Source organism: Curcuma longa, chromosome 15 (assembly GCF_044706935.1).
Source record: "Curcuma longa cultivar G26 ecotype Majalengka, Jawa Barat chromosome 15, ITB_CL_G26_1.1, whole genome shotgun sequence".
Lineage (NCBI taxonomy): Eukaryota > Viridiplantae > Streptophyta > Magnoliopsida > Zingiberales > Zingiberaceae > Curcuma > Curcuma longa.
Genome location: NC_133875.1, coordinates 7,994,037 through 8,066,125, shown reverse-complemented (window position 1 = coordinate 8,066,125; position 72,089 = coordinate 7,994,037). Strand labels below are relative to the sequence as shown.

Below are 72,089 nucleotides of genomic sequence, written 5' to 3'. Positions count from 1 at the left end.
ATTTGCTGTAAGATATGTCGCTCCAATATTATCACACCAAAGTTTTGGAGGGACATTTGATGCAAGATGAAGTTCTGAAAGAAGCGATTGAAGCCAAATAATTTCAGATGTTGCATTGGCTATAGCTTTATATTCTGCCTCAGTGCTTGAACGAGATACTGTAGGTTGCTTTTTCGAATTCCATGAGATAAGATTTCGTCCAAGAAATATTGCATATCCACTAGTAGAACGTCTATCTTCAGGAGAGCTTGCCCAGTCCGCATCGCTATAAGCATGTAAGTCTCTAGAAGAATGACGATATAGAAGAAGACCATGTAAAATAGTACCTTTGAGATAACGAAGTATTCTTTTTACATTATCCCAATTTTGTTCAGATGGAGCATGCATAAATTGACAAGCACGATTAACTGCAAAAGTAATATCAGGTCGTGTGATAGTGACATATTGTAAGGCTCCAACAATACTTCGATAGAGTTGAGGATCAGACATAGCTGGAGATGATGGAGGTGCAGATAAATTATTTATAGCAATTGGTGTGGAGACCGGGCGTGCACCATCCATTTTAGCTCTTTGAAGAAGTCCAGTAATGTATTTGCTCTGAGAGAGGAGACAACCCTCACCATGTGGAATGAGTTCAATACCAAGAAAGAAACGAGCATTACCCATATCTCGAATAGGAAATTCTTGATTGAGAAGATCAAGTATAGTTGTGATGCCCTTTTGATCATTGCCGGTTAATAAAATATCATCCACATAAATAAGAAAAAAGATCATAGATCCATCATTATGTTTGTAGAAGAGAGACGAGTCTGTTTTTGATCCAGAAAATCCTTGAGCTTGTAACCAAGTAGATAATCGATGAAACCATGCACGAGGAGCTTGTCGAAGGCCATATATGGATTTCTTGAGCTGACAAACATGAGATGGAAACTGTGGATGGATAAACCCAGGTGGTTGCTCCATAAATATAGTTTGCTCAAGATGACCATGAAGAAAAGCATTAGAAATATCCAATTGTCGTATAGGCCAAGTAGAACTGACAGCTATCGATAATAATAATCTGATAGATGTAATTTTGATAACGGGGCTAAAGGTGTCATGAAAGTCAATACCTGGTTCTTGATTAAATCCTTTTGCTACAAGACGAGCTTTGTACCTTTCAAGAGAACCATCAGCTCGATGCTTGAGACGGAATACCCATTTAGAGCCCACAACATTCATGGAGGGAGTGCGTGGAACTAGAGTCCATGTTCCATTGCGAAGAAGTGCATCAAATTCTGTAGACATTGCACAACGCCAATTTGGATCCTTGTTCGCTTGTGAAAAACAAGTCGGTTCAATAGATTTTGAAGATACCACTAAAGCTTGAGGAAGGGGATATCGGGTTGCCATTGGTGGGCAACGTGCATAGATGTCACTTAAAGGAAGCATACGACGAGAATCACTATCATTTGAATCACTTGTTGATGGCGATGAGGAAGTGGGCTGACAAGGTGAATTCGACGATGAACCTGTATTATTTGGGGAGTCAGAGCCAGAAGGCATATTATCTCTGGTTGGTGAGGCTTCCAAGATTGGACACGGAATAGGATCCAACATATTATCCCCTCTGATAGTGTTAGAGCGTCTTGCTCTTGTTGGAGCAGCAACTTGAGGTGATTCGGATGATATAAGATTGTTGTTAGAGAGCCCCGGAGCAGGACCTAGGATGCCATCACCTCCGGAAATGTTAGGTGTCATCAAGAAAGTGCCACTTGTATCTGGAGGAGAGACTGGAGAAGCTGTCGAAAAAGGGAATAAAGACTCGTCAAAAGTAACATGTCGTGAAGTATATATCCGTCCTGTAGGTATATGCAAGCAACGATACCCATGATGCAAATTACTATAACCAATGAAAACACATTGTAGTGAACGAGAATCAAGTTTATGTTTAGAATAGGGGCGTAACCATGGATAACATGCGCAACCAAAAATTCGAAGAAAAGTGTAGTCAGGAGTTTGATTATAAAGTTTTTCTAAAGGGCACTTTTGATTGAGCAATGGGGTAGGAAGTCGATTTATGAGATATGTTGCAGTACAGACAGCTTCATCCCAAAATTTACGTGGAACTGATGCATGATGGAGAAGAGCTAAGGCAGTTTCAACAATATGTCTGTGTTTTCTCTCAGCAGAGCCATTTTGTTCTGGAGTATGAGGGCAAGAAACTCGATGAACAATTCCACAAGAGACAAGATGACGATGGAGAGATTGATATTCGCCTCCCCAATCAGAATGAACTGAAAGTATTTTACGATTAAAATATCTTTCAATTTGTTTTTGAAAATTACAGAATATATCTGATAAATCAGATTTTCTTCTCATAGGAAAGAGCCAAGTATATTTACTAAAATGATCAATAAAGGTAACATAATAAAGATAACCGTGGTTAGACACAATAGGTGCAGGGCCCCAAACATCTGAATGAATTAATTCAAGTGGAAAATTAGAAACATGATCAGATGAAGAGAAAGGTAGTTTATGACTTTTAGATTCCATGTAGGCCCTACATGAATGAGATGGAGGGGAGGTGGAGGAAGTAGGTAAATCATGCCCATTGATGATCGATTGAACAATGCGAAGAGAAGGATGACCAAGTCGGGCATGCCAATTTGATTTATTTGTACGCTCACCAATGAAAGCCTTGATTGAAGAATTTTGAAGATAATAAAGGCCATGTTTGATTCCCCCAGAGAATAAGATAGTATTTGTCCCGCTAGATTTTATAAAATAATGATTACGATGAAATTCAAAAATGACATCGTTATCAAAACAAAATTGATGTACGGACAATAAATTTTTTGTAATGGATGGGACGTGAAAGATGTTGCGCATGCGAAAAGTACGATTAGATAAATGAATATATGTGTTTCCAAGGTTAGTAATTTGCAAACCTGAGCCATTGCCTACCTGCACCGTGTCCGAACCATAATATGGTGTTACTTCTGTGAAGATATTGTAATCTGATGTGACATGATGAGTTGCTCCGGTGTCAATATACCATTCAGTAGAAGAAAACTCTGGTGGTTTATCAAGAGTAGGCACGGATGAGAGCGCTTTAGGATGCATAGGTGGAATAGTTGATTGTCTTAAACCTTTAGGACCACCAATAAAATTTGTGTCATATCGTCTAGGACATTGAGTACCAATATGCCCAACTCTGAGATAAATTTGACATCTACTTCGAGTATTCGACATTGAATGAAGAAAAAGAGAGAAGAGGAAAAACGATGATAAAGAAAGAGGAGAAAAATATGCGCACTTGCGGCGGTGATAGAAGCAAAATTACTATAGAAAGATGAAAAAAAAATAGAGAGATCATGGCTCTGATACCATGTTAAGAGAAGAAAAACCGAACTAGAAAAAAGAAAAAGTGGAAAGAAATAAAATTTCCTCATTTATAGTTTTTCCATGATACAATTTATAGGAATATTAAAGTGCTTGGTTAATTGACAGATTAATAAATAAATTATTAATTGACATATTATAACAGAAAAATTCTAATCTTAATAATAAATTTTTATCGACAATGTCTCTTTTAAAATTGATTCTCTTTTAGATCGAGGCGGCAGCTACGGGATTACATGGCCCAGCTCGACGCTGCCTCGCGTGGTACGTACGTGCTCAACAATGACCTGGAGACGATCGAGCGCCTGGTGGCGAGATTGCCCGCGAACGTGGAGAGTGACCAGGTGCTGGACTGCTGGTGCGTCTGTGTTTGGAGATCGCGAAGGGTCAACAATACTCAATCGAGGAGGTAGTGCGCCAGTTCCGAAGAAATCATCCCAGCGTCCTCCACCAGATCGAGGAACTCAAAGAGCATATTTGCTGCTTCTTAGCCTCAGTTAACAGTACCAGGTTGCTTCTCCTCAGGCAAACTCAACGCTTAAAGTACGCCTCTGGAATTCTTCCTTCTTAAATTATATGCGACATTCTTTTTCTAGCCAATCATGTCTTAGTTATCTTTCTATTTCATAAAAAAGGTGAAATACGCAAATTGACTTTTTTTATAAGAAGGTAAATCGAAAAATTATAATAAGAAAGATTCGATGGAACACATGGCTGAAGCACAAACAAACCTGCAATTTATGGGCTATAAAGAAATATCAGATCAACAGAGAACCAGAAGCAAAAGACAGAAGATAATCCCTCTGAGGGTTTCACATACGAGTACACAAGTTTCTTTGGGATAAGTACAGATGATGATGAAGGTGTAAGTAAATAAAATACATACTATAAATCTTCTCTCTTAATTGTATCTCGCCATAAATAAATAATTCCCCCCAAAAAAGGGGTAATAAAATCAACTAACAGAATGTTTGATGAGCCTCCTCCACCAGGTATCAGGGAAGGCATGCCTTATTGTGAAGAATCGATGTACAGATTGACTGAAATGAAGCTTGAACAAGATGGCCCTTCTCTTGCATCTGCCTGCTGTTCTTACACAAACAAGCAGCTTCACAGCTTCCATGATATGATAATGATGCCAACAAGTAAACTGTAATCCGTGAACATTCTGATAGGGGGGCTCTCATGCTCAGTTGCAGTCTAGTCCACACTCCTCCAGAAGAGGGCCATCTGATTTCGGCAAGAATGGATCAATTCGCACCCAGAGCAACGAGAAAATTGATGCAAGGAGGATGGACCAGACAATGACGATTGTTGGTGTCCGGTTCTGGCGCCCAACGAGACCTTTGAGGAAGGGATAGAGATGGACGATCACCCAGAAGGAGAAGAAGAGCTTCCCAAACAATGGCCCCCATGATTCATACCCATTGTTTATTGCATTAGAGACACCTGCTACGACGCCGATGAAGTTCACAATGAGCAAAGTTGTGGGAGGGATGAGCAGTGCGGTCCACTTGAACGTGTACAACTCGGAGAACTCTTCGTCGTCGCCGGCCTTCGATGTAACAGTGAAATCGGTGTCTATTCCAGCAAGAACCTTTAGAAGCCCCTGAAACACAGCAAAGAGATGCGAGGAAACACCTCCAATAACCCAAAACTGTTCATTTCTCCACCAGTCATCAATGCCGACGCCACTCCATCTCATTTCAAGGATGCCCGTCGCGAAGATACAAATGAAAAGCGACAAGAACCAAAGACTCGCCACGTTAGAGAGCTGCAATTTAGAACACACATCTGTAAGCCTCGGCAGAAAATTCAAAAAAGGAAAACGATAATAGCAAACCTACTTCTGGAGTGATAAATTTTCCGGTGAGCAAGCAGACAGCAGGCAAGGTACAGTATGCCAGAAGAGGAATCGAGGTCCAGGGATAGATAGTAGCATTGATATATGACATCCTTTCCAGCCATTTAAGCCCACTTCCATATCCATACCATAGAGGGCAGTGCTTGCTCAAGAAAATTTCGACGGAACCAAGAGCCCACCTGAGAACCTGGTGAAGACGATCTGAAAGATTAAGAGGAGCAGAACCTTTGAATGCAGTTCTGGACGGTACGCAATAGATAGACCTCCAACCATGGCAATGCATCTTGAAACCAGTCAATATATCTTCTGTCACTGAGCCATAGATCCATCCAATCTGCAGCGAGAAAAGAAAACTAAGAAAGATGTCTTGACTGTAAACTAGAAAAATATTCAAGACGAGATGAAGCACCTCTTTTCCCCAGTCTGTCTTGTCTTCGTAACCACAGCCAATAACGTGGATAGCTTCCTTTAACAAAGAAGCTGGAGTAGCACCTTTCGGTGTTCCACCGTTCTCTAGGAGAGTAGATGCTACAAACACAGGAGACTGCCCGAATTTCTTTTCTAACTTCTGCTCAGCTGTCATATTGTGTTTTTCAATCCCATTGCCTGTCAATAGATGAAATGTTAGCATATGGATGTTCATAAAACAACAACAACAATCAAACTTTTATTCCACAAAGTGGTTATATGAATTCTCCTACGCCATTAGGCGTAAAAATGGATGTCCATGGCCACTTGGTTTACCAGAACTAGGAGACACCATAACATGTACCGAAAGATTGCTAAATGTAAAATATGATATAAAGAACTTGAAGAAATCAATTGCATAGACATCATACCTTTAGCACCTTCTTCGACACCTTCAAGAGCATATGCTGGTCCTCCAATCTCAGCACTTTTAGAACCAGACTGTTTCTTTTCCTGCTTACTTTTTGCAGCCTTCTTCTTCTTCCTGCTACCAGTGCAGCAGCAGCAGCAGCACCATTTAGGCAAACAGTTGCAAGTCCTATTTGGAGCCTTCTTTTTCTTTGGAGCATCAGTTCCATATAGTGATTGTCTTCTAAAAACGCATCCTGTGCCTACATAAATAGGTCCTTGAATCCCATCCAAACCTTTCATATTGATCTGCATCATCATGCCTTTGTCTTAATTCTCAAAGCATGTGAATACATAAACTTCTAGTTACAGATGTATGATGAATACTCAAAGGGAACTGCAGATGCTAACACTTACATCAAAAAACACAATGTTCCGATTAGCGTATCGATCATGTCGATCGATGCCATCGAACCTCTGGGGGAACTGCACATAGCACACTCTTTTTCCCACAAGTGGATCCATCATAAAACACATTGCTTCTCGTACTGCCTTGCAATTGTTGAAGTAATGATCACAATCGACATTCAGCAGATAAGGTGCATTCGTAAGTACAGCTGAGACTCGGACCTGCCAAATGCATTACAGGAAATGAGCAAACCAAACCTGCAGCTATTTTGATATTCAAGTAGACACTTGAAAGAGCAATTGCTTACCAAAGCATTCATGGCTCCAGCCTTTTTATGGTGATTGAAACCAGGTCTTTTTTCTCTTGAGACATAGACCAAGCGCGGAAGTTCGTTCCCATCGACATCATGCCCACCACTTTGCCCCAAGAAGACCTTAAAGATATACGATTATCAGCAAAAAATGGAAATTGAATTTGCCAACAACAAAAAGAAGAAGAAGAAGAATGATAGAAGAAAGCACAAGATTTACCTGAATCATGCCTGGATGGTCACGGACATTGTTTCCAGGCCATGGTGTTCCATCCTGCATAGTCCACCCTTCTTCAGGTGCCTTCTGTGCTTTTGCAACCAGGGCATTTATTCGTACCTTGAATTCCTCATATTCTCTCTGAAAACAGAAACAATTTCAGTAACATGAATTTTATACATACATACATTGCCAGTGACATTCATAGCTATTTTGTACCTTCATTGCTCTTCTCTCCTTTACGAATGAAGGATGGACCTTATCCTTCAGATAATCGATCTTTTGCTGAAAATACCACTCAGGTGCACGAGGCTCTATATTGAATTTCTTACAAAATGGAACCCATTTCTTTGCAAACTCAGATGTTTCGGACAATGCTTCAAATGTCAGCATCGCGGCACCATCATCTGAGACATAGCAGGATACTTTTTCCACTGGGTAGTCCACAGCGAGGATCGATAGAACAGTGTTTGCAGTGATTAAAGGGGGTTCCTTCATAGGATCAACTGTACTCACAAATACATCGATTGGAGCTAATTGAGAAGGTTGCCCTTCCTTTTCATACCTAAGAACATGAATGAACAATTAGGCACAAACTGACTAAGCTAACAATGAGATTTCATGGTGACAGCATCAATCACCTTAACGATAGTCTATCAAGATAAGTTTCCCTTTCTATTGGAAGCCACTTGGGAAACTGATCGAGAATCCAAGAAAGGGCAAACCAGATTTCACAGATGACTGATATGAGCCACAATGGATATGCATCTTTTGCGGGGTTTGTAACCCGGTAATGGAAGAAGAACCCAGCAACTACAAGTCGAATTAAGATGATCATTCTGTATGGATTTATTTTACTAGAAGGGATTGGTAGTTTCCGCGACAATGGTTGCCTAGCTTCATCCATTCTACAAAGATAAAATGAAGGTCGAATTACAGTTCAGTATAAACATGCAAATTAGAATGGAAAAGTGAAGCAAACAATTATAGGAAACTATTAGAATGTGATTCTCAAAGGTTTTAGGAGTTTAACAGGCATTGGAGCTTACAATGGTAAATCAGACTCATCATCATGATTATCCCATCCTTTATCACCGCCGTGGCTCCTGGTCATCTGCAATTTCTCTTGCTTTTGCTTCCAACTCTCCATCCGCTCCTTCCATGCCACACTCCCATATCCATAAGCAGCAAGATCCTTCGAAGGGTCCATCGATCTAGGTTGCACTGTGATGAAATTGCTTTGTTAACAATTTAATTTGCGATAAGGTGTAGAATATACTAGGGGTGGTGCAAATACCTGGAAGATTGTGATCTGGAAAGGGTAGAGGATGAATCCTTTTCCCTCCACCACCCATGAAAGAAGGAACAAGGGCATGCTGCTCGGGAGGAATGTCATCGACCTGTATAACAAATATTGGAATTCATTCACCAGAATTGAAGTGCATTACAGAGCCCAAAATAACCAGAGCAATGTCTGATTCGATGATACCATCTCTCCATTGGTGAGAAGTGGGACTTGGGGCAAAGGATGAACCATATGAGGGTTGTTTATGTCACCATGTCGACCATAGCTCATGTGGCCATGCAGCATGGCCTCCGCCATGTACTGCGAGTCATGATCATCACCCCATTCAAATTCATGTTCAAGATCATCGACATCATCCTCTTCTTCATCTCCAGGCACACGAGGGCACCCTGCAAGTAGAAGCGCACTGAATACAATACAACAATCTGATGCAAGTAGGACTCAGATGAAGAGAAATCGACTACAAGGGGAATTAAAGGGTGAAACCATAGTGGAATTTAATACGAGCATGATCATCAACACAAGGATCTACCATACTACCAGAGCTTCAAGTGTTTGTATAATGTCAAATTAAAAGAGAAAATTGCAGGTAGATCTGGTAAAAAGAAAGCAGGGAGGAGAATTAGGGTTTCCTGGCTAGGTTTTCTTTCTTTATTTACCTTTGAGGCGCTTGAACCTTGTTTTGCACTGAGGGCAGACTTGGTTTCCCTCCCGGCGTTCGTACTCATAGCAAGTCCTGCAAATGGGGAACGCGCACTCGTTGCAAGCGACGAAGAGATCGCCGTCGACGGTGAGGCCGACGTCGTCGCCACAGATCTGGCAGACCTGCCCGCTCAACTGTTGCAGCGGCCTCGGCTGCAAGACAAAAAAATCGAACAAAAGTCAGATCTTGACGAAAGAAACCGATAAGTTAATTAAAAAGCAGCAGCAGCAGCAGCAGAAATTACCCCCGATTCCCCATCACGGCGGATGACAACGAGCTCGTTCCGGTTGTGCGAGCCAGCGACCAGCCCCGCGCTCGCCTCCATGCGCCGGCAAGAGGTATTACTTCAAATCTCGGGATAGAAGCAAAAAAGACAGCAACTTTATTCAAATCAAGGCGACTGCGGCGCCATTAGAGCAGCATGGTTGCATCCCTATGCTTCTTCTCTCCAGGAAGACTCGGTACTCTCAGAGCCCGCAGCAGAGGAGGCGAAGCTGCTCTTTATCTCCTCTCTCTCTCTCTCCCTCTCTGATTCACACACTCAATCTCTGTCTTTCGCGAAAGCAATGTGATGCCAGCGAGACACCACCCCCAACCCTCCCCCCTTCTCTCAATCCCACCACTACTTATTATTCTTTGCTTCTTACTTGGCACTGCACCAACCGGATCAGTAAAAACCATAAAGGAACAGGCGAATAGGGGGCAAAAAGAAGACTTTGAAGTTGGATCGATCAACTGCAATAAATAAATGGCGAGCGGAAGAACGACCGACACAGTGGCGAAGGCGACGTCTGAGCTGTCTTGTGATCCAACGCTGGAGCCAGACAGCAAAGGCAACTCGATCAATCGGCGACACCCAACACCGCAAGCACATGGATCGCTCCGATGTGGCAGCTCCCCGGATCGCCCGCCGAGTGCCCGATGTCGGTGTGGCCCGTGTATAACGCCGCCGTTCTTGCCCGGAAGCATCTGGGAACAGCGCAATGCAACGTTTAATAAATGCATAAAAATCGCTTTTTTACGAAATAAAAAGGGGAAATTGGCGCGCACATTAAACGAATAATTGTAATGGAGCTGTTTCGAGGTGTCCGCCGACAGAGCTGAGCTGGAAGCACAACCGCACAAGGCAAAGAACATGGCGCTTACCGGCGTTACAGCTAGTGCATTGAACTGTCGGTGGACTCAGGAAAGAGAGAAGAAAGCGCCACCGGACAAGGAACTCTGGAAGGCATTTATTTTCAGCCTTGAATTTGATTTTTAAAAACTCCTTTTTTTTTATCAATTATCAATATTTATGAAGATGAATAGATTCACAGTTGTAAATAATTTTTGTTAAACAAAAATATACTAATTTCGTTCTATGGTACATTTTTTTATAAATTGATTTAAAAATAATTTTATAAAGTTTAATAAATTTAGTAATATTGCATGAACATGAATTGTCATTCTCTGTCTTTACCAATTAATAATTTTATTACTTAATCTCTTTTTTTTCAAAAAAAAAAATACATAATAGATTTGTGTCTCTTGTTTAGCTTCGCATAGAATCTAACGTGGCTTCGTTAGTATATATACGGCATCTATCTATATGTTTGTGATGGATGGCTAAGTCAACGTGCCATCCCTCGTGAGGGTCTGAGGATGTGTTTTAAAGTCAACGTGCCATCATTCGTGAGGGTGTGAGGGTATGTGTGCAAGTCAACGTGCCATCCTTCGTGAGGGTGTGAGGGTGCGTTTGTAGTGGATAGTTCGAGTCAATCTCAATAATACAAACTCTAAGAAAAAAATTTTTTTAATTTTAGTTTTACTATTGTCAAAAAAAAAAGAACACTTCTTATATTTATTATCGTTAAAATGATTTTTAACGCTTTGTTTTTTAAAAAAATATTGAAAAAACACCTTATCATATATTTTTACTCTAAAAATACTCTTATTTCATAACATGTTGAAGTAAATCAATTTAATATTTTTTTAATTCAAGTTGGATAAAATTACTATATATAAAATACTATTATATTAAAATATTATTTATAAATTTAGTCAAAACTAAACGCTCCAACTTGATTTAAATTATTTCAAAATTAATTGTTGTAGATATGATCACAGCTACTAGCATATAGTAACCACAATAATGTTGAAGTAATTTTGACTGAGTTTGGATGATTTTAATAAATTTAAAAAGAAATTAATCTTGATAAAAAATATTTTAATAATTTTGATAAAGTTAGAATAATATTATTTTATGTTACAATAGTTATGATCAAAAACTCTAATAATATTATTAAAATAAGAGTATTTTTGAAATTAAAAATAGAATAAGATGCCTCTTATATATATTTGTTTTAATGGACACCAATAAAAATAATGCCCTTTAATTTTCTTTTTCTCCAAACTCTAAGTGAGCAAGAAAATTAATAAACTAAAAGGGCTCAATTTTATCTTTATTTCATGTGTTTTGATTAAAGTTTCTCAAATGCAGATTACTAACTCATGTTTTTTTATTTATTAGATATTTAAATTTTATGAGTCAATTAATCTTTAAATGTATAATTCAACTTCATATTTTACATATTAAATAAATTTAAAAAGTAAAATAATTTTTAAATTTCAGTATTATTAATTATCCAAATATCATATACAAATGCACTGAATCAATTTTAAAGTACTAGATCATTAAAAAAATAATATACTTATTTTTTTTTTATATAAGATAGAATTCGTCATTCTAATGATTTTACACGATCGATTCTATAATCATCCATAAAAAAATAAATTAAAAAATTATAATTAATCATAATCAAAGAATATAATACACTTATCAACGTACCGTAACGATGAGGCATCCATCCCATCCATGTGACTGTATTGATAGTTGTTAGTAGATAATAAATATACACTTAACCCCACGTGATTGTTATATATTTCATATTCGTCACCATACGACGAACAATTCATTTTAATATAAAATGTCAATTTCAGTTGATGTCTTATCGTGGAAGACAAAAAATAACGATGATAAAATTATATTCCAAATTAGAGACATCAAATGGTTAACGAAATTAAAATACCTATTTTTTTAAAAAAAATCTAAATTAATAAACCATTTGGTGTCCCTGTAATTAGTTGGTTAGTCATATCGGATTAGGTTCAACAACAAGAGATTAATAATTTCTTGATTTGAGTGCATGATTATGACTAACCACCATTCTAATTAGATCACATCAACTATTTTTGAGAGCTATTACAGGTGGCGATTATTCTATTAGTTCGATCACTTATAACATATATAATATATAGAAATGAGAAAATTTTAACTTAAAATCAAAAGTCGTCTTATATTGTGTTTTTCATTGGAAGCACACACTACTTTTTTTAAAAAAATCAAATTAGAATTCAATATATATTTTTTTATTCTAAAAATACTCTTAATTTAATATTATTATAAGCAAAACATAGATGAAAATTATTCCAATTTAAATAAAATTATTATATATAAAATACTATTATAGTAAAATATTTTTTTTTATCAACTTTATTAAAATTATTTAAATTTGATCTAAATCATTTTAATTAACTTGGTCAATTTTTAAAATGGTCAAACTAACGGTGTCATAGTGAAGCGCTGTTAGTCATCCAGATGAAGTTACAATGATTTTGATAAATTTAAATAATTTTAATTAAGTTGATAAAAAATAATTTTGATTAAATTGAGTCACTTATTTTTATCAAAAAAAAAAAATTCAAACTTTTGCCATAATATCAAATTTTGATCTCTAAATTATATTTTGCATCGTATGTCAAATGTCCGGTTAACTACGATCCACTTGAACTTCTCGTCTTGCATGCTAAATAGTTGGTCAACTGTAACTCAATTAGACTTCATCTTGCATATAAACCGTCCGGTCAATCGTGATCAATTTGGATTCTTCATCACCGTCAAGTATCCAATTAACTTTGACATGTTTAATATTTAACTAACATATTGATCATATATTGAAATTTCAAACCGACTCAACTCGAGCTTAATCAATTTTAATTAGAGATTGATTACATCAACATAAATATATTGCAAATAGAACCCCCAAGCAAGAAAAGCTACAATAAGGCTATCAAAGTAGTGGAATTAATTTGTTTTTTTTAATCAGCTTTCAGCACTACTACTGCTTTATTCACTGAGCCGAGGGGATGCGAATCCAGTTAATACTCATCGATCGATTCTAAAGAGAAAGGAGGAAATAAGATGCCCACCAAACAAAGCGCGCTATTAGTGATAGTAAACACAACTACACAAGTGATCGATGCTAGAGTGCGATCTATATATACTTATAGTTATGAAAAAAAAATATTACAGATTAATCCTAATATGATTTTAAAAGCGCAATAGATGAGATTCAAATAGGTTGCTCTATTTTGTATGATATCATTGTGATATAATAATGTTGGAAATTTAAATGGAAACTAGAAGAGATATATAGATGAAAAAAATGTCATTGTGAGTGAGAGTTTAATATCATATATTGAGAGTTTCATAATTTTATCATTGATTTATAATATATATATTACAAGTATTATGTGATGAATATATCTATAAGGAGAGACTTTCTCTGATATGATGTGTGAGCCCATGCATGAGAAGATTCAGAGTTAAAATTGCATTGAATTAAGTTGACTCTCTATGAGCACGATCAATATTAGATCGATCACAATAAAATTTACCTAAGTGAATCAAATATTTTGCCACATGATTCTTCTTTTTGCTGCATTAATATGATATATATTAATGGAGAATCTATAACCGTCCGAGTGAAACAGTTGGCCATTACTAGTCGGTAGCTAGTATTTTAACTTGGATGAATAAAGGCTATAAATGACCTTTATTTGGTCATTTACTGCAGTGGAGACATGGAGACCTTGAGCAGAAAGAGCATACGCTTTAGCAAGAGACGTAGAAACACAGTTTACCTGCGATAACGCTCAGATATTGACTCACTTTATCACAAATAATCAATGCTTGATTGTCTGTGTGGTCTTCCCATTGTATCCTAAGAAATAGACGTCCAATGTAACTTCAAAGTATTAGAATTTTGGGATCATAATTATAATTATAAATGTCTAATGTCATCAATTAATAAGTCAAAAATTAATGTGGTCAAAATTATGATTAAAGAATTTGACTAAAGGGCTTAATTGTCATGAATATAATAGTGTGGATACCACATGTGTAATTTTAATTTGTTGAGGGGCCAAATTAGAAATAAGCAAACTTGGATAATTATAAAAAGGGTTATGGTGTCAGTTTGCAGAACGACGCTTCAGTTTTGTTTTCCATCGATAAAACTCTCTGGATTCTTAAAAAAATCTACAAATTGAAGATCATTGCTCGAGATCGACTGTAAATTATGAGTTTTGGTATGCTTCCGCAATTCTAATTATAATGCTTGTGATTTCTTGAGAATTGAGTGGTTAGGGTTTTGTATTGAGATTTCCCTATCCATTTTTTTCCTTCAATGGTATCAGAGTCAGGTTATTCCAAATTCTCAAGAAATTATTCTATTTTGGTTGTTCATATGTCTACTATTTTCTTCTGTTTTTCATCCACTTGTTCATCATCGGACATGGTGAAATTTGATTTTGGGATTTGGCCGTCGAAATACAAAATAAATCGACCAAATCCAAGCTGATTTCCGACGGCATAAGTGATCCACGACGAATGATCATGTTGAGACACATGATCGTCGAAAATTTCATTATCGGAAATCACTGCCGCTGATTATGTTGAGACGCGTGATCGTCGGAAATAGAAATTGCCTTGTTTTGGCCAATAAGTATTTTGGGTAGTTACGTTGGTTTTGGAAGGAATGTTGGTTTTGGAAGGGACGTGGGTTTACAATTTTGGCATAACATTAAAAAAAACCACGTCCATTCAAATTAAACCACATCCATTCAAAAAAAAACACACACACAAAACCAAGTCTCTACCTCCTATTGTGGGCAGCAATAGGAGGGCCAACTATTGTGGGCCCAAAATCAAATTTCAAAAGGTTTATCCATAATCCAATAAATTTACTCATTTAGATAAAATTATTTTATAATATTGATTTAAATTTTTAATTGGATTGTAGGGATTTTATTAATATCTATTATTTCAAATTAAATTAAATTTAAATTATATGTCACCAAAGTATTAAATTTAATTTTATTTGAAATATTAAGATATTATTAAGGTATTAAATAAAGTGTAAATGTATATATTTATGTAAGTGTTAGTCAGCCCAGAAAGATTTATATTTATAAAATTATACACTTACTTGTGATAATAAACATGTAACACTTAACAGATTTTATTTGTTACTTTTTTATGAATTTAATAAATCGATTCAAAGATAGATTTATTATTTGTCATGTATTATTGTTAGTGTTTGATTATTACAACAAGAGTACCACTTGTAAATAATATTACTGTCCAAAGACTTGATATTATTGTTGCATTAGGTATCAATTGATGAAATTTGTCATTTATATTAATTTATTCGATATGAGCATGTTATTTATGTTTTTTTTTTTTCTTTTTGCAGAAATATTGATACTATTTCTACTAACTTAAGTTTAGTGTCGATTCTTAATGGAGCAAATTTTAAGGATTGGAAAGAGAACATCCAACTTGGCTGATTTTTTTAATTTTGTCAAACTGTCTTATTTTATATTTTATATAAATTGAACATTAGGGTATCCATTATGACAAGTGAGACGTTCTAACCGCATGACGTCTTATCCAATGACATACCTGAGGCTTTTAGAGGTACGTCCCTTTAGGTGTCACTGTTCTATCTCGATGAAATTGATAAGCGTTTGTGATAAAGGGCACTTTTTGTTTGGTGTTCATGAATAAAAAGGTAAGGGAAATTTCTATATCAAAATGTCACCTTGCAAATTGAATATTACATATCTTGTTCTGCATATCTTGACATGTGATTCAAAGTAGTTATTGTAGCAAGACAAGAAAGTGCCCATTTGGCAAGCACCAAAATATAACGATCAACACGTAAATGAGGTTATAAATTATTTGAGAATGGCGAACAGGATAAAGATCATTTTTTCTGAAAGATTTTAGAAAGGAATTGTTTATAAGTAAATCAGGATAGGAATATTTTTCTAATCTTATAGATAGAAATAATTTTTCATATGGATAATGACTCAAATCTTATGGATAAGATATTTTTTTTTATCTAGGATGAGGATAACGACTTGATAAGAGATAGAAATAAATACTATGACAGTTTTAGAAATGTTTCAGAATAAAAATTCAGATTTTTGGTTAGGATTTATTTTTATTGAACAGTGTAAAAAGTGTTGTAGTATTTTTAGTGTGAGTAATACAAGTAATTTATTTACTTGTTTGGCGATCCTCTCCCCAATGTATCTAGTTTTCTTGTTGGATAAAAAAAAATCAATTTATACTTTATAAGTTTGTTAATCAAACTTGTTTGGTATAATCAAAGTCTTTTTGACATGATGGGCGACCTTCAAGTGGTAGGAGGAATCAATAAGCTCAATAACAAAAACTACAATACGTGGACAATATATATGGAGTCTTACATACAAGGTCAAGATCTTTGGGAAGGTTGTCGGTGGTAGTGAAGCTACGCAGCCGACAGAAGCTGTCTAATGGCACCTTGTGAAAATGGAAGATTAAGGCAGGTAAAGTAATGTTTGCTTTAAATATCACAATTGAAGAAGAAATGTTGGAGCATATCCGACATGTTAAAACACCAGGAAGTGTGAGATATCTTTGCTACACTTTTCTCAAAGAAGAATGATACAAGATTGCAACTTCTGGAGAACAAGTTGTTGTCAATAGCACAACGTGACAAGACGATTGTTCAATACTTCCACAAGCTGAAGTTGATATGTCGTGAAATTTCAGAGTTAGATCCAACGACTCCTATTGAGGAAACGAGGATAAAAAGAATAATTATTCATGGTTTGAAACCAGAATTAATATCAAGGGTTTGTTGCTGCCATACAACGATGGAGGTATAAGGCATGATTGATAGCTCGTGGCTTCTCTCAATAGTACGGACTACACTATGATGAAATGTTTAGTCAGGTGGTGAAACTTACAATTGTACAAGTCCTACTTGCACTTGCAACCAAATAAGACTGAAATCTGTGGCAAATAGATATGAAGAATATTTTTCTTCATGGAGAATTATATCGGAAAATTCATATGATCCAACCAATAGGTTATCAGAACCAACATCATCCTAAATATGTGTGTAAGCTGCGGAAAGTGCTCTATGGATTGAAACAAGCACCTAAGACATGGTATGATAAGATTCAAAGTGGCTATTTAGTAACACCTGCATATTTTAGTCTATTTGTCAAATTAAATGAAGAAAAGCTAGCTATCGTGCTGGTATATGTGGATGACTTAGTCATAACCGGTGATGATGAATCAAAAATTCTTCAGACGAAGGAGAATTTATCAGTCCGATTTTAAATGAAAAAACTTAGACAACTCATCCACTTTCTTGGTTTAGAGATTGATCACACACAAAAAGGAATATTTCTTTGTCAATAAAAATATTCCAAAGATTTGTTGAAAATGTTTGGAATGCTTGAATGCAAACCGATCTCGATACCTATGGAGCCAAGTTTCAAAATGTGTGCACATGAAGGAAAAAGTTTAGAAGATGCAACTATGTATCAACAATTGGTAGGTAGTCTCATCTACTTAACCTTAACTCGACCTTATATTTCTTATGTAGTCGATGTAATAAGTCGGTACATGCAAAATCCAATGAAGCCTCATTTGGAAGCAGTTCGAAGAATACTAAGATATGTGAAGAGCACAATTGATTATGGTCTTTTGTATAAAAAAATTATAGACTGTAAGTTAGTTGGTTATTGTGATGTTGATTATGCAGGAGATCATGACACCAGAAGGTCAACAACTGGTTATATATTCAAGCTTGGTTCTGGAACAATCTCTTGGTGCAGCAAGAGGCAACCAACTGTATCATTATCAACCACTGAAGCTGAATATCGGACAGCAACAATGACAGTTCAAGAATGCACATGGTTGATTCAACTAATGAATAACCTACATCAACTCAGTAGATTATGCAGTTCCAATGTATTGTGACAATTAATCGACAATTTGTTTGGCGGAAAATTCGATCTTTTATGCAAGAACTAAATATGTTGAAGTGCACTATCATTTTATCAGAGAAAAAGTGCTACAAGAAGAAATTGAGATGAGACAAATCAATACAGATGATCAAGTTGCAGACTTGTTCACAAAAAGCTTGAGTGCCAGCAAATTCAAAAGTTTCGTGATCAACTCGGCACAATACAAAGGGTTGGTGTTGAGGGGAAGTGTTGATGATCAACCTATCCATCCAGGATAAGGATAATTTTTCTCATCTTATGGATAGGAGTATTTTTCTTATCTAATGGATAAGGATAACGAATTGGTAAGAGATAGAAATAAATGTATGGTAGGGAGTGTTTCTCTCATTCAATGGATAAGAATGAAACTTTTCTATGGTTAGATTTATTTTTATTGAACAGTGTAGATTGCATGGTGAATACTATAAATACTGTCTCTTGCATTTAGTTTTCATTCATAAAAAAATATTAATTTGTGAATTTCTTATTTTAAAATTGTGAGTAATTCAAAGGTATTATAGTGTATTTATTATGGATATAATATAAATAATTTATTTATTTATTTGACGGTCCAATCTTCTATAAAAGACCTCAATCTCCGAAGTCACTCGGTCGACAATGGAGATGGAGCTCCAAGCTCTTTCCCAATTACTGTTAGTGCCCTTCTTGTTTCTCCTCGCACTCAAATTCCTGCTCAAGAGTCGACGCTCCGACTCCAAACTCAGCCGAGTAGTCTCCCCGGAGCCGCCTCTGCCTCCCGGCCCTTGGCGTCTGCCCCTCGTCGGCCACCTCCACCACCTCGTCGGCAAACCAACCCACCGCTTGCTTCGCGATCTCTCCGCCGTCCACGGCCCTGTCATGCTCCTCAAGGTCGGCCAGGTCGACGTCGTCGTGGTCTCCTCCCGCACCGCAGCAGAGGTTGTCGTAAAAACCCACAACGTGAACTGGGCCAGCCGCCCTGAGGTCGCCGTCGCTCGCATCGTCGGCAACGACTGCACCGACATTGTTTTCTCCTCCTACGGCCCCTACTGGCGCCAGATGAAGAAGGTTTGCATCGTCGAGATGCTCAGCGCGCGCCGTGTCAAGTCCTTCGCCGCAGTAAGGGAGCGCAACATACTCGACTTGATGACGAACATGTCCACCGGATCTCCAGTCAACATCAGCGAAAAATTCTTGACCTTGAGCAGCAACATCATCACCGAATCCTCCGTCGGCAAGAAATACGACGGCTTTCTCCCGGTGGTGAGGAGTTGATGGAAACGATCACCGGATTGAGCATCGTCGACTCCTTTCCGTCCTGGAAATTCCTAGAAGTCCTCACAAGAACAACCTCGCGGTTCTGGCAAATCCGACGACAGCTCGACAAAATCATGAATGAGATCATCAAGCTGCACCAGGCGGAGAAGAAGAGCAACCCAGCAGAGGAGGACCTGATGGATGTGCTTCTGAGGATCAAAGAGCAGGGGGACCTGGAAATCCCCATCACATTCGACAACATCAAAGCCTGTATACTGGTCTGAATCAACAATCAAATCTCATCCCTGTGCTGAATCTGAACTGTATATTAATCATATACATTCCAGGATATGTTCGTGGGAGGCACGGATACCACAGCGACGACTCTGGAATGGGCGATGTCGGAGTTGATGAGGAATCCCGAGGTGATGAAGAAAGCACAGATCGAGGTGAGGGAGGCACTGAAAGGCAAGGCAAGAGTAGAAGACGGCGACGTGGAGAAGCTGAGCTACTTGAAGATGGTGATCAAGGAGACGCTGAGGCTGCACACACCGATCCCGCTGCTGCTGCCGAGGGTGGCAAAGCAGAGCTGCGAGGTGATGGGATTCAAGATTCCGGAAGGGAGCAGAGTTCTGATCAACGCGTGGGCCATGGGGAGGGACCCGGAGTACTGGGAGGACGCGGAGAGCTTCTGGCCGGAGAGGTTCGCCGGGAGTGAGACGGACTACAAGGGGACGTACCTTGAGTACGTGCCGTTCGGCAGCGGGAGGAGGATATGTCCGGGGTACCAGTTCGCCATGGCCACCATGGAGCTGGCGCTGGCGCAGATGCTCCTCTGCTTCGACTGGGAGCTGCCTGGCGGGATGAGGCCGGAGGAGCTGAACATGGAGGAGATGTTTGGGGCGACGGCGTCCAGAAAATTGGCCCTGTGGCTGATTGCTACCCCTCGATTTCCTCCGCCCGCATGAGAAAGTATCTATCTATCTTCTAAGCACGTTATGTTATGCTCTCCTCGACTACCTCCACCCGCCCGCTTGAGAAAGGATCGAATCCGGAGGAAATATATTATTTAGGGAATAAAATTCTTCTATATCTGAAGAGACCGTTCAGTCAATTATGATTTGTAATCTTCTTCTGCATGATTTGTAATCTTCAGATCCATATAGGATCGTCATTCATATAAAATAGTGCACTCAATGTCGCTTAATGAAATGAGACATTCAGATTGCCGTAGCCATTTACAACTAGAATTATTCATGATAAGCCTGCCCTACAATCCACTCCGTGAAAAAAAAAATTATTTCAATTTAATCAAAATTTATGCACGTGAAAAGACTCAAAAATTATTTTTAAACTATAGAAATAATATCTATATTTATAGAGAATTATTTAATTATTATCCTGATATAAATAATTTCATATCTTTCATAAATAATAAAATTCAAGTTCTATGACACAAGAGTTACATTTATTTTTTTTTATTAATTTAATTGAAAAATTATGTAACTTCTAATCATAATTTATTTATGATATTCATCCATTCTTTATTCTTTATAATAATTCAGATGATCTCTTTTTAAGTTTCATTATTAAATTTTAAAAGAGCAACAACAAATAATGAAAAGGATAAGAAAATATAAATGACCAAATCAAATAATAAAGATATATAAAAGCATGTAATTTATTATTATTATTATTATTATTTTCTAATTGAATGAAATTATTATTTGTTTATTATCGTTAAGCAATAAGTTGACTTATAGTTGTAATTCGGTGCTCTAGCTGACGATAAGTGATCTGCCTCTATCAAAGCTCTACGGTGATCTACACGAAACTCTCTTCTGGATGATTTTTCAAGTCACGAGTCGCGTCATCGTCTTCGGTACTAGCTGACGATCAACAACGGTTGATATGAGAGAAAATTTTAATATTGCAAGAACAGTTGTCGTGATAAATTTTTCGGGGCTTTCTAACTATCGTCACCAATTGTATTCCTAGAAAATCTCCAATGGTCAACTTTTGACCATCAATGAAGGACAAAAAGTCAAAACTTTTCCGACGAAGATGAAATAATTTCCGATCACTTCATAAGCGCCTAGCGGCAAACTCGACGACAACTCGATAGTGGCTCCGACAGCAATCCAACAGCGGCACCGATAGCAACCCGATAGCAACTCTGATAACAAATCCCAGCAGTCGCACGACTCTTCACAAAGAGCTCCGACACCAGTAGCTTCACAAGCTTAGAATTGATGGTTTGCAACGAGATCTTCATGAAAGGAAGCAGAAGAGAAGGTCGGTGCTCGATTTTCCCTTTTCTCCTCTGGCGGTCGGCGATTGACCTTCAGCAACCAACCGTGCCAATGGGAGAAATCGATCGGGGAAAAGGTTAGTAACCAGGAGAGGGAGTCGCGATTCTTGGACGGTGGCGCTAGGGTTTTCAAATCGTCTTCACTGGAGGTTGTCCTCATGTTTCTCCTTTCCGATGATCGGTGACCTTCGCTACTGCGGGGAGAAGATGATCGCGAAGAGGGCGGCACGCGATTCTACTCAGGAGAAATCGCAATCTTTCATCTTAACTCACGTGGTCAGCGACGCTAAGTTGTCGCGCGATTAGGAAGGTGACCGCGTTCGGGAGGGAAGGGCGGCACTCGGGAATGGCGTCGGGCTCAGGAGAGGAGGTGCGGCGCCGCACGATCGGGGAAGAAGAACACGTGATTTTTGAGAAGCTATAGTGACTGTGCGCGATTAGGGTAGGTTCTTTTTTCTAGACCAACGACTGACTTTTCATGTTACTTAGCAAATCGAATTTCTAGGGTTTACTATAGCAAACCATGGGTTTAAGGTTTAAATGGTTGTGATTAATCCTAACCATTAGGATTTATCCTTAACCGTTCATTCCTATTCCAATATTATATCTCATATAATATTTTATTGGATTTGGATCCAAATCAAAACTCATATGCTATTAACTTAAGTTTGGTTCAAAACCAAACCAAGTTGGTTCCAATTTGGTTCAAAACCAAATTATTTGGTTCAATAACCAAAACACCTCCGATTAAAACCAAACCAATTTGGTTCATTTCATCTTCATAAGATGAAGCCCATCATCGCTTTTCGATCTATCAAAATCTTTTCCATTAGAACCAAACCATTTGGTTTATTTCATCTTCATAAAATGAAATTCCATCATCTTTGCCCTTTGTCCAGTCCAACCAGACTTTATTTCTCTCATTCTGAGAATTCAATTCTCAAACTCATTTTAAATCCTTCTGAGAAACTTATAGTGCGTGTGACCCAATAGGTTCCCGGTTATGTTGGTCATTCATAATTAATCATTAATTATGAAATGATTATGAGTGACACCTAGTAGTACATCATGATCCCCAATTGATCAAAAAATTAACGATTGATTCCAAAATCATTTCTGAACCCTTCAGCAGCTATAATGAAAAATGTCTCATTCCTTTCACTGTCTTATACCCGCTTAGTTCAGGACATGATCTATATGTGTCAGTCCTCACTAGGCTAATTATGTCACACCTACCTCAAGCTTGCTTTCTTGTTCTATGGATTCAAGTTACTCATACATGTGTCCAAGAGTACCATACTCTTGACATATAATGTTTTGGCCAAAGACTTCTAGCAACAATCCTAACAAGTGGTCGCAGGGTATACATCTCCTTTTCAAGGAGCAATGAATTCTCTATGAGTTATCTAAACACCTTCAGGTACTTCGACTTATACCCCAATCATCCTGGGTTCACACTTCCTTGGAGATGTTTGCTTAAAATGTCAAAGTATAAGTCTCCATGACCAAGATGACTTGAATACAACAAGTCAAAGGAAACTCGCATTTAAGCTGCACTGAGATCTTCATATATCTCTATATGCATAGAACCATTATCTCATGCAGATCACTCTAATGAACTAGTTACCTTTAACTAGCATCCATGTTTAATTATCAACATCAAATGTCTCCAACCAATAAGAACAACTTTTTGATATACCAAGGAGTTTAAAATGTGTTAGTCTCAACAAAATCAATGACGTCCGTGCTCATCAATTCATCGACTAAGGATAATTTCAATACATTTATAATTACACATGTAGAGATGCTCACTAGTTATGATCCAATCACAAATTCTCTCATGCTATGAATCGTATTACGGATATTTTGTAAATGAGTTTAAGATCCAATCAAACACATGGATAATGTGCACTTAAATAGTAAATTATTATTTATCAAATAAATAGTATAACCATAAAGTGATTACCTTAGGACACCTCTCGAATATAAACTATAGAGGTAAGTTATATGGTTAATATAATTGGCCAGAGAATATTACTGTCCAGATTAACTAAATGGCTGAAATCCATCTGTTGAAAGTTTCAATCTTACATTATGTGGTTCTATTACAAAGGAGAAAAGTATTATATCAAGATGTTTCCATGTTGGAGAGCCAGAAGGATGGCACATTATATCTCCGGCGTGTACATGTTCATGATATCACCTCATGTGGCTTGCTGTTGCAGAAGATGCATACAAGTAATGGGAAATAATATATAACTTTTCATGGTAAATTCTTCTTCTCTGATATGCAACTACATTGTTTATAACAAGGGTGATTACACATTCTGCATTCAATAATTAAGTTCACTATTTTCATTCCAAAAGATCATGTAATTATTTATACAACAATCAATCTTTTCTACAACCAAACCCAAATCCCTAATCAATTTGTTTATATTGTAGAAACTATCAATTATTATGTTATCAACAAGGAGCAACTTGATATCAATTGATAAATATCATTGTAACATTATACATAGAAATGATGATCTATTTTGATGTTCAATAGTTTTGTAATAGTTGATAGTTGTTGGAATGACAAGAAGGAATGTTTTCGCACACTTCTCTTTCACTAGCCTTTAACATGTCATATAGTTTATGAACTTCAGGGTTGATATTTCATCAACATTTCTATGATCAAGCACATTTATCATGTCGCAAATCATTGATTGTATTGCATTGTCATTAAATGATGATTCCTCTCGAGCAATAGGGTCAAATGATTGAGCAACAGAATATCCAATTTATTCAAACACATAAGGCTCTCCATGATAGTACAAGTTATAACAATTTGGAACCAATCTATTTTTTCCTAGATGAACTTTCACAATATCCTCATCGTGAAAAATTATATTTCTACATTTGTAATAATTGCACGGACAATGTAACTTATTACCATCCATACAGTTTGGATGACGCTTAACGAATTTCACAAACTCTTCAACTCCATCAAAATATTCATCGGTGATAAATTTATTGTTTAACCTATGGTACATCCAATCTTTATTCATATACATTGTAACTTAAAGAAAATTAAATTTATAACATTATTAAAACCCTAAACATGCTTATAATTAAAACATAATAATTAAATTAAATCATTAAAATAAAATACTAACAATAAATAATCATTGTTGAATATAGACCTAAGCCGGTGAACAAAGACGAGTATCTTCAAACACACCAAATATAAACCTGCACAAACAATATTACGAAGTAAACAATCAAATTAATATTTTTGTTAAACTAAATAAATATCACAATAAATAATACCTCAAAGCTTGTTCGACCACCCGGTGAAGAATGCATATGCGTTTGATCAGAGTTGCATGAGGCCCAACCACCCGACCAAGGTAGAGCTCACAAGTAGGGCAGAGATCCCGGCCGACCAAGCTCATGGACGCCCTAGATTGTGGTCAGGGTTGAGCTTGCGGCCAACCTATCGGTCGAGCTCGTGGATGGGCTCTCGATTGGGCTTGTGGATGAGCTCTTGATCGGTTGAGCTCACGTCCGTGCTAGATAGTGGTAGGGGATGAGCTTACGACCACCCTAGATCGTGGCAAGGGCTGAGCTCGTGGCCAGCCTACCGGATGGGCTCTCGATTGGACTCACAATAGGCCTTGTGCCCAGCCTCCCAGTCGAGATTGCGATCGACCTCCCGATCGGACTTGCAACTGATCTCGTAGACGGGATCACAACCAACCTAGCTCCCAATCGACCTCGAAGATGGGCTCGCGACCAAGCTTGCAGAGAGGGGAGAGAGAGGAACTTACTAGATGCTTGAGAGGATCAAAGCGTCATGGAGGAGAGGAGATCAAAGCGCAGGGAACGAAGGAGAAGATCAGAGTGTCGGGGTCGGAGAGGATCGCAACGTCGAGTATGGAGGAGAGGAGATAAGAGGAGAAGGTTTGCGTGGAAGAGAAAATAGGGGTGATCGGGATTTTTGAACTAAATAGCGATCGAAATTAGTTTCAATCGCTAAATAGGTACCGAATTTAAATTCAATCGATAATTCCGTTGCTAATTAAGTGTTTTCTTATAGTAATGAAGGTCATTTTGACAAGCTGCAGAAGCATCACCATTTGCCTTTTGTCTTCTATGATCAGTCATTGCAAACTAAAACTCTAATACCAACTTGACACCAGAAAATATAAGAGAAATAGAAGGTAATATAAGGTAAGACTCAATACTCCCCACTCTAAGAAATCTAGTCTAGAGAAATAAAAAGAAGATATACCTTTTAACAAGCTAAAACGCTCATAATATATATGTTTTTTTTTAATCTTAAAACTATATCGCCTTCAATAATATAAAAGATGATCTTGTAAAGGCGTGACTTGGGCCCATCAAAATGAGTCAAAATGTATTAAATGAGATCTGATATTTCTTAAGATCTTGAGAATGAAAAATTAGTCTAATTAACAACGAATAAACATACACAAGTATTAAAGATTAATTATTAATTTTTAAGTATCAAGAAGAAAATCATCTAGAATACAAAAAATTGATTGAATATAACATTGTATTTAAGGAAGTTTTTCAAAATTTATAATTTTTTTTCTATTTGTACAATTTAACTTATTTTATAGTAATATATTTATGCATCAAAGTTAAAATATCTAATATCGATTTAATTTATATTTCTATTCATTATATTTTAAATAATTTTTTTTAAAAATATGTGTAATATTTATAATTAATTAGGGAGAACTTTAATGTGCTGTCTAAAATAGAAAGGACGATGGATCGTAAGATAGTTATTTATGTTAGTACTGATGGAATCAAAATATCTCCATAATGGTATGATATTGTCCACTTTGGGCCTAAGCCCTCATGACTTTGTTCTTGGACTCTCCCTAAAAGGTCTCATAGGAGATACTTTCTATCCTTTTAACCTCATGATCTTTTCCATGTATTTTAGATGTGGGACTATGTTTGCACCCTTGCAACCCAACAATCCCCCCCTCAAATAAAGGACCACAGGCCCCCTTCAACGTCGTTTTTGATGTCTGAATCCTTGACCCACCAAGACCAGGCCCTCTTCAACGTCGTTTTTGATGTCTGAATCCTTGACCCACCAAGACTTTTTGCCTCTCGGTCCATCCGACCTACTAGGACTTCTCACCTAGCCACAGCTAAGATTTTTTACCCCTCGGTCCATCCGACCTACTAGGAGTTCCCACCTAGTCACAACTAGGACTTTTTGCCCCTCGGTCCACCCGACCTACTAGGACTTCTCACCTGGTGTCTTGTCCTCCTGATTCAGAGATAGGAGCACTCACTTCCTTTGTTTAAGGTTCAAACCACATGGTTAGATTTGGATCATGGCTCATCCTGCGGTTAGTCCGGTGAAGAGCGGTCTCGCTCTGATACTATTTGTTAAAATCGATAGAATCAAAATATCTCCACAATGGTATGATATTGTCCACTTTGGATCTAAACTCTTATGACTTTGTTTTTGGGCTCTTCCCAAAATGCCTCATACCAATGGAGATATTTTTCATCTTTTTAATCCCATAATCTTTTCCATATACTTTAAATATGGAACTATATTTGCACCCTTGCAATCTAATAATTTATTTATTATAAAAATAATTTAAGGATACATTTTAAATTAGTTTGTGGACTATATATAAAATACCCCCCCCTGTCCCCCCCTTCATCAATCTCTTCCCCCACCTGCCCACCTACTTCATTTATTCTCCAGCCTGTTCACTTACGTGGATTTATTGAATATTTTTTTATTTACAGATGAAATATAAAATATATTGATATGTGGTTCCACAGAAGTGTTTATATATAGCAATAGAACAATCAACATGTGATATACAAATTATTTGAGAATGGAAAAGACTTAAGGATCCATGAAAGATCTTCGGGAAACTCTCAAACGAACGACCACGGCACGTGAAATTTTAAAATTCTTAAAAAGGCACATCAAAATTTATTCTTCTAAAAAAAACTCACATAATTTTAATTTTATCCTTTCATATACATGCAACTTCTCTTTTCTTTTTTCTATCTTTTATGCATCTTAAATTAAATTAAATTAAAATCAGCATCATAATTTTTAAAAAATTTTAAAACATTTTGATGATTACTGAAGGGTCTTAAAATAATAAATTAAAATTTGTTTGGACTCAAATTCACCTAATAAACTTATATGAGTTAAAATAAATCTGATCGAAGCTTTCTATGTCTATTAATAAATTTTGATCAAAATTCATTGATGGATCTAGATGACTTAGATATTAAATTTTATAATGAGAAGCAAGAGGTGAGTGTGTAGAAAGGAGATATGGTGAAAAATCTTGATCCTAAGTCTCATACACGAAGTTATAAACTTGTGTTAATTGATACAAAGTCTGAAACTCTCTAAACCTTTTGAGCAATGTTAGAAATTCTTTATGATGATAATGAAAGACACATTTGGACCCTTGGACATTGTAAAAACCTACATGAATTGGTTTGAGACTGATCAAAACTCTCTAAGTACATTAATAGATTTTAACCAAACTCATTGATGAACCTAGGGGATTTGAATTTTTGAAAACTTATAATGAGATGAGAAATTTTAGTGTGTAAGATATATATATGGTATTCAATCATAGTCCTAAGATACGTAGGCGAAGTTATGATTGCATGCCAACTAGTACAGATTGTGATGTTGGTTTTCAGAAACCAACACTGCAGTGTTGATTCTTCTCACACACTATGGTGCTAGTTTTCGAAGATTAACATCATAGTGGTGTTGTTCTTTGGAAACCAGTACCATAATATTTTGAAAGTTTCAAATCATTTTGAGGATTATTAGGAGGGCCTTAAAATACTAAACTAAGGCTTATTTGTCAAATTAACCTAATAAACTCACAGGAGTTAGATCTGATCGGATTTCTCTAAGTACATTAATGAATTTTGATCGAAACTTATTGATAGACATAGACGACTTGGATTTCTAAAATTTTACGATGAGGTGGAAGAGGTGAGTGTGTAGAAGGGAGATATGGTGAGAAATCCTAGTCTTGAGTCTCTTACATGAAATTATAGACCTGTGTCAATTAGCATAAAGTCTGAAACTCTTTAAACCTTTTGAGCAATATTAGGAATCTTTTACGATAATAACAGCACATTTGGATTCCTAGGTATTACAAAATTATACATGAGTTGGAATGAACCCGATCAAAGCTTTCTCAATCCATCAATGAATTTTAACCAAAATTCATTGACGGACCTACGAACTTGGATTTCTGAAAAAATGAGATGGGAGAGGTTAATTTGTAGGAGGTATATATGGTGTTCATGCTAGGTTACAATAAATTATATTTATGAGTTAAATGTTTACTTCCGAAGGCTATAATTTTTGACTTGGATATCATAATGGAATATTTTACGCACCGAATTGAGCTCATTCATAGATTTACATTTGTTATCGGGTGAAACTTGTAATGACCCATGTTTTGAGTCTAAAAAAATATCGTGTAAGGCCTTTTCATATATTCAAAAGTAATTTTATCTTTTTTAAATTATTTTTTGCATAACTTGTCGTAGGGATATCAAAATCAATCATTGACACCATAAATACCTTTATTGCACTATCTTCTTCCATCTTTTCATAACAAATTTTCAAAAAGCCAAAATCCTCAGGTCAATCAATGAGTTTCGTTCACAACTCATTGATAGACCAAAGCCCCGATTGAACCCATTCTAATTCCTGTGGATTTTTATAGTGTTCCATAGTCTTAAATATGTCATTCTTTACTATTTTTAAAAATCAACACCATCTTTTTAGTTTGGGAGATAGTGCATGTTTCGGCTGAGACAACCTTAGGCATTGTTGATCCAACCAAAGGAATCAACAAAGGTTATTAAGTTGAGATCAGACAATCTAAAATTGTCACATAATTCATGCATACATAAACTATTCTAACTCTATTTTGCAGTATTTCTATCTTTATACTAACTTTGTCTTAGAAAAATAAAGTTCTCTGAACTTAAAGTGTTTAGTCAATCGAACAAGGTGATTTGGTCAATCGACACAAATGGATAGGCATAGATTAGATCCGGATCCAACAATGAAGGAAATAGAGGTTCAATCGATTGATCAAGAGGAAAGTGCAAATCTGATAGGATCAGATAAGCTAACAAAGGAAATTCTGAGGATCAGTCGACTGATCAAGAGGATCAGTTGATCGAATAGTGAATTTCATGGAATTAATTGCATTAGATCGAAGCTCACAAGAAAAGATAAAGGTTTAATTGCCTGGAAAGTTTAGTCAACTGAATAGGATTTAGTCGACCGGACAAAGTGTATAAAAGAAGCCTCAAGATCCGAGACTCATAATTCAATTTTTGAACAATTTGTTTTTCTCTCCTGCTATTCTATTTCATGCAAGTGCTACTATTAACACACCAAGAGGCTCTCTGACAACCTATGTTAAATTCCATCAAATTGTTGTTGGTAGCATTTTATTTATTTGCATTCAAATTAAAGAGGTAGTAGCATGTTACTACTATCTTTATTTTTGTATGAGTTTTTCTCCTTCTATGAAAGTTTTTAGAGAGGAGAATTTAGTGGATTACCCAATCGAAAATGGTCCAAGAGATCATGGACCTTAGAGTAGTAGTCGTTGGACTGTGAACCAAGTAAAAATTGATTTGTGTCTTTGCGTGTTATTTTTATTAATTCTGCTACAATTTTGATTTGATTTACGAAAAAGAATAAGTTTTTATAAGTGATATTCACCCCTTTTATCACCTATTTCGGTCCTACATTATGAGTAGCAAAAGCTAGCATCATCCTAATAGATTCCAATTGAGCTACTGGTGCAAATGTTTTATCATAGTCCAACCCTTCTACCAATCTAGCTTTATTTCTAACCACTATTTCTTGATCATCAAGTTTGTTTATGAAAACCCATTTAGTATCAATAGTTGAATTTTCTTGGAGTCTAGAAACCAAATCCATACCTGACTCCTTTCAAATTGTGCCAAGTCTTCTTGCATTGATAAAACCCAATTCTGATCAAGCAAAACATCTTCAATTATTTTTGACTCAATTTGGAAAATTAATGTTATTTGACTTCTTTTATTTTGAAAATAAGATCGAGTTTTCACTCTTTCTGAAATATCACTTACGACTTGATCTAAGGGGTGATTTACATTCCTCCTAGTGGATTTTGATACTTGAGTTGTGTTGACTACATGCTCAAGTAATGACCCTTCTATCCTCTTACTCTCACTTTCTTGATTTACTCCCCTTGAACATTACCCTCTTTTATCGTTAATTTCTTCAATTCAAATTGTATTTATTCATCGGTTGTTTTTGCTGGATTTAAAGATAAATTTTCTTCAAATATAATATTTAAAAATTCATCAACTATTTGAGATCTCTTATTGTAAATTCTATACGCTTTACTATAGCTAGAGTATCCTATAAGAATATCCTCATTAGTCTCAACAAATTTTTTTTCTAAATGATCTTTAGTATTTAGAATGTATACCTTACACACAAACACTCTGAGATATTTAATTGTGGAAGATTTTTCAAATCACATCTCATGTAATATTTTATCTAAAAATCTATCTATTAAAGTTCAATTTTGAACCTAACATGTCGTATTTATTGCTTCAGTCCAAAGATAGCTAAGGAGTGAATATTAGTTCAACATACTCTAGTTGCCTCATGTAATACTTTTTTTCATAACATCATTTTGTTGTGATGTCGTAGGTCTAGAAAATTCATATTTATATCCCTTTTCTAGATTTTTTTTATGAAGCACCCTTTCGATGATATTTCAAAATAAGACACCTTTTTAATAATTCAGTTAAAAAACAAACTCCTTTCACTTTACCCAATTCACTCTAAATGATGAACACTTCCACTTGCAAATCTGAAAGGCAAACTTATCGACCCAAATGAGTGTCTAGAGCTTAGAATTAATGATAATTCTTTGAATCCTAGTACTCCTCACAGTGCCAGACTACTAGGGGCGAGCATCCAGATTGCATAGAGCAACAAATCTGGAATTGTAGCAGCTTCGAGTGTAAAGGATGGCAGCTTCGAGATAGACTTGACTTAAGCAAATCTGACAAAGCACTAAGGAAATTCAGACTCATATGCAAACATGGCTACCAGGGAGGTGATTAAGGTACCTGTGGTGACCATCCATCTGTTTTGTTGAAGTATTCATTGAAGCTGTTAGGGACTTCAGTTCCCAGCATTAATTGAAAGTCTTTTGAGACTCTCAAGTCTAGTTTTTTGAACATGCAAATGTATATGGACCTTGTACTGACAGGAATAAGGAGTTCTTTGATGAGTTACTAATGCTGCAATACTTCTTCGTTTGCTCAGACTTGTGCAATAAGGTGGAGGTGACCTGATTAAGCCTTCTTTCACATGGACAAATGTCCATAGAATCCTACTTTCACAAAGTTCGATAGGTTCTTTATCAATTTGACATTTATGTGACAGTTCAGGTCCGTAGAAGCTCAAGTGTTGCAGAACAAGCTTTCTGCCCACAGACCCATTCTGCGATGAATTCCAGTTTCAGAAACTCCTAGCTGAATCCTGGGAGCAGCAGCAGGTTGTTGGGTTTCTGATTTGAGAATTCTCAGGGGTAAACTCAGATGGTGGCAATCAATGCTTTATAAGATCAAAGCCTGAAAGAGGACTGGGAGTCGAACAGAATTGATACCATCTACAAAATAGAAACTCAAAGGGAGTTAACTCTCATACTCTGGGCTATACATTGCGATCAAAGATCCAAATTGAAATGGTTTAATGAAGGGGATGAGATCTTAAACCTCGTGCACTGGTGTCCTTGGCCATTGCTTTCTTCGCAATCAACCCAAGGGCCCTCCTTCGTAAAGTGTAGCTTGACATTGTTCATGCTACCAATTTCTTGTACTGTCGACCGAGGCCATTTTTTGGTTCCGTCAACACTTGAACCAGTTGGTCCTCACTCAGAGCTGACAAACTAACTGGTATCGGAAAACGTCCAACAAATTCGGGAATCAAACCATATATATGCTATGAGATTGTTGCCCTCAACTGATTCTAATAAAGATGTTATAGTAGCATTAGTGATCTCACCAACTCTCATGCTTGCTCGTACTGGTGCTCCAAAACCTATGGACGAATCTTGCTGTCTTGCAGAAATAGTCTTTTCCAAATCAATAAAAGCACCATCACATTAATGTTGTATTTCCGAACTCCTTTTTCTGGAACATTGACTATAGTTCCTTTTACCATTTTTAATAGAGCTTGTTGGACACCTTCTCCATATACATCTCTGCTAATGTTTAGGCTCTTAGCCTTCTTAGCGAATTTTTTTTTTAAAACTTAATCGATGTAAACTATTCCTTGTTGAGTTGCATGCGCATTGAACTCAGCAACCATAAGCAATCTGTGCAATATTGATTCTACATCCTCTCTAACATATCTTGCTTGTGTTAATGTTGTTGTGTCGCATCTGCTATGCTATGACAAATGGTACATTAACAAAGCGAGCTAAAGTTTAGCAAGTAATATCTTTCCTGATCCAGCAGGCCACAACAAAAGCGCGTTGCTTTTCTCGAGCTTCACATTGTCCTCCAATGTAAACATGAAAGCTCTTTTCCACCAATAGAACTTTCATGGGGAGAACTCTCAATATTTGAAACTTGTAATATATTGTCACCAATTTCATCGACAATTTCATCCACCTCATCATTGTCGTAAACTAGCTCATCGATTATTTCGATCTTGTCTTTCATATCTTTCTCAAATTTTTTTTATCCAAATTAAAGTTAAAAAAAAACTTACGACCCTTTAAGATCTTTAGCACAACAATAAACTTTCTCAGTTGGAATTTGTCTGTCACGACTTGACCACGTACTTCACGATCTTCAAGATCTTGCACAACTAAATACTGGGATAAACTCTACAACTTATCTGTGTAGATCTTCAAGTATTTCGTCTCGGATGTTACAATCACGATGCGAGACTTTCTCAGTTAGAACCTACTTATTATGACCTCAATCACGACCATGACGACCATCTAAGAGATCTAGAACTCTAATACCAACTAACGCCGAATATAATAATAATTATCCTACTGGTTATATTAATTTTGCTGATTCGATTGTGAACGTCTAAAATAATCTTATAAAATTTATTGATTCGGAAGAATATCAAGAAATATAAAATAAACAACATCATTGAAAAATATTATTAATTTACAAAATATATAAACTTAAATATCAATTAAATAATTATTTAAGTAGATTTAAAATCCTAAGATATAAAAAAAATCTTAATCGGCAGGAAAATTTTTTTAAACATATTTTAAATAAAAAATTTTTAAACATATTTTAAATTTTAAACATACTTAAATTCTAAAATATAATAGATAAAAATTATTAAAAAAATAAAACAAATCCTTAGGCATCATAAATAAATTAAATTATTTTTAAACTTCTTATATTCTTCTTCCAATTTATTATATTAATTAAATTATTATTATTTCCTTTGTTATATTCTTCTTCCAATCCGTTATATATCTCCGGCGCGACTGTTTCATTTGGTTTAATCTCGAAGTTTTCACTAACTCATATAACAAGAAACCACAAAAATTGATCAACTTTTGCAAATATCTAGTGTTAGATATCCAATTGATGACTGGAAATATTTTTTTTAAAAAAAATTAAATATGTTTTAATAATTGCAAAAGTATTCTTGGAACAAATAAAGCGTAAATAATTTTTTATTTAATAATTCAGATATCTGACTATTTCAATCTATTAATCTAGAAGTGATCTCAAAGAAATTTTTCATCCAGATCATCAAAGTAAATCAAAAGTACAAACTATGCATCGCTCCGCAATTAATATTTTAGAATTATCTTTTTAAGAAAGAAAATTAATCCGCATTATGTTGCAACTAAATTAAATCATAGATATTTAATTAACTACATAAGTATTTCATCTTTGCAGCTTAACATCAGGAGCACCTTTTGATAATTTGTAATGTTTGATACGTCGAAGTGTCTTATCCTAACTGGTAAGCATATAGACATGTGTTGCCTAAGATTCCGGGTTCGAGTCTTCTTAGTAACATGTATATGTTAATTGAAGTGCCGTTGCGATTCGAATCATCTTAGCAACATGTATTTGCTGACTGACATAGTGGTTCTGTGTCTTCAAAAAATCTCTTAGAGGATTTTTAGGGGATTTTTTGATCTGGGACAATAATGCTGCAGTAGGATAGGAATTTTATTTCAAATGGGTTAACATTTATCAATTTTTTTTAATGTGTGATACGCTAGCTCTTCCGGTCAATATTAAAATGCTGCCGACGCAGGTTGAGATTCGGATTAGATTATGGTTCCATATAATACTGTTGGTGAATATGTAGATTACAGGTGCTCATAGATTCAGCAGGCTGCTGCCGGATGGAGGATTCGACAGGCTGCTGCCGGATGAGAGGACTCGGTTAAGGGTAGAGCCGAATGAGGGACTCGGCTTAGGGATAGTGCCGAATAGGTCCTTCACTGGGGAGGTGGCCAACTGGCCGATTCGGCGAAGTCGAAAGCCAGATGGCTATTCGGCGAATGCAATTCGGCAAGACGGAGGCCATTCGGGTGGTTACCTATGTTGAGTGACTTGATTCGTCAAGTTCGAGGATCCAACCGGTTGCGTTCTTTGGGAGCGGGACCAGACTTAGACTCGAGTTCGACCATGATGAGTCTATTGGATTATCCCCGGAACAATACTGTTGGTGAGTATGTAGATTACAGGTGCTCATAGATTCAGCAGATTGAATTGACTAGCTAGATGAGGAAAAAATCTAAAGCGAGAGATGGCCATTTGGCATGCCAGGCATGCTTAGCTTCAAGTTGACGCAGAATCCACAGCTCATCGATTCTTCTCTGTCGAAGTCGGTGGACAAGATTCCGTATATATATATCAGATAGGGACTCACAATTAACCTTCGTAAACATTATTAATTGTCAAGCGATTAGATAATTGTTTTTTGTTTTGGCTAGAAATTAAGAACATAAACCCTAAATCAATTCTAAAAAATATATATATATATATATATATATATATATATGTTTGATGCTCACGGTGATGCTTCAAGATGGTGCCCGACATGATCATGCCAATGTTTCAGTCTGATTAAGATTGATTTGTTTTGGAGAATAATGTCCATATGATATTTAGATTAATTATTATTAATTGATTGGGTGTTTGAGTTTGAGTATGTATATATGTATGTTGGAAGGTGGAAGCAGTTTGTGCTGAATCTGTGTGATGGAGCCGTGGGTGCGTGCATTTGGTATGCATGGAGTGGAGGAAAGTGGAATCTAAAATTTTTATATCCTCTAAGATCTGATTCTGAATGAACAAATTCAGTTGGAATAGTTTATAAATTATTGTCGTATTCTACTTAATTCTAAATGAGTGCTATTAGCTTATTATGATGTTGATGTAATTAATAGAGATGAAGATAGATGTTATATATAATGATAATAAATAAAATTAAAATATTAAAAAAAATTAAAATTGTACATATTAAAAAAATTCGAATATTATATATATATATATAAAATCATAGACAGGGGCTTACACGATGAGCCCAGATAAAATAAAAGAAAATACTGGTTACTTGAGAAGTAATTCATTCTCTTTACCATACGAGTAACTCGAAAAGTTTCCAATGTCCACGGAAGAAACATCCCAAGTCCTTTTATTCTCTTCCTCAACTACTGGTATGTTAGGTCCCTATGGCTCAATAGAAAACCAAGCAGGAGAAAGGCAATGACAGGAGAAGAAATCAGAGAAGGAAAAGGCTTATACAAGCCAGAAAACACACTTTAGTAAAAATATGAAATTTATCATCCAACGATTTCACACGATCAACTTCAAAAACACAGACTAAATACAAAGGGATGATATTGAATAAATCTGACTAAAACACAGACTAATCACAAAGGGATGATATTGAATAAATCTGACTATAATTCTTATGCATAAAATAAAAAATCTATCACGATCCGGGAGACGGTCATCCGAAAAATTTCGACAACATCTCTCCTATAACAATTCACTTTCCCTGAATATACTTTACATAAAGACCCACACGACCCATCCATAATACAATACATGCATTTATGAACTACTAAACAATAAGAAATGTGACTCACACGACCACTCACACATCCATAACAATATAAATCTAAAAACTACACAACAACCAACGATAAACTCGATGAGTCTACAAAATCAGAAACTACGCAAGCGGAAACATAACTACATCAAAATCTAGATAAACGGATACAACTCTAAGATCATAGATAAGCACAACAAAGGAAATATACTAGAGTCTCTAGTCACCGATACGAAATTATAAACTCGAAACCACAGAAGGTAAAACGAGCTATACACAAGATATTACAACGATACGAATTGATACATCCACACACAAAGATAACATGAAAAGTCTCCTACTGTGAGATGACATGACTGGCAGATTTCCTCGGCATCAGCTGTAATCTCTATCTAATACCTGGGGAGACAAAACACTAGGGTATGGGTGGTGAGTATAGAATACTCAGTGGATAATTAGAATAAACAGTACATGATGAAGAGTATATAATTAAGAACATAGGTACACAAATGAATAGCAATAATCATCATGTGATCAATAATAACTCTACTGGTCCCATAAATGCATCAATCCATATGAATGACAATGTCATACTGATGTATCAATTAAGAATCAACCAAGTATACATTCACATCTAAATGCAGTATACATACGGTCCAATACACATATATCAAGCATATAATGCAAGCATATGTATGATGCAGCTGCCTACACTCGCTCCAGTACTCATGTATCTATATGAGACTAAGGGTGTCCGACATCCAAATGGTCATACATCCAACCCTACAATAAAGTAGCATGGTGACTCAACAGTAGGTAGCCATCTATAGCTACGTACATCCTACGGTCAATGTCTGTCCTCTAATACTCATCCTTGAGTATCACTCCCATATTCTCCGAGTACCATCCCTTATCGGTGTCAAGGTCAGCACATCGACTCGACTGCATACATGACCATACAACCACCATCACCGTGATGGAAATAGGGGAATCATAACCACCTAATATAAACATGCCACTACAGGCCAACTATCCATAACGATGGACCCACAACATTGTGACTTACAATCGTCATCATGCACCATGATGTGATGATCAAGCAATGATGATCAACATCTACTATGCTAAACAACATGCATAGATAATAAATCTCTATTGATCACATGTATCAACCAAGGATAAGAACAGTAAATCATATAGACAAGTAGAGGTTCATACAACAGCATGGATAATCATAAGATCAACTGAATTAAGGACAAGCACGATATAAACAGGAATATAATAAAGGTATCAATCAACAAGGAACAGGAATGTGATCAATGTGCTAACCAACAACAATAGAAAAGGGAACATGCACTGGAAATAAGATGGCTCTGTATTGACCAAATACAGAAATTACCCACCTGATACACTGCACGTCGAATAAGAACCTCCAGAAACTATATCCTCGTATATTATAAAATCTCACAATCACTCAAGGTCCTGTAAATAGAATAACAACATTCCTAAATGCAATTATATATATAATTCCCATCAAAGAAACCCTAGCCAAATTAAAGGTTAGTTTAACCCTATCCTAACTTAGAGTTAACTAATCTAACCAATTGGATCCTATTAACACGAGTTAACCAATTAATTAATTAGTTGCATTAACTAAATTAATACAACTAACCTTAACCTCATGTTTAATCAACTGGACCCAAGCTAACCAACAGTAGGTTAATAAACCCAACCTATTGTTAGTACCGATGGAATCAAAATATCTCCACAATGGTATGATATTGTCCACTTTGGGCCTAAACTCTCATGGCTTTGTTCTTGGGCTCTCCCCAAAAGGCCTCATACCAATGGAGATACTTTCCATCCTTTTAACCCCATGATCTTTTCCATGTACTTTAGATATGGGACTATGTTTGCACCCTTGCAACCTAACAATCCCCCCTCAAACAAAGGACCACAGGCCCCCCCAACGTCGTTTTGATGTCTGAATCGTCGATCCACCAGGACTTTTTGCCCCTCGATCCATCCGACCTACTAGGACTTCCCACCTAGCCGCAGCTAGAACTTTTTGCCCCTCGGTCCATCCGACCTACTAGGACTTCTCACCTGGTATATGGTCCTCTTGATTCAGACCGGGAGCACCCACTTCCTTTGTTTAAGGTTCAAATCACATGGTTAGATCTGGATCATGACTCATCCAGCGGTTAGTCCAGTGAAGAGCGGTCTCGCTCTGATACCACTTGTTAGTACCGATGGAATCAAAATATCTTCATAATGGTATGATATTGTCCACTTTGGGCCTAAACCCTCATGACTTTGTTCTTGGGCTCTCCCCAAAAGGCCTCATACCAATGGAGATACTTTCCATCCTTTTAACCCCATGATCTTTTCCATGTACTTTAGATGTGGGACTATGTTTGCACCCTTGCAACCCAACACCTATCCTAATTAAAACCTAATTAGATCCATAATTGTAAGAATAGCTTTGAAACAGATCAAATCCAATAGGATTAGACCTAGCTCCAACCGGAACCAATAGATCAATCCCCTAACCCAAGAACAGATCAATTCCAATTGGATCAGATCTAGCTCAACCGATTGTAATAAATCTCAATCAGCCAAGAATCCCAATAGAGCAGTATCATTTCTTCCACAATTCAGTCCACAGTAAACTGAACAACCCGATTCAACACCTAAGAGTAATCACGATTCAAGAACATCTACAGAAAACCTATCAACCACAATCAATCCATTCATCCTCTTCTACCTTACTTCCATAGATCCGAAAAACAATCCAAGACCACCTTTAAACTTTGATCAGCCAAAAATTTCAACAGCATCAGCAAATTCCAAAAATCAAAAACTGATTAAGGCAATTGTTGGGATCGTTGCGTTTGCTAAAGGGGAGTGAATAGCAACTTTTTGCTCTTACCTGCAATATTGTTAGCGGAAGCACAAGACAAAAACAAAATCAAATTCAAACAATGCTAACCCTTTCGATTTATTTGGTATCCCACCTCTACGAGATGACTAATCTAAGGATCCACACACACCACACGAATGTTCCACTATGAAACTTTTCATTCTCAAAGTAACTTTGAAGGTGGAGAAAACTTTACAGTTTATCTCTTCCTCTTACAGATGTAAAGTGAAGGTTTGGGGGGAAGATTTTGTGAATAACAGGGCTTGAAGATCATGCAAGAATGAAAAAGTGCAAATACTTGCGTCTCTAATCTTCAATCTATCTTTTTATATTTTTCTCGATGTAAGTCGACTGCCTCAGGGATCAGTCGACTGGTGGGCTTCAATGGCTCTTGTAGATTGCGTTTAATTCTCCAGCTGTCATCCCAATGTTCAAATATCAGTCGATTGGCACTCATCCAGTCGACTGGTCAGTGTCTTTCACTCGACTAAATATTCTATGTGTTTTAGATCAAGACACTAGTCGACTGATGTGTACCTCAGTCGACTGGTGAAGCTGAAAATCACCTTTCAGCTTCCTTCTTCATCCCTTAACCTTAACTCACGCCTTCAAATATCTTCCACAAGTCTCATACCCTCCTTGGATGCTCTCGAGCCCACGACTCCTCATCCTTGCACTTGTATGAGATGTTTCTCTCAGCTTCGTCATGCTAAGTCTTCCTTTTGCCAAGAGATTTCACCTCCGGGACTTCACCATTTGCCAAGAGTTCAAATCTGGACTTCACACATGTTAGATCACCAGCATTACCTAACTTAAACTCATTTGATCAAACATTAAAATCCAATGATACTTGGGGCAAGACTGCACCAATAATCTCCCTCTTTTTAATGTTTGACAAAAACTTGTTTAAGTTAGGTCTTTAATATGATAAGATATAATTTCAGCAAAATAACCATAATCATGAAGCATGAAGCATAAGACGATAAGCATGGATAATAAAAGCATAAGAACAACATGTAAATTCTAACTTAAATCAAACCCATTTCTTCCCCTTTTTGAGAGACACCAAAAAGACCATATTGCCATAAGGAGGTAGAAACAAATAGGAGCTAAGGCAAATATCCAAGCAAGAGCTTCATCCCTATGTTATATGAAATTTGTTCTTTGAGGGACACACTCCCCCTAAAGCCCTACTTCCCCTATACCATGCACCAACAATGCCTTTTTAGAACCTAAAATACAAGTTTGATCAATTCTATAGACCATTATAATATAAAAATGCTCTCCAGAGCATTTTCAAAGAGTAGTAAGTCATAGGATACACAAATAGCCAAGATATGACTAAAACTACAGTTTTTCAGCCTTATCAGGTTTACCAGTCAACTGAATATGCTTCAGTCGACTGATATCTAATTCAGTCAACTGGTATCTGAAAATTAGAGTATTCAGAATTGAATTTTGAAAAAGTATAAGTAATTCAACGTACGACAAAAAATCATGAAATTTCGTACAGTCATTACTTACACTAGATACAATAGGAGAAAAATATTTTAAATTTTTTTGACCCATTAAGATAAGATTTTGATACAAAATTTGAAAAATCGTGAAACTCTTAATGGCACAAGAGCTTTGTATCAACATACTCAATGGACAAGGCTATCAATAGGTAGACATCACTAAGGCTTTCTTATAGAGTTATAGAGTATGTCTAAAAGGTAAGTTTGGGGTCATGATTGATATATGTTTCAAAATAACTTGTTAAACTACAAGAACTCCCCCTAGATCCATACACCATCCTTATTGAAAATAAACACGCATGCAACAGATAAACATATATCAAAAGAGAACGGATAAAAGAGAAATGACATGACATAAAAATATTGAAAAAGTCATACATAAAGTGACATCAGTAGATAAAATAAAATCCCATAAACCATAATCCTCACAAATATAGCAATGATGTTCGAGATACATAACATATCAAATCAAAATACAATCTCGACATCCTAACTCAACCAAGACAACTACTCATCATCAGCAGGAGGTGGAGGAGGAGAAGCCTGGTACGACAGGTACATGCTCCGCATCATGTCATACATCTTCTACTATCGTTGATCAGCTGCCGCCCAGTCCCGACGAAGGCCCTGGACCTCTTGATGGTAGCCTTGGACATTGAGATGGTAAGCCTGAACACCCTAATAATAGGTCTGAACCTACTAGTGATAGGTCTGAACCTCCTAGTAATATCCCTGCAGCTGCTGACCAAAATCCCGAAACCCCTGGTGCACCACCCCCTCTAGATGGGTGATCTTCTCATCCAAGTCACTGACAGGGGGTGCATCAAACGCAGGAGGGGGAGCAGCAGCAACAGTAACATCGGGTACATCGCCAGCCTCTTCCTCATCGGACTCAAAAAGCTACGCGTGCAGCATCACGTGTCCATACCATAACACCCTCATGAAACACTATCCTGGCCAACTTTAGGTGACGTAGGCCAAGCTGATCATAATCCTTATATAGATGATGTATGGCTCCTACAGTGACATCAACTCCTCTAGATGCAAAGAAGTATATAAGAATGTGACTAAATGGCATGTATAGTTTGCCCTGGGCTGGACCCAAAAAGTACACAACGGATGTAAATATATGAAGAGCAATATCAATATCAAGATGTTGCTCCAGGGTATACATCATAATGAGATGAGGTAGCTGTATCACGGACCAGCCTCGGGTGGCAATCGGAAGGATGCAGTCAAGAACAATCCTATACCAGACTTAGTGGGGTGCAGACATGTGAGTGGCTTTAAAGATGTTATGAAGTGAAGCCCTAAGAATGGCAAAATAATGGCGATGGATATGATCAATGGTAATATATGAAAACAAACCCGTTATGGGCCCAATAACATTAGAGAAGCAAATGGAAAGGTTCTCCGAAACCCGACACCGCAGAAATGACCTAAGAACCTCAGGGTTGAATTCAATGGGAATTTCTCCTACGGTAGACTCATATCTGCTCTCATCCCCACCGATGGGACGGAGGTTTACGTAAAACTCTTTGCATAAGTCAATGTTGACCGGATGCGTGCAACTGACTACGGACTCTAATTGATAATATGTAATAATCTCAAAAAGGTGAGGAGTCTTTTCTTGAAAATAAGCATGATTAAGATACTAACAATTCATGAGATGGAATTCGGTAGTCTCAAATTGATGTTGAGTAGCCGCAGAATGAAATTGCGGTACTCTCAATCCATGAAAAGGAGAAGGAGAGGGTTGTCGGGAAGAGCCCTCCCCCTGCCTACGAGAGGCGACACATTTTTGCCTAACTCTACATGTAATGAGACAAATGCATGAACAATGTGATGTAAAAATATGCAATAAAAGACAAAGTTAGCTACATAATTGCAAAATAATGAAAGGAATTGGAAGAGCTGAGTGAAAAATTGTTAACTTCGCTCCATGGATGTTTTAAAAAAAAGTATGAGATGAGCTAGCCCAAAGAACCACTTACAAACCCTAGGTTTGCAAGAAGAGGGTGGAGAAGAAGGTAGAAAAGCAAGAAATAGGGTTTCCAAATGCTAGAGATGGCCGGAGAACGCAAGAAGACAGAAAGGGCGACGAGATCGGTGGTAACCCTAGGGTTACCAGTCGACCCACATGCGACAGATTTATATATCAAAGTCGCCACCAGTCGACTGGTGTAAGTCGACTGAGTACCCATCAGTCGACTGCCTCATTTTGAAAAATCTCTCAGAGAAATTGGTCGAGTGAGAATCGGGTGAGAGTAGACTGGTATCTGTAACAGTCGACTGGTACCAAGTATCAGCTCTGTTCAACTTTCTGAAATGAATTTCAGAAATGCTCTATTAATTTCATAAAATTTAAAAAAAAATAAAATTTTGCAAGCAAGTTTGTTTCAACATTCTTTATCAAGGAAAAATATAGTTTTATGAAAAATAAAAGTATTTCACAAGTTTGACCTAAACTCAAAAGTTTGGCACAAACTTGCACATTTGTATAAATCTTAAGCCATGTTGTGAAACCTTTGATGTTGCAAGTGTATATCACTGTGAGTACAACATGGAAATGATTTTAAAATATTTAAAATGTTCAACTATAATCAATGAACAAGATATCCATGAATTAAACACTTGCTTTCCCTATAGTTGGTCTATGATAAATATATTGATACTTTTCATACCTCATCAAAATGCCATAAACATAAGTGAGATATGAGCATCATCCTTGCACCTCACATATTATTCAAATGAAGAAATACACAAGCAAGCCTCCCTATGGTCTTGTGAGATGTTCATAATTGATTTCTTGTTATGAAATCATGCAAGACTAAAGTCACTATTCTACAAAGTACATATCAAGTCCTCTCCTAATGGTGGTAAATTTTACTTCGGGTAGAGGTTTGGTAAAGATGTCGGTAAGATTTGACTTTGATTCAATATAATTTAGCTCAATGTCTCCTCTTGCCACATGATCTCTAATAAAATTGTGTTTAATTTTAATGTGCTTTGTCCTAGAATGATGTACTGAATTTTTGGTCAAATTAATGGTACTCATATTATCACATAATACTTGAACTTTGGAATAATGAAGCTCATAGTCCTTTAGGGTGTGCATCATCCATAGTAGTTGAGCTACACAACCTTCCAAAGTCACATACTCGGCTTCTGTAGTAGATAAAGCAACACATGATTGCTTCCTACTACTCCAACTCACTAGGGAGGATTCAAGAAATTGACATCCACCACTAGTACTCTTTCTATCTAATTTTTACCCCGCATAATCAGAATCTGTATACCCAATTAGGTCAAAATTTTAATTTCTAGGATACCAAAGACTTACATTGAGTGTCCTCTTGACATACCTTAAGATCCTTTTCACTACTGCGAGATGAGATTCTTTGACACAAGATTGGTATCTTGCACACATACCTACCGCAAAAAGTATATCCGACCTACTAGCGGTTAGATATAGCAAGCTACCAATCATACTCCTATATTATTTTGAATCTACCATTTTTCCCTCAATGTCACTATCTAATTTCACATTTATTCCTATAGGAGTAGAGGTTACTTTAGCATTTTCCAAATTAAATTTCTTTATAATTTCTTTAGCATATTTGGTTTGATAAATATGAGTTCCTTCATTAGTTTGTTTGACTTGTAGTCCTAAGAAGAAAGTCAACTCCCCAACTAAGCTCATCTCAAACTCATTTTCCATATATTTAATGAACTTATGAAGAAAGTCATCATTAATTGACCCAAAAATGATATCAATAACATAAATTTGGGCAACAAAAATGTCATTATCCTTAGATTTGATAAATAGAGTTGGATCAATTGTCCCTCTCCTAAAACCCTTTTGATGTATGACAAAAGGGAAAAGAAAACTTTAAGTTAGAAAAATTTTGTACCTCTCAATTTGGCATAAACCCCTAAGACCCTAGCCTAATTTAAAAGTATTATCAAACATAAAAATGGGGTGATTGTTGGCTCAATCTTCCTATAAGGTTTCGATAATTGACAATATACCTATGTCGATTAAGTTTGACCAATGGCTGATTTAAATATGACTAGATATTTAGAAGTGAGTAAAGTTTAGTTAGATCAAGGCTGACCGGATGACTAACAAAAAGAAGTCTAGTCAGGTCGAGGTTGATTGGATTACTAGCAAGGATAAAGTCTGGTCAAGTCAAAGTTAACTGGATGACTAATAGAAGTCCAAGAAGGTCAAGGGTGACCGGATGGTTGTCAAGGAAAAGATCAGGTATAGGTAATGGATGACCTGACGTTTGACAAATGGTAAGTCCAAGCAAGTCAAGGTAACCGAATGTTTGGCAAGGATAAGTCCAAGCAAGTTAAGGATGACCGAATGTTTGACAAGTGGAAATTTGAAGTAGGTCATGGGTGGTCAGATGTTTGGCAAAGAAGAATCTTAGAGGAGTGAACCCTAGATGGTGATAAACCTTAGAAGAGTGAATTCAAAGCAAAAGGTATGTCTAATAGGTCAGGTAGACTTATAGGATAAGACTTTTGTGTTTGTTTGTACTTGTATGCTTGTTCTATAGGAATCTGAAGCTGTGAGCAAGATAAAGAATAGATGAAGGCAAATGGACATAGTCAGACCAAATCTAGAGTGAACCAGACTTGACCCTAGTCTAACTGGATTCAAATTGGCTTGGTCGATTGAAAAAACTAGTCTGATCAATCGAATTGGGTTTGGTTGACCTAGTCTGGTCAATCGGATAAGTTGGTTGATCGAGTGTGAATCCAAACCTAAGTCGGTGATGTGGCCTGATTTGGTTGACCAAAAAATTTCTGGTAGACCGATAAACCTGATAACGATGAGATCGCATGGCTCAGTCTAGATCACAAAGACCTCGATCATGGGAATCAATTTTGACTAGGTTCGATTGATCGGATAAGATTTATCGGTAGATCAAATGTTGCCCATAAATGTCACGCCCCGAGAAGGCCGTCCGAAAATTTTCGACAACATCTCCCCAGTAACTATGACAATTCCCTAAATACATGCACAAATACACGGCCACAGGCGGCCAGAAATAGGACTACATGTCCAATAGACACATGCAACTACCAACAAATATAGAATAAGGCCCACACGACCACACAACAGCTAACACATGCATACTACTCAACATAATCAAATTTTACAAAACTGAAACATCGTACATCCAACAAAAACGAATAACCACAACGTAAATCTGACACGACTACTGTAATATGATAAATCCAACCAAGACTACAATTCAAACCACAAATACATGTCCTCGGAGTACAAAATATAACTGAAAGAAAACAACTATACTACTACCAACAACCTTTTGATGTGAGACAACAGTAGTCGACCGAAACTCCAAGCTCCAAGTAACCTATCTGCTACCTGGGGAGCAAACAAAATAATCCCCAGGGTCTGAGTAGTGAGCATTAGATGCTCAGTGGGTACAGAAGAATATAAGTGCATGAAAAGATAAATAGAAGAACAAACACTAATCAACAGGTAATAGGTATCAACAGGTAACAACAAACATGGTGATCAAGAATGGTATCTCAACGGAAATAATAAGGAAAGAATAGCACTACTCAACAGCTATGAGTATCAGTTACATGTGAGCATGTAAACAATGGAAGTCGAACATGGTATATCAACTGAACAATAAAGAAGAATAATACAAGACAACAGGTATATATATGATCATGTATGTAATGTCATACAAATACAACAATCATAGCAAACAAGTGCAACAGTCAAAAACATATGATTAAAATAAATTATATAGTAATCCTACCAACGAATGCATGGAAAACACGCAGCAACCAACGCAAACAAATGCAAGTCTCTGTCCGCACTCTGCATTCCCCAGTCACCCTCCCAGAGCACAGTGAACTGAGGGGCCAGACAAGACATACTGCATAGACTCTAACAACAAACCACCGTAATCTGGTGGGGAGCGGCAGTGTAATAGAAGGGCTATATAGCCAGTCCTGGTTGCACCCAACAATAGTGCAAGTAGGCTCTTTCCACTGAATCACACCACAACACGGTGTAGGGCCAGAGCCAACAAGAATAGCCAACAATGTTGTCCGCAACATCTACAACTATCATGAATGCATGATGATTGTTAAATACCTAAACTCTTAGGGTTTATTTGTAAATAAACTAAATGGGTTAAAGGCTAACGGTTAGGGTTTAGATCCATAACCCGTTAAGGAAAGATCCGATAAGAATGGGTTAAAGCTGCGATCTCCTTCTCAGACGCGCGATTTCATCCTCTGTTTACCTTCGGCGTTCCTCTGTTCTTCGTCTCCGACGCAAGCCTGCCGCGAAGCTGCGACGCCGGTGCCAATCGAGGTCGAAGAGGAGCCGGCGACTTGAAGTGGAGGCGGCTGGAGCTTGGATCTCGCCGAGAAGGGGGGCTGGTTTCGGGTGGCTTGCAGCGGCGACGGCGGCGAACCGAAGAAGAGGGAGAGATCCGGTGAGTTAAGCTGTAGATCTTTGGATTTCTAGGTTCGTGGGCTTTAGAACTAGGGTTTTGATTCGGATTTGCAGATCTTAGATCTTGATCGGCTTGCTTTCCACCGCTTGTAGCTGTGATCCGATCGGGGCTTGAGGAAGGTCCGGCAAATCGAGGAAGAAGAAGCCGACGGTAAGGAATCTAAGCTAGTCTTTCGATTTGAGATCAGTTCTTTGAGCTTAGATCTAGACTTCTTCTTGGATTCCAGAGCTTGAAACGAACTGCGGTTCGGATTGTGGGATTTCTTGGTTTCGGCCGCAAGCAAGAAAGGAAATCGAGGTTGTTTCTAGGGTTTGGAACGGCTTGTTGTAGAGGTAAGTTATCTTGCTTCTAATCTGGAATTTCCCATCTAACTGGATCTTGATTTGGTCAGCTGTTGAGTGATGTTGATGTGGGTAATGCTCTATAGGTAAATCGGGCTGAACTGAAGCTTGGTTGGAGTTTTGGTGTGTGGATTTCGATAGGGCTGATCAAACTGTGTTTGCTGCCAGAGCACGGTTAGCTGGTCCTAGAGGTAAGAAATCTAAGATGGTTATTGTTTCATTGTTTTGTTGAAGGATGTGATAGCTGTGGAAGTGGTCTATGGATTTGGGTAGTTTATTACTGTTGGTTAATTGTTGATTAAAGATGATTAAGTATCGAATGTAGGTTACTGTTGAATTTAAGCTGAACAGAAAAATAGATTAAGTTATCCTATGGTGATATGTTCTTGAGGGATTAAAACTGTTGAGTTGTGAGTTATTAATCTCCTATGGTTGGAGTTGTTTATGTTTTTGTTGGATTGATCAGACCTTAGGTTAGGTTTGGTGGGGTTGTTTTGAATTGGGTTTAATCCACTTAGGATTTAAATCTGATTAAAAACTAAGTATAGTTTTAGTATGATCTTGTTAGTTTAATTGCTATAATTAAGGGATATTATTTATCCTTTAATTTAATTTAACTTAATTTAATTTTAATTTAATTTTAATTTTAATTTAATTTTAATTTAATTTAATTTTATTTTAATTTAATTTTAATTTAATTTAATTTAATTTTATTTATTTAATTTTAATTTAATTTAATTTTAATTTTATTTTAATTTAATTTATTTTTATTTGACTTTCTCCTTGAGAAGTCCCATCTTCTCTTGGAGCGATTCAGCCAAGTCTTCGGACTTAGCTAGTTTCTTACTTAAACTACTTATTATTGAAAATAACTTTTCTTGACTTTTAAATTTTGAATTATTTGATGAAATTGAATTAATTTTTGAAATTATAAAATTATCTAAAGTTGAATCTTCAACTAAATCCTTATATTGGTTGAAAGAGTTAAAGACTTGTTCTAATTTTTCGTTTAAATCTAAATTAATTAAATTCAAATTATTAATAGTTGAATTGGTAACATTTGAATTAGTTAAATTATTATTTAATTCAGAATTTTTAATTAATTTATTAAGATTAGATAATTTTTCCCTATTTTTAGGATCTACATTTAAATTTTTCAATTTATTTAATTTAGAATTATTCCAATTTGAATTATTTAAATTATTATCTAACTTTTTTAAATTTGAATTATTCAAATTTGATTTAGTCAAATTATTTAAATTTTCTAATTTTGTCGAGTTTGACTTTTTCAAATTTGAATTAGATAAATCTATCTTATCTAGGTTTGAATTTTTCAGATTTGAATTATTCAAATTTGAATTAGTCAAATTTTTATTTAAATTTAAATTTTCTAATTTATCCAAGTGTGACTTTTTCAAATTTGAATTTGTCAAATTATCTAAATTTTCTAAATTAGAATTTCTTAACTTATCCAAATTTAATTTGTTCAAATTAATTTTTTTTAAATTTTCTAAATTTATAGAAAAATTATCTAATTTTATAGAAACACTAAATCTAGCATGATCATGCATCCTAGTGGTATTTTCGTAAATTAAATTACTTACCGGAATCGCTTCCCCTAATTCTGCTTTTTTCGTCGTCTTCCTCTCCGGGCACCGATTCTTGTAGTGGTCGCGTTTTTGGCACTTGAAACACTGGATGTGCTCTTTGTTTCTCCGGGCTCCTGGCATCGGTTGCTCCTTTGCCGCCGGTGGTGCCGTTCGAGTCTTTCGAGTAGGACACTTATTTTTAAAATGCCCTCTCTCTCTGCACTTAAAACATATTATATAATTTTTAAAATGAACTTTTAAACACATACCTTTCTCCCCCTCTATCTTTGCCGTCTTGCTCCCTTGGCGGTTAGTCCAATCAAGAGCGCACCGGCTCTGATACCAATTGTAGGATCGATGTACGCGCTAGAGGGGGTGAATAGCGCGTGTCACTTTTTTTATTTTCGTTCATTAATCTCGGTCGCCGATTTGGAAGTCCTGAGCGTCGCGCACTCCTCCTGGATCTTCTCCGATTGCGAGAACTTGGCTCCGTTCGCGTTCAGTAGCGGCTCTTGTCGGAAAGGCGGACATATCAATGTATTTTCAGCTGCTGGTCGAGGCCTCCTTATATACTGGTCCTGAGTCGACTCAGATGTCCATCTGAGTCGACTCCAGCTGATGTGGCAGATCAACTTTTATCGCTTCCGCCCGTTATCCTGTCTGAATCGACTTCAATTAACTTCTGAGTCGACTCCAGTTGATGTGGCATCAACTACGATAAGTCTTGACTCTGCGTCAGCCTGAGTCGACTCAAAACCTTATCTGAGTCGACTCCACTGCCGAGTTGACTCAAGTCTCTGGTTGAGTCGACTCAACTCAGGTTTGATTAGAGTTGACTTTGAGCTTGACTTTGAGTTGACTTTGCTTGCTTCACCTCTGCTTTTCCCTCTTGCTTCCAGCTCCTGGTTCCTACAAGACAAGCATACAAACAAGTAAACAAAACAACCTAAAGTCTTACCTAGTGGGTCTAACTTCATATTTCTATCGAAATCTTGGGTTAGTGTAACCCACTCCATTCTGGAGAATTCATGCCAACCAAGTCCTCCAGACTTGTTTGACTTGTGCTCGGCTCTGTCCTCGCCCCCCAGGATTTTTGTTGCGGTTCGGTTCTCTCTAACCAGCCCAGACTTCTGTTGCGACTCGGTCACCTAGACCAGCCCAGACTTCTGCTGCGACTCGGTCACCTAGACCAGTCCAGACTTCTGCTGCGACTCGGTCACCTAGACCAGCCTAGACTTCACCTGGTGCACTTGACTCTGCCAAGACTTCCGCTTGATCCTCCAAATCAGGACTTCCCTTTGCCTAGCCTACAACTAGGGTTTTCCCTTGCCCAGCTTCACTCACCAGGACTTTCCTTGCCCAATCGTCCAGATCAGGACTTCCACTGCCTAGTCTAACCGACTAGGTCTTCTTGCTCACTTCTACACATCCAAACATCAAGTCCTATTTGGATCAACTCTTGGTCAAACTGACCAGATTTAGGTGTATTGTCAAACATCGAAACTCTAGGCAAGATCTTAGTGCACCTTGCACCAACATGCTCCTTGTCCTTTGTCTTGTTCTTCTTTTGTATATTTCCACTGCAATGACTAACTTTGTAGAAAGAATGAACGAATGATAAAAATGAGAAAGAGGCAATTGATATTAATTCACTCCCCTTTATCGATTCCCTAGATCCTGCACATGGTTGGTTTATATTGAATTACAACTTTTGATGTTGTGAACATGTATGGGTGAGAGGCTCTATCTCACATGCGCACCCACATCTAGATTGCACTAAATCTAGTTGACTCATTTGTGAGCGCGACCTATGCACATTGAATGTTGGATCAATTGGGGCAAAAATTATCCAAGTAGATCAGCCAACGTTTTACCACATGGACTATTTAATTTTTCCTGTCTGTTCAAGTGTGTGACGGACACATTAATGGTTAACCTAAAATGGTTAAAATGATGTTAAGGATTGACCTGTAACTACCTTGACGGTAACTAGTAACCATTGATGGCCAACTACTGGTGTTTCAAGTCAATGCTACCAAGGTTCGAAGCCTATAAAAGAAGGCTCCTACCTTGAGCAAAAAAAGGGGCAAATAGTAGAGTGTATAGATCACAAAGTGAATTCCATCCAATATCATCCCCCCACATTCTCCACCTTCCTACCGAGTAGGCTTACTCAACAACTTTTCCTTTGCTTCCCGATGATAGCATTCGAGCACCTACTTAGTTCACCATGTAACTAGTGCTTGATTGTGAACATGATCGAGCCATTATATCCTGGGGAACAGATGTCCAATGAAACCTCTAAGCACCATTGAAGGAAATGAATTTATTTTAAGACAACTACATTTAACATCTTCCTCGACAATTGACATTCGACAATCGATCAATCTTCCTACTCAACACTGTGCAACTCGAGCATTCAGTTAGCTTGGGCATTTGGCATCTCTGCCCACCTGACATTTAGCTAGCTCAAGCACTCATCCAACTCAACCCACTCGACTTATTGATAAGTTCATTGATCGACCCAAAATAGTTAAATCCACCTTATTGAAAAATTCCCAACAATTAATTGTTAGATTGTGATTATGTCTGACACAACCCTAGTGCTACTCACCTCTTTTGCATAGTCAAACTTAATCCACAAGCCACCTAGCCTCTACTCAATTTCACTCTATGTAAAATAAAATAAAATAAAATGTTGGGTGGTCCGAGCTCGCATTCCGAACCTGACCTCAAGTCAGGTTTGAACCAGATCCAACTCGAACTCGTAATTGGGTCAATGGGTACTCATTGATCGATTGTTGGGCCAAAATCGTAACCGGCCTATATGATAGGGTGTTGTGTCGGTTACGATTCACAGACCTGGTTAATTATCGAATTGCAGTCCGATGTTTTTTTTTAGTTGTTGTCATATAAAAATTTATTTTAAAAAGTTCCATAACTAAGATTCGAACTCGAGGAATCTATAACTAAGACTCAAACTTGGATCTCCCAAACAAAAACTAAGTATCCTAACCAATTGGATTGCAAATATTTATTTTTATATATTAGTTAATTATTTAATAATTAATTAATAATTTTCTTATACTATGTTGCTATTTATTAATAGTTGGAAAAGAATTAGAGAGTAAATAATTTTTTCAGAGGAGGTTTATTATTATTATTTTTACGATTGAAATTATTTAATATTTTTGGATCAATGGTTATAATTTAGTAGTAGTTATTCTTCAAACTTTATAAATAAAAAATTCATTTCATCATTTTCACATCATTTTCTCTATTCTCATCTCTCAATTCTGAAATCTATCTGGTTTGCATTCAACTTCAATTCTTTAATTATATATATAAGCTTGATTCTCATATTCTTAAGAGATACTTAAATAATTTAAATAAGTATAAATTATTTTTTTATTTTTATAATTTTATTTTTTTATTTTTTATAAATTTATTTTTTTAATATAAAAATATTTTAAAAATTCAATTTATTTTTATTTTTATTTTATTTAATTTCAAGCTCTGTAAAGTTGATCCAATTTGATTAATTTGTCAACACCATCGATAAAAAAAAATGATTTCAACTTGCGCCGAGTGTATGGTTCTGCTAGCTTCACTCCCCATACATCTCCTAAATTAGGAAAGCCAAATGGTTCCGGACTTGATAGTCACGTGAACAAAAAAACTCGAAACATTTGATAAGATGTCATCTATTTTACCCTAAAAAGTATGTTAGAAAAACAAGTATTGTATATGACTTTCCATTGTTATACATGGACCCAAATGCCATCCTTTTTCTAAATTTGTACATTTAACTGATTTTGACTTTTAATATATATATATATATATATATATATATATAATATGATCTCTGAGCGCCTCTTTCGTGCGAGCCTATGAGCGTCGTCTGATTCATCGTCCATCACAGATCATATGTAGATCTGACCGTCCAAATATGAGAATGCACAGTGTTTTGCCCGCGACTCACAGTCCGACCACCACCGGACCGAGCGTGATCGACATGTCGCTCGTCGATGCGTCGGCCGACGTTGAATTCCGACGGGATTGTGGTCAGAATCTGACGTAATTTGATCGAAAACTACACAAGCCACTGTCGATCACGTTTTGACCGGAAACTGACCGCGTTTTGGCCGGAAACTGACCGTGTTTTGGCCGAAAATCGATCGTGATTTGGTCAGAAACGCGACCGGTAGTGGCTCGCACGATTTTTGACCAAATTATGCAGAATTCCGACCATAATCCGATCGGAATCCGACGTTGGCGGACACGCCGGCCAGTGGCGCGTCGATCACGCCCGACCTGGCGGGCGGCAGTGACTGGATGACACGGCGAGGGCGGCGGCAGCGGTGGTGGGTCGAGGATGACGCTCACGGGGTCACGCGCAGCACCAGTCGCTCAGGAGATCATTCATATATATATATATATATATATATATATATATATATATATATATATATATATATATATATAATTTTGATATTCTACGTACCTGTTTATGTTTATGTGCGTGCGGTGAACAACAGAAGAGTCTGAGTATTCGGATCACTTTCGAATGTCTAGAATAAGAACAGTAATATTTTTTATTATTTATTATTATTTTTTTTCATAAGTTAAACCATTTAAGATTTTCCTTTTAAAATTTAGGAATTAAGTTATAGTATTAAGAAAAAAAATTTAAAATACAAAAATTTAGGTGCTCATAAGAGTGTGTCGGATTATTATCTTGTGTATCCCGTGAGCAACTAAATATTTTTAATTTTAAAAATTATTTTATATTTAATACTATAACCAATTTGTAAATCATAAAGGTAAAATTATAAATAATTTAATCATAAATAAAAAATAAGAAATAATTATAAAATGATATTATTCTTGTTCCAAACATTCACAACACTTACGGATGCTCTAAATCTTCTGTCGAGGGCGTTGTACGCACATGCAGACGCGCAACATATCATGATTAATACAAGTCATGCCAAGTAATTCCACGATAAAAGCATGCACCATGCCGCAATTCCCACATTTATTTGTTCATTCTATCGACATTAATAATAATAATAATAATAATAATAATAATAATAATAATATTACTCTTCATCTTCTTCGCGCAGCAGTCTCTCTCTGGGCGTTGAAGTAAACGGCGGCGACGGGGAGACCCAGGGCGTTGTCGTCGGCAAAGGCTCGGGTGCTGAACCGGTCTCTCGCCTCAGGCTCCTGCACAGTCTGCCTCGCCTGCTGCTTGAACAGCACGAAGACGAACCTGTGAATGCCCATCAACGGCTTCGGGCCCTCGTACTTCACTATCTCTCTACCTGGATGCAGTTCTTCACAAACCATATATATATACGATACGATTTCAGAAGACAAAAGAAACAATATTGACGAGTCCACTCACCGAATGAGGCATTGGTTGTGCCAGGGATATCAGTGACGATCCTGAAACAACAGCTCCACATTTCACTAAGTCAGAAATGAATCACGACCGACACTCTTATTTATATACTGACCAGTGCAGGTGTTCTCTCAGGTGGGGGTCGCTGGGACTCGGAGCATCAGGATCTGTCAAAATCTGCAAATCGATCGATAGTAAAAAAAAACCTAAATGCATTATATTTTCAATAATATAAGTAGCTAGCATACGAGCGTGTAGAAATTCCTCATGTCCTCCCCTCCGACCTCCACTCTGGGTTTTAAACTGACAGCAGAGGGCATGAACTCGTGCCCATTGTGCACCTGCTTGTTCCCCCCATAAACCACCTCCATTTTCACGCTCGCACTGAAGCCATCCAGCACGTCCCCTATCACTCCCCCCAACCTCAGCGGATCCAGCATGGCCCTGCTGCCCATTGCACAAGCCTCAACGGGTTCCAGTTAATTTGTGAATGAATCAATGCCGATCGAGTCAGGGTTTATAAAGACAGAGCAAAAGGGGGATTGGATTCTTGACTTGGCCATGTGTCGAGTAGAGGGGAAAAGAACAAGAAAACAAAAAAAATAATAATAATAAATAAATAAAGAGTTTCATCACGTGGCCTGAGCTTGGAGGAATATTGAGGGTTCGTGATGATTTAACTTTTTTTATGATATCTTTGGGCAGTAGGATGCTCTGATTCGATTTGATGTACGTCCATCACGAGAGAATCAAAAAATGGGCCTAACGCATGCTTACATCTGTGCGATCTTGGGAGAAAGTTTGAATTATTGAAAATGTTCGCAAAGAAAAGTGAAAAACAGTATCCAAAGAGAGACTTCAGGAGAGGAGGTTGTTTTTCTTAGCTTTAGTAATGGATTGTAGAAGGGTATCTTTTCTGCAAATAGGTGGATCCGTCACCTTAGCGGTCTCATACGGTCGGCCCCACGACCATCTGTGAGGAGGTAAATCGAGAAAGTGCAGTTGGTTACGACGCAGGAGGGTATTGCCTGGCTTCGCCAGGATTCGAACCCTTGTCCTCTTCTGCAAGTCTGCTGCGTCGTAATCAACTCACCTATGCTAGAGGCTTGTAGAAGGGTATCTTTAGTCTTATCGAGTGTGGGTCCTCGAGGAAATGATTTTCCTTTTTTTTTTATAAAAAAACAAATCAATATCATATTATTTGCCATTTAAGGTTTAAAAGCACATTCATGGTATAAAGATGCTCTGACTCGATTGTGGTCTTTAGAAATTTTTATCAATTTAAAAATTAAATAGTTATTTCTCATAAGGAGTTTGGCAATAAAATTATGACTTTAATATCACGGATTTAAATTACGGAAATAGTCTCTTATAAAATACAAGATAAGATTGTGTTGAATAAATCAAATATGATCTACACTAACGAAAATTCCATGCCCCTAAATAATCAAATATGAACTTAGCATTGATTTGCTAAGTTCGTATCACAATATAATGCAAAACTAGAAATCTGTAATGGAAGCATAGAAAAATTTTACAGACATGTATATTGTAAGAACGTATAATATAGTTGTTGTGACTAAATTTGATCGATAATTGTCATCGCAATCAATTATAGCCGTCTTCCTTATACGCCAATCTCTTTTAGTTTTTTGCTTCCTCCGTCTCATATACTTTCGTCTTTGATTCATTTCTTCCTAATTTTTGATCGACTCATATTCCTCTTTCATCTAGAGCCTAGTATCCCTCCTAGTTTTGGAGCTCGCGGCTCTCCTCCACCTAAAGTAAAGTATGAGCAACCTCTTGCTTTCATCAAATAAATAATTTTAATATATCATAAATTATAATATTTATTAATAATTTCACATATTAGATCCATTTTACTCAAATTTGTATTTATTGACTTATTAATATTATTGTCTATTAATTTCATATATGCATGCGTTACTAAGACACATAGAGTATGGCCAAATTAAGTTTAAATTTGTTTTGGTCATTTTTCAATATTAGAAACCAATTCCTCAGTCTCATAGTCGTTCTTTAATTGATGACTTTGTGAAGTTGCTGCTCCATTGTAGCCAAGTTCAATTTGACTTCGTCATTATTACGAGAGCTCGAAGATTTTTTTCTTTGTTCTGGTAAAACATATTTATGAATATGTGGATAATTAATATTGTGTTGGCTATTAAATATGCTTGGATTGGCATATATATTGATTTATTAATACATAAATTTTATGGATATTTATGAAGAATTAAGTATCATTTGGTGGACTAATACGTGAATTAATATTGCACATAATTTCCATTAAGAATTAAATCTTATTAAATGATATAATACAAGTTGTATGAAGGAGATTTAAGTTAATAAATGTGGATTGCATAGATTCGATAATTCAATCTGTTAATATTAATGAGTTGTTAATATCTTATGAACTTTACGATGGATAATCCCTACAGGATGGGTTGGTATAAGAGGATAAAGTTAAAATTCAATTGGGCATGGAAGTGAATTGTTGACTCCTCTTCTTTCTCTCTTCTCCCCCATTGAGACAAGACTACAATTGTTGCCAGAGATCCTGCAGAAGACTCTCCGCTATGATTGTAGGAACTCTGTTTAGCAACAAGTAAGAAACAATGACGTTGGTGTTTGTGCAATCGACCTTAGGTCAAGGTTGATCAAGATCGATTAGGTCCAGGTTGACCAAATATTTGATAGTAGAAAGTCCAAATGAATCATGGAAGATCAAACACTTAGTATGAGACGAGAAGTCCAAGTGAATTATGCAAGACCAAACACTTGGCGCGAGATGAAAAGTCTAAGTGGGTCAAGGTTGATCGAACACTTGGATATCAGAAGTCTAATAGAGAAGTTAGCAAGAGGAAAGTTCAAGTGAGTCAAGGTTGACTATACACTTAGTGATTTGAAGTCCTGGCATGTCAAGGTTGATCGGATGTTAGATAACAACGAAGTCTTGGTAGGTTGAGGTTAACAGAATATTAGGCAATGAAGAAGTCTCAGCAAGTCAAGGTTGATCTGATGTCAAGCAACGAGAAAGTTCTAATAGGTCAAGATTGTTGAAGATCGGAGATGGCTAGAGAGGGGGGGAGTGAATAACCTCCTTTCGAAAAACGATTTTCTCCTACAAAAACGTTAGTGCACAGCGGAATATATCTAACAAAATGAGATCAAGGAGACACAAAATATACGAGGTTCGGGGATAACTTGCCCCTACTCCTCGGCGTGTCCGTAAGGTGGACGATCCCTTGATCTTCGGTAGATCAAACCCCAGATGAATCCGGCTATATGAATCTCCTTCTCGGTGGAGTGACCTCTCCACAACCAATCTCACAAATATATGTATTAAGCACAGAGATTATAGAAGGGAAACTGAGATTGAGGCAAACAAAAACAAAACCTTACAGCACAGCCTCAAAATGGATCAAAACCTCAACAGCTCCCGAGAGCAAAGCACAGCACCACCACAGGCCAAAAGCTTCAAGGAAGAGCACACGAGCAAGCAGAGAACACCACAAGCAAGCACAAGCACACAGCTAGGGTTTGAATTCCGGGAGAGTTCTCTTCTCCTCCATCTCTTCCTTTTAGCCTCTTGTTGTTCAACGTTCTCTGAGTTCACTGCACTGAGCCTTGCTGAGCCACCTGAGCTTACCAGCTCCACGCTCCTCTCAGCCCCTCACTGATCAACCTGATCAATCCCCTGTGCAGCTCAGAGCGCCGTTGTCTTTTACCTGAAAACCAATTCAAGCTCGACAATACTGTAAGAATAGAAAGCCATCACTTGACTATTCTGGTTCTTTATCCCAATTCAAACCAATTCAAACTTCACCTGCAAAACTCATCAGAATAATCAGATGCCCTATCATACGGAACCATGTCTTATATATAGCAATGTATCTGATTCTGTTATCAGTTTATCATTAATAACAGAACAAGTTAATAGATTCTAAACTTACATCCAAAAACACAAACTCTCAATAACCATTAATTAGATCACTTAATGAGTTTGTATCCGCAATGACATAAATCCATGTGGTGTAAACAACATATAAGTCCATCGAATAGCGTGATAAAATTCAACAATATTCTACTTGGGATACATATGATTTGTATATAACACACGAGTAATCCTTAGTTGACATCAATGTTCCGACCAAATATTATAGATGATCAAGTTATTGGTCAACGAAAGGACTAACGCGTACGCTCCCAAAGATAGTCATCAGAAAGGATGAAGAGACTTGAAAAGTACTCCAAAAGAGAGTTAGAATAGCGTTGGGGGTGGATCCCAACAAGTCACTCCGACGTTCAATTTAGAATTTTATGTGAGGACGAAGATTAAGGACTTGAAAAAATTAGAGTTTTATGTGTGCATACCTGTGCCAATGAGTATGAGCAATCTTTTACAGAGTTATCAATGTATCCAATCTCTGAAATAATAGTATCCGTTTAAGATATGTGTTGGTGCAATCAACATCATGGATAATGGAGGATCAGACACTTGGCACAAGACAGGAAGTCCAAATGAGTCATGGAGGATCAGACACTTGGCATGAAATAGAAAAGTCTAAGTGGGCCAAGGTCGATAGGACACTTGGTGATCGAAAGTCCAATAGAAAAGTTGGCAAGAGAGAAGTCTAAGTGGATCAAGGTTGATCTGACACTTGGTGATTTGAAATCCTTGTAGATCAAGGTTGATCAAATGATCACCTGATCGATTAACCAACTTACCCTTGGTTAATCGATTCACTGATCGATTAAACCAAGCTAAACATTAAACCCTAAATCAAGACTTGATCAGGTTAACTTGGGTCTCACCCGAGCCAACCGCATCGGATCACGTAATCAGAGAACAACTCTCAAGCCTCCTCTGATAATGATCCGGTCCGAAGACAGGCTACCATGCCTTCTCCGACCATAGTCCGGTATAGAGAACGAGCTACCGAGTCCTCTCTGACCTAATCTGGAGAACGAGCTATCGAGCCCTCTCCGACTTCATCCGGTCTAGAGAACGAGCTACCGAGCCCTCTCTGACCTAATTCGGAGAACGAGCTACCGAGCCCTCTCCGGCTCAATCCGGTCCAGAGGACGAGCTACCGAGCCCTCTCTGACCTAATCTGGAGAACGAGCTACCGAGCCCTCTCCGACTCAATCCGGTCCAGAGAACGAGCTACCGAGCCCTCTCTGACCTAATCCGGAGAACGAGCTACCGAGCCCTCTCCGACTCAATCCGGTCCAGAGAACGAGCTACCGAGCCCTCTCTGACCTAGTCCGGAGAACGAGCTACCGAGCCCTCTCCGATTCCATCCGGTATCGGTCAATCTGAAAATATTGAACTTAATTCTTATCCAATTAAACTAAACTTAAATCTGTGTCAACATCAAAACAACAATCGGGACAAAACTGCATCAACAAAGTTTGATCGAATGTCAAACAATGATGAAGTCTCAACAAGTTAAGATTGACAGATGTCAGGCAATGAGGAAGTCTCCACAGGTCAAGGCTGACCAGATGCTAGGCAATGAGATGTCTTGACAGGTCAAGGATGATCGAATGTCGTCATGCAAAGAAAGTCCGGAAATGATAGAGCAAAATTTTAAAGGACATAACTTTTAACTCAGATATATGAACAAGACGTTATTTGATGCAAAATGGAGCTTGTTTAAAGATGTATCTTGTTACTCAAATCAATTCAATTAATTATGTATATCAGTTAACTGCTTTATATTAGAAATGAATAAAAAAATCAATTCGACTGGTCAAGATAATCAGTCGACTGATATTGTTTTAAAAGCGTACAGAAATGAATCGATTCGACTGATTGAAAATTTGATTTGATTAATATTTGGGGAATTGATAAAATCAGATAGGATTTTGGAAGGTTCAGAAGCTATAATTTGGTTGCTGACCAAATCAGTCAACCGATAGGCAAAAATCAACCCTAACAACAACTGTATAAGTAGGTTTTCTCTTGAAGGAGAAGAAGCTAGTTCTTAGGGGTTTGAGGATGAAGTGTTGCTGCATTTTCAGACCAACGAGAGACTATTTCAAGCAACAAGAAAGTATCCAAGATAAGATCAATTTGTAAAGGTGTTTCTTCTTTCATTTGTATTTGTATTCTCTTTTCTTGTCTTATTATTGTGTTCTTATAAGAACAAGCTTATAAGAGACTTCTCTGCCTCCAGAAGGTATTCAAAAAGGAGGAGTTCATAATGGAGGTAGATCGCTCAGAGTGGACTATTGGATTAGTTGCCTCAAGGAGGCAGATACCAAGTAAAATCTTAGAGTTGTGCATGTGGAGTCACATTTGAATTAAGGTTTGTGCTCCGCATTCAAATGATGAACATAAGATCAAGATGAGAAGCAATCGAAGTTATTCACCCCCCTCCGACTCTAGCTTGCATAGGTCCTAATAAGCAATATCAAAGTAGGTCACTCCTCATTGGACTAACTGTAGGAAGGAAAACAAATCTAGAGGAAAAATAAGGTGTGAGTTTGAGCTCTTTGATAGCAATAAATCATCCGATTAACAGGTGGAAGAAGTCAATACTAATGGGAGTTTGAATTTTAGAATGGATTCCCAAGATGGATTCGGATACGACATTTAAGTACCTCCACCATTTATATCGAAGTTTTGATCATTGAAAATTAAGAATGGAGTATTTCTTGAAGATGGACATAGAACAATGGTTTGTTCTAATGAAAGAATTTGAAGCCCCAATGCATAGCATAGGAAAACTCCTTAAGAAAAAGAAATGGATCTAGGAACAACTTCAAAAATTGGAGACAAATGACAAGGTAAGCAAAATGTTAGTTAATTTGATTTCTAATGATATATTATGTAAGATAGGTTAAACTCGGGAGGGGTTTGAACCAGACTTGACTCGAACCCGTAATCCTGTCAACTGTACCCGTTGACGGGTTGTCGAGCCAGAATCGTAATCAACCTAATCTGGTAGGGTGTCGGACTAGTTAAGGTTCACAAACCTAGTTAACCAGCAACTAACCATTGAACCGCAGTTCATTGGTTTTTTTTATAGTTATCATTATATGAAAATTTATTTTTAAAAAATCCATAATTGATACTCAAACTAAGATCTCCCAAATGAGAGCTAAGTATCCTAACCAAATTAGACTACAAATATTTATTTTTGTATGTATTAGTTAATTTTTTAATAACTAATGAATAATTTTCTTATACTCTATTATACTCTATTGCTATTAATAGTTGAAAAAAATTAGAGAGTAAATAATTTCTTTTAGCTCTATCATAGTTTGTTTATGTTAGAGAAAAAAAGTAAAAATAATTTTGATCATTGAGAGAGAAGATATTTTTTATTATTTTTTATAATTGAGATTATTTAATATATTTTTTTTATCAATAATTATAATTATAATTTAATATTAATTATTCTCTAAACTCTATAAATAAAGAGTTTATTTTATCATTTTCACATCAATCTTCTTTATTCTTATCTCTTAATTTTAAAATCTCGATCAGATTTTAATTTTTCAATTATAAATGTGTGGGTTTTAATTCCCCTATACCTTAAAGGATGCATAAGCAACTTAATTAAATAAGTATAATTTATTTTTTTTTATGAATTTATAATTTTAATTTTTTTTAATATAATAACATTGAACTGTAACGAACCGTGGTAAACTGCGAACCAATGATTTCAAATCATGAATTGTCACTATCTTAGACGATTAAGGTTAAGGATCGACCTATCAAGAACCATCACATCATCAATTTTGAATCATGATCGGATCTAGATGTGACACCCAACGTCAATTTATTTTATTTTATTTCACTCTCTGTAAAGTTGATCCAATTCGATTAATTTGTCAACACCATCGATCAAAAAAATGATTTCGACTCGCGCCGGATGTAAATTATGGAAGAACAAGCGGTTCCGAACTCGGCAGTCACGTGCACAAAAAATCCAAAATATTTGATAAAATGTCGTCTATTATATCCCAAAAAGTATGTTAGAAATGCTAGTATACAACTTTCCATTGTTATATAAAATGTCGTCTATTATATGCCAAAAAGTATTTTAGAAATGCTAGTATATGACTTTCCATTGTTATATATGGACCCAAATGCTATCCTTTTTCTAAATTTCTACATTTAACTTATTTTAATTTTTAATATATATATATATATATATATATATATAAATTTTTGTAGAGCAATTCAAGTCATGTCAGATGATTCCAGCCAGACATTCCTTTTATATATAAAGTAGCACATAACTAAGCAACAATAAGATTAATACAAGTTGCCACGATCACTTCATAAAAAAGACTGAGTATTGCTAAAAGCATGCACCATGCCGCAATTCCCACCTTTGTTTGTTTATCCCATCGACATTAATAATAATAATAATACATTACTCCTCATCTTCTTCGCGCAGCAGTCTCTCTCTGGGCGTTGAAGTAAACAGCAGCGACAGGGAGACCCAAGGCGTTGTTGTCGGCAAAGACTTGGGTGCTGAACCGGTCTTTCACCTCCGGCTCCTGCACTGTCTATCTCGCCTTCTTTTTTCTACAAAGGTGAAATTCGTCACTTTAGCGGCTCCACATGGTCGGTCCCATGATCATATATGAGAAGGTAAATTGAGAAGCTGCAGTTCTAGAGTTCGTCTCGTATTCTGCTTGAACAGCACAAAGACGAACCTGTGGATCTATCAACGGCTTCAAACCCTCGTACTTCACTATCTCTCTACCTGCATGCAGTTCTTCAAAAACCATATATACGATACGATTTCAGAAGACAAAAGAAACAATATTGACGAGTCAACTCACCGAATGAGGCATTGGTTGTGCCAGGGATATCAGTGACGATCCTGAAACAACAGCTCCACATTTCACTAAGTCAGAAATGAATCACGACCGAAACTCTTATTTATATACTGACCAGTGCAGGTGTTCTCTCAGGTGGGGGTCGCTGGGACTCGGAGCATCAGGGTCTGTCAAAATCTGCAAATCGATCGATAGTAAAACAAAAACCTAAATGCATTATATTTTCAATAATATAAGTAGCATACGAGCGTGTAGAAATTCCTCATGTCCTCCCCTCCGACCTTCACTCTGGGTTTTAAACTGACAGCAGAGGGCATGAACTCGTGCCCATTGTGCAACTGCTTGTTCCCCCCATAAACCACCTCCATTTTCACGCTCGCACTGAAGCCATCCAGCACGTCACCCTATCACTCCCCCCACCCTCAGCGGATCCAGCATGGCTCTGCTGCCCATTGCACGAGCCTCAATGGGCTCCAGTTTGTGAACGAATCAATGCCGAGTCAGGGTTTATAAAGACAGAGCAAAAGGGCGATTGGATTCTTGACTTGGCGATGTGTCGAGTAGAGGGGAAAAGAACAAGAAAACAAAAAAAAAAAAGTGTCTGAAAACCTCATCACATGGCCTGAGCTTAATTGGAGGAATATTGAGGGTTCGTGATGATTTAACTTGTTTTATCATATCTTTGGGCAGCAGGATGCTCTGCTCCGAGTTGATGTACCTCCATCATGAGAGAATCAAAAATGGGCCTAACGCATGCTTACATCTGTGCGACCTTGGGAGAAAGTTTGAATACTTGAAAATCTGCGCAAAGAAAAGTGGAAAACAGGATATCGAAAGAGACTACACGAGAGTTTTTTTTTCTTAGGTTTAGTAATGGATTTTAGAAGAGTATCTTTAGTCTTATCGAGTGTGAATTCTCGAGGAAATGATTTTCCTTTTTTTTTAAAAAATAAATAAATTGATTTGATATTATTTGCCATTTAGTGTTTAAAAGCACATATCATCACTCGATTGCCGTCTTTAGAAATTTTAAACAATTTATAAAATTAAATAGTCATTTTTCATAAGGGAGCTGGACACAAGGCAGGCAATACCCTTCTGCGTCGTAATCAACTGTACTTTCTCGATTTACCTCCTCACAGATGGTCATAGGGCCGACCGTGTGGGGCCGCTAAGGTGGCGGATCCACCTTTTTGCAGAAGAGCTGGACACAAGGACAAAATTATTGTCATATGATTTTGATATCACGAATTTAAATTGTAAAAATAATCTCTTATAAAATATAAAATAAGATGTGTTTAATAAATTTAATATAATTTTATCCTTCTTTGAGATCTTGCACTAACGAAAATTTCATGCATCAAACTGTCCTAAATAATCATTTTTCCATTTCAGTCGAATAATTTATGATCAAACTTAGCATTCATTTGCTAAGTTCGTATCAAAATATAATGCAAAACTAGCAATCTATAATGGAACTTTATGGAAGCATAGGAAATTTTTACAGACATGTATATTGTAAGAACGTATAATATAGTTTGTGACTAAATATGATCGATAATGTCACCGCAATCAATTATAGAGGGCCATCCTCTCCCGTCTTCCTCATACGCCAATCTCTTTTAATTTTTTTGCTTCCTTCGTCTCATATACTTTTCTCTTTCATTCATTTCTTCCTAATTTCATCTAAAACCTATTATCCCTCCTATTTGTGGAGCGGGCCGCTCTCCTCCACCTAAAGTAAAGTATGAGCAACCTCTTGCATTCATCAAATAAATACTTTTAATATATCATAATTTATAATATTTATTAATAATTTCACCTATTAGATCTATTTTACTAAAATTTGTATTTATTGGCTTATTAATATTGTTGTCTATTAATTTCATATATGCATGCGTTACTAAGACACATAGAGTATATGGCCAAATTAGGTTTAAATTTGTTTTGGTCATTTTTCAATACTAGAAACCAATTCCTCAGTCTCATAGTCGTTCTTTAATTGAGGACTTTGTGAAGTTGCTGCTCTATTGTAGCCAAGTTCAATTTGACTTCGTCATTATTATGAGGGTTAGAAGATTTTTTTTCTTTGTTCTTGTAAAACATATTTATGAATATGTAGATAATTTGTCTCCATACATAATTGAGTTGGTTACGACGACCTTCTAAATTTATGAATATTTATGAAGAATTAAGTCTGACTAATACGAGAATTAATATTGCACATAATTGCCATTAAGAATCAAATCTCATTAAATGATATAATATAAGTTGTATGAAGGGGGTTTAAGTTATTGGATGTGGATTACATGTAGATTCAATGACTTAATTCGTTAACATTAATAAGCTATTAATATGTTATGAACTTTATGATGGATAATCCCTACAAGATGGGTTGGTATAAGAGGATCAAGTCAAAATTCAATTGGGCATGATATTGAATTGTTGATTCCTCCTCTTTCTCTCTTCTCCCTATTGAGACAAGATTACAATTGTTGCTCGAGCTCCTGCAGAAGACTCTCTGCTATGATTATAGAAACTTCATTCAGTAACAAGTAAGAAACAATAACGTTGGTGTTCGTGCAATCGATCTTAGGTCAAGGTTGACCAAGCTCGATTTGACTCGAGTTGAATTTTGATGTTTAATTAATATGTTGGTTAGGTGTCAAGTAGGTCCCGGTTGATCAAATAATTGATGGTGAAAAGTCCAAGTGAATCATAGATGATCAGACACTTGGTACGAGATGGAAAGTCTCAGTGGATTATCAAGGACTAGACACTTGACATAAGATGGAAAGTCTAAGTGGGTTAAGATTGATTGAACACTTGGTAATTGAAAGTTCAATAGGGAAGTTGGCAACAGGAAAGTTCAAGTGGGTCAAGGTTGATTGGACGCTTAGTGATTTGAAGTCCTAGCATGTCAAGATTGATCGGATGTTAGGCAACAGCGAAGTTCTAGTAGGTTGAGATCAACTGAATACTAGGCAACGAAAAAGTCTCGACAAAGTCAAGCTTGACCGGTTGTCAGCCAATGAGGAAGTTTCAACAGGTCAAGATTGATCAAATGCCAAATAACGATGAAGTTTCAACAAGTCAAGGTTGATAGAATGTCAAGCAATGAGGAAGTCCCCATAGGTCAAGGCTGATCAGATGCTAGGCAATAGGACATCTTGACAGGTCAAGGATGATCAGATGTCATGCAAAGGAAGTCCAAAAATGATAGAGCAAACTTTCAAAGGTCATAACTTTTAACTCGGATATTAGAACGAGATGATCTTTAATGCAAAATGGAGTTTGTTCAGAGATGTATCTTGTTACTCAAATCACTTCAATAATTATGTGTATCAGTCAACTGATTTAGATTAGAACCAAATAAAAGTAAATTGATTTGATTGGTCATGGTAATCAGTCGACTGGTGTTATTTCAAAAGCATATAGAAATGAATCAATTCGATTGATTGACAAATTGATTTGATTAATATTTAAAAAATTAACAAAACCAGATAGGATTTTAGAAGGTTCAGAAGCTATTATTTGGTCGCTGACCAAATCAGTCGACTGATAGATAAAAATCAACCCTAACATCAACGTATAAGTAGGGGTTCTCTTGAAGGAGAAGAAGTCAATTCTTGGAGGTTTGAGGATGAAGTGTTGCTACATTTTCAGACCAACAAGAGACAATTCAAGCAACAAGAAAGCATCCAAAGTAAGATCTTATTTGTAAAGGTATTTTTTATTTCATTTGTATTTGTATTCTCGTTTCTTGTTATATTATTGTGTTCTTGTAAGAATAAGCTTATGAGAGGCTTCTCCGCCTCCAGAAGGTATCTGAAAAGGAGGAGTTCATAGTGGAGGTAGATCACTCAGAGTGGGCTGTTGGACTAGTTGCCTCAAGGAGGCAGATACTAAGTAAAATCTCAGAATTGTGCATGTGGAGTCACATTTAAATCAAGGTTTGCGCTCTGCATTCAATTAATGATGAGCATAAGATCAAGATGAGAAGCGATAGGAGTTATTCATCCCCCCTTTTTAGCTCGCACAGGTCCTAATAAGTGGTATCAAAGTAGGTCATTCCTCATTAGACTAATCGCTAGAAGGAACATAAAGCTAGAAGAGAAAGAAGAAGGAGTGACTTTGAGCTTTTTGATAACAACAAGTCATCCGATAGACTGCTGGAAGAAGTCAACACTAATGGGAGCTTGAATTTTGGAATGGATTCCCAAGATGGATTTGGATACAACATTCGAGTACCTCCACCATTTGGATTGAGAGGTTTAACCATTGAAAATTAAGAATGGAGTATTTCTTGAAGATGGATATAGAGCAATGGTTTATTCTAATGGAAGGATTTAAAGCCCAAATGCATAGCAAAGGAAAACTCTTCAAGAAAAAGAAATCGATTGAGGAACAACTTTAAAAATCAGAGACAAATGACAAGGCAACCAAAATGTTAGTTAATTTGATTTCTAATGATATATTATGCAAGATTAGTGTAAGATCGATGGGCGCGCTAGAAGGGGATGAATAACACTTTCGTCGTTCGTTCATTCGTTCGTTCGTTACTAACATAGGAACTTAGTAGCGGATTAGATAAAGAAACAAGGGACTTGCGAATTCACTTGGTTTCTAATCCTCCAGGATTAGTACATCTAAGGCTTATGCATGGAAAGTGTCTATCTACTAATGGTCTCCTTTTCGGACCTTTGTTGGGAGGCGGAGAAATCCGTCTTACAGTCCAATAAAATCAAAGATAAAGTGCAAAAAGTAAGACTTCAAATAAAACCATCCGTGTAGATCCAGAAGTCCTTGAGCGCAGCGCACCCTTCCTAGAGCTTCCCTGGTCGCATAAGTTGGAAGATGTTCTCGTTTAGTAGCACCGCAAGATGAAAGATTTGGAGTATTAGAAGATTGTAAGATGCTCCATGCTGAGGCTCCATGTATAGACCCTTCTGGGGGCCTGGATTTTGATCCAGGCGTCTAGATCTAATCTGATCTGATTCGATCTCCTCGGTCTTTATCGAGGCTGATTCTTCTTGATCCGGGCACTTGGACCATCAAGGGACGCCTAGACTGTCTTAGCACTTGGAGTAACATTCGGGCACCCGAATCCAGTCAACTCGGGTTTGATCTAAGTTGACCCCGAGCTTGGTTCGACTACTTCTATTTGCTCCTCTCATGCTTCCTCTATCTTGCTTTCAGCTCCTGGTCCCTATAAAATCAGCATACAAACAAACAAGTAACCTAAGCGTACTTGTAGTCTGTTTGACCTACTATGCTTACCTAAGCTTTATCCTATAGGTCTAATCTAGTGGCTTACCCATGTCTAACCTTCAGTTAGGACTAGTCACTTCCATATGTAAACTTCTCACCTGCTAAACATCCTATTTGGACTTTCTCTCGCCTAACCTTCAGTTAGGACTAGTCACTTTCATAGGTAGACTTCTCACCTGCTAAACATCTGGTTATCCTTGACCTGTTTGGACTTTTTCTTGCCCAACTACCAGTCAGGACTTCCTTGCCCAAACCTCCAGATCAGGACTTCCTTGCTGAGTCCTCTAAACCAGGTCTTCTTTGCCCAATCCTCCAGATCAAAACTTTCTTTGCTTAACCTCCAGCTAAGACTTTTCCTGCCTAGCCTCTAATTATAACTTTCCCAGCCTAGCCTTAACTATGACTTCTTTTTGCCCTCTAATTGACTAGGACTTCTTATTAGTCTTCTGGTCAATCTTGACCTGACTAGACTTTACTCACATCCAAACATTAAATCCTATTTGGACCAACCCTTAGTCAAACATATTAAACCTAGGTGTATTATCAAATATTGAAACTCTAAGGACATATTAGTGCTCCTTGCACCAACAGATAGGTCAATATCAGGATGCAAAGAAACTATGAAATAAGTTGGCTAAGCTTCATGAAGTTCCAACCTCAATGCAAAGTGAAGATAAATATAAAGAGGGGGGGGGGGGGGGTTTATTGGAACAAGAAATTGATGATTCGAAAGTTGAGAGGTGCTTAACATCCTAGGAGTATGATAGAAGAAACTCCTACATTAAGGATTGAGGGGGAGGGTAAAACATTGACATCGAAATAAGATGAATCATTCACATCTGGAGTCAATAAGGAAGATCATGCCACAACAATAAGTCAAGAGAACCCTGATTATAAAGGTATATCAATTTCAATTCTTAAAGATAAAAAATATATCATATGTTTTGAGTGTAGGAACAAAAGGCACTATAAAAGTAAATACCCATAATTAATTAAGAAGAAGGTTCAAATGTCACTTAAGACAAAGGAGAAGACAAAGAAAATTGAACCCTTGGTGCGAAATAGCAAAGAGCACATTGTGTGCTTCACATGTAACTAAAGAGGACATTATCAAAGTCAAGTTCAAGGGGGAGGCATCAAAACAATAACAAAGGAGGGAGTTCAAACCTAGGGGGAGTTCTTAAGGTAAAGTCTAAGGTATTCATAATGCGATTACCTTATATCATGATGAGCATGTTAGAAATAGATTTTATCATCTTGGTGCTAATTATCATGAAAATAGGAAGCATGAGAATTCTAAGGACAACTTTAAGTCATATTATGCTCAAACAGTTCCACTTAAGGATAGAAAAGTTTTAAGCAAAAATTCTAAGAAGACTAGACATATGCCTAGAAAAAGAAATATCAAAAGAAATCATGAAAAATTAAAAATTAATGATTTAGATAAATAAAATCAAGTCTTGAGATCAAGACTTGATAAATTGGAAATGAACCTAGAGAAAATGACAAACAAGATTAAAGGGTCCAAAAAAGAAAACTTAAGTTTAGGTGAGCAAGAACCATCTAAAGAGAACATGTCCTCATACCATAGAGTTCCATATAGCTATAGAACTAAATAACCCTAAGTCTAGGAGTCAAGTCAAGATTACCAGGAAGGTTATCCCTAGTGTTAACTTTGAGGAGGCTAGCATGACTAAGTTTTCTAAGAAATTTAGGAGGGTCATTAGGAAGGTATCTAGGGAAGTTATCCCTAGTTAGTATCTAGTGCACCCAAGGTGCTTTAATAAATATTAGGTTCCTAAGAATGTGATCTCTTCACACTAAATGGGTATAGGATGTGTCAACTTTAATTGGAAGGATAGTTAATGCAACTATAGTGAAATTGACATTTTAGGGTATTTTCAAGGTATTGTGATATCTTGAGAATGCAACACTAGTGTGCTAACAAAAAGTGAAGTCTTGAGATTGATTAAGATTGACACAAATAGAATAGAATAAAAAGTGAAGCCTTGATATTGATTAAAATTGACATAAATAGAATAGAATCATAAAGTATGTCAAATATGGATTTTTGACGCAATTCGAGGGAGATAGGGCCACTTATGTTAAATTGTGTATTTGTCGTAATGATTAGACTATGATATTAAGATTTCAAATCTAGATATTTTTACTCTATTATAGTTATCATGCTTGTGTTCCCTATCACATATCATGACATTATTTCATACATTTATCTTGTCATAATAATATGAATTGGTATAGCTATGTCATATCATACATGGATTATTTAAGTTATGATATATTTTTCTTTGAAGTTATGCATTTGATGTATGTCATGCTCATTTACATGCATTATTTCAATCGATTGTAATTAAGGATATAAATGACATTATTTGATATTTTAGATAGAATAATCAAATCTAGAATGCCATAGAAATGTATAATCCCTTAATTTTTGAGAAAAACTAATTTTATATCTCACAAGAACAATAGGATTAACTTGTGTGTATATTGAGATACATTAAACACAAGTGAGATGTTAGGATGATGAACTAAGTTCAAAATGCAATTTGATGTATCAAATGAGCTTTAGTTTTATTAAAGTAATTGATTTTTTGTTGACCAATCATGGGAAAAGTTAATGTGCAAGTTATATGCATTTAGCCTATACATCATGATTGAAAATTAATTTTAAAAATAATTTTAAAAATAATTTTAAAAGCATTTTGAAAATCCTTGGTGAAATCTATTTATTGATAGGAATCACCTTTAATTAAATT

General features: G+C 36.7%; 2 protein-coding genes, 1 long non-coding RNA gene and 4 pseudogenes across 3 annotated transcripts; 3 read left to right on the top strand and 4 right to left on the bottom strand.

Annotated features, from left to right (window-relative positions):
- The window catches only part of LOC141845947 (UPF0496 protein At3g19330-like), a 15,384-nt pseudogene extending 11,429 nt beyond the window's left edge, over positions 1 to 3,955 (top strand).
- Positions 3,956 to 4,099: 144 nt separating this feature from the next.
- On the bottom strand, positions 4,100 to 9,622 carry LOC141846218 (putative cellulose synthase A catalytic subunit 5 [UDP-forming]). The gene is made up of 14 exons (XM_074734216.1): positions 9,254 to 9,622; positions 8,966 to 9,161; positions 8,490 to 8,695; positions 8,298 to 8,400; positions 8,050 to 8,224; positions 7,642 to 7,908; positions 7,220 to 7,565; positions 7,004 to 7,141; positions 6,781 to 6,906; positions 6,482 to 6,694; positions 6,088 to 6,373; positions 5,658 to 5,854; positions 5,232 to 5,582; positions 4,100 to 5,158 (listed from the first exon to the last, which is right to left on the bottom strand). Exons 1-14 carry the CDS (start codon positions 9,332 to 9,334, stop codon positions 4,574 to 4,576), a joined length of 3,270 nt encoding a protein of 1,089 aa, XP_074590317.1. The 5' UTR covers positions 9,335 to 9,622; the 3' UTR covers positions 4,100 to 4,573.
- Positions 9,623 to 18,787: 9,165 nt separating this feature from the next.
- Positions 18,788 to 20,554, top strand: LOC141845824 (premnaspirodiene oxygenase-like; annotated as a pseudogene).
- Positions 20,555 to 32,546: 11,992 nt separating this feature from the next.
- On the bottom strand, positions 32,547 to 33,374 carry LOC141845946 (CLP protease regulatory subunit CLPX1, mitochondrial-like; annotated as a pseudogene).
- A 14,532-nt stretch (positions 33,375 to 47,906) lies between these two features.
- On the top strand, positions 47,907 to 48,367 carry LOC141845839 (uncharacterized). Its single transcript, XR_012603302.1, has 3 exons — positions 47,907 to 48,025; positions 48,104 to 48,207; positions 48,303 to 48,367. It is a non-coding gene; the product is annotated as an uncharacterized LOC141845839 (long non-coding RNA).
- A 6,547-nt stretch (positions 48,368 to 54,914) lies between these two features.
- Positions 54,915 to 55,676, bottom strand: LOC141845997 (CEN-like protein 1). Its single transcript, XM_074733977.1, has 4 exons — positions 55,461 to 55,676; positions 55,328 to 55,389; positions 55,216 to 55,256; positions 54,915 to 55,132 (listed from the first exon to the last, which is right to left on the bottom strand). The coding sequence occupies exons 1-4, from the start codon at positions 55,665 to 55,667 to the stop codon at positions 54,915 to 54,917; spliced, it is 528 nt and encodes a 175-aa protein (XP_074590078.1). The 5' UTR covers positions 55,668 to 55,676.
- A 7,957-nt stretch (positions 55,677 to 63,633) lies between these two features.
- On the bottom strand, positions 63,634 to 64,491 carry LOC141846073 (CEN-like protein 1; annotated as a pseudogene).
- Positions 64,492 to 72,089: the final 7,598 nt, after the last annotated feature.

What these genes read in the sequence shown, in the direction of transcription:
- LOC141845997 (XM_074733977.1), bottom strand. Translation starts at nt 55,667, where the DNA reads ATGGGCAGCAGGGCCATGCTGGATCCGCTGAGGTTGGGGGGAGTGATA. An exon ending in TGAGGAATTTCTACACGCTC is followed by an intron (nt 55,390 to 55,460) that starts GTATGCTAGCTA and finishes ATCGATTTGCAG; the next exon opens with ATTTTGACAGATCCTGATGC. An exon ending in CTGAGAGAACACCTGCACTG is followed by an intron (nt 55,257 to 55,327) that starts GTCAGTATATAA and finishes CTGTTGTTTCAG; the next exon opens with GATCGTCACTGATATCCCTG.
- LOC141846218 (XM_074734216.1), bottom strand. Translation starts at nt 9,334, where the DNA reads ATGGAGGCGAGCGCGGGGCTGGTCGCTGGCTCGCACAACCGGAACGAG. An exon ending in GATGAGTCTGATTTACCATT is followed by an intron (nt 7,909 to 8,049) that starts GTAAGCTCCAAT and finishes TTATCTTTGTAG; the next exon opens with AATGGATGAAGCTAGGCAAC. An exon ending in TGTCGAAGAAGGTGCTAAAG is followed by an intron (nt 5,855 to 6,087) that starts GTATGATGTCTA and finishes ATCTATTGACAG; the next exon opens with GCAATGGGATTGAAAAACAC.